This window comes from Aplidium turbinatum, chromosome 1, assembly GCF_918807975.1.
Source record: "Aplidium turbinatum chromosome 1, kaAplTurb1.1, whole genome shotgun sequence".
NCBI lineage: Eukaryota > Metazoa > Chordata > Ascidiacea > Aplousobranchia > Polyclinidae > Aplidium > Aplidium turbinatum.
In genome coordinates, this window is record NC_137472.1 from 26,866,120 (window position 1) to 26,931,944 (window position 65,825).

Sequence of the window (65,825 nt, forward strand, 5' to 3'; positions counted from 1 at the left end):
TGCTTCCCCTGCCCTCAATTTTTTTGCAGATGGAGGGGAAGGGGGGGCAATGGTGCCCTTTTAAATTCATGTAAGCAACTGCACATTTTGCAATATAACGATTTCTGCTATTCGCTTTTAGCCTAATAATAATCTTTCATTTTTGCCTCAAAATAATATTTACGGCAGAAAATTTTGCAACACTGTAGCCTACAGGCCTTAAAACTCGTTTTTTTTTCGGGAGCTCCTTCTCGGCGGCCAAATCTGTGTGCTTGGAAGCCAAAATACAAAATAAAAATAACGATAGCACAAGTAGATAGAATTAAACTTGCAACAATGCTAAAATGATCACTTAGCGTTGTTGAAGTCTGGGCCTGGGCGACGTCCTGCAATAGAATCGTTGCACCACGCAATAACTGCTTTATCGGGATTATAATCCAGTACTGCGGGACCATCTAACGACACTCGCACGAGTGTCTCCAATGTGGCTGATTTTAAAGAAGTTCGCAACTCCCCTAGAATTCTTTTTAGCAACGAAAAACAACGCTCGACATGATTGTGTTGACGATGACGGCAAGGTAATAAAATAAGTATTTCAATGATGTGAAGGACATTACTAAAGTAAAAGAAGCATAATTTTTGCAAAATATGATCAAAAAATGTTTTCCCCTTGGATGTCAACAAACGTAGTTCTCCTTTTTAACAACGATTCAATGTCCGACAACATCGAATCGACATAAAAACGACAATATTGCCAGCCGATGTAAATTAGCACTTCGGATTAAGATTTTGTTAAAATAAACGTCGAGAAATACAAACAAGACTGACAGCGCTGGTGATCGCAGATGGATATATTCCATCAATAACAAATATCCCTGCACAATGCAACAGTGGCGATTATGACGAGCTGACCTAATTTTGCGTCACTCTTTGATACTACATATTTTCGACAGTTAATCCACGATCATTCTATTGCGAAATTAAATAATTGGTTAGAAGAGACCGGCGGCCAAACTTGGCCGATTGAGGAGGTAGCACCGGCGGTCATTCAAGCACTACTTAGCTGCCATGGCCGCAGGTTGCTTTAAGGCTTAATAGTAGGTTACATCATGATAACATAGCATGATGCCCTTCTTTGTACACCGGACAATTGTAGGCTATCATTACTCAATACATAGTGAGCTGATAGATTAGCATTATCGCTATATCTTATCTTAAAACTTGACAAAAAATTGGCCTTTTAGTAAAAAAAATGCCCTTTTTTCGTAATCTTGCCCCCCCCCCCAGTCAAAAATCGTTCCGACGCCCCTGGTCGTCATAGAAACAAATTTAAACTCAAGTACTTCAAAATAAAATAAATTCCTTTTGATTTTCACAGGTTTTTTAAAAAATTTCATTTGATTTTTACAGGCTATAAATCTCATTTAATTTTTACAGGTTTATAAACAGATTTTATTTCATTTGTTCAGGTCACTAAAGGTTACATCATCACAATTCCTTGGGATTTTCACAGGTTATAATTTTGAAAAAATTTAATTTCATTTGATTTTTACAGGTTATAAATCTCATTTAATTTTTACAGGTTTAAAAACAATTTTTATTCATTTTGTTCAGGTTACTACAGGTTGCGCTGATCATCACACATGCATTTTGCTTCTTTGTGATGTCATAGATGTTGCCATCATGTTGCTTGGTTTCCATTGGGACAAATTGATTGAAACTTTGTCGTGGCGGATGGAGGTTGTCCTTAGTAATTCTGAAGTTTTTTTTCTGCAGATTGGATTACGGTTATAATATTTAATATCTTTTCAGGAATTCAGGTTTAGAGGTTTTTTTGCAGATTAAATTACAGTTGTAATATTTAATATCTTCTCAGGAAGTACAGGTTTAGAGATTTTTTTTGGCAGATTAAATTACAGTTGTAATATTTAATATCTTTTCAGAATTATCGATTCTTTACTGTTTGCATGTTTTTTCAGACCTTCTGATGATCCGTTAGGTGAAACAATTTGTAAAGGCTTCAGATAGTAATAACTATATTTGATTAACATCTACCCAATGTTCAAAATCGTCTAAAATTTGATAAAATGTTGATTTATCCCCTCCAATCCTCAACTAACTTCGGCACCACTGCCTGACTGCACGTCCCTCTTCTCAGGTCATCCGCCACGCTCGTGCTCAGGATGTTGCTTTCTTAACTACAGCTCTCTATGAGAAGATTAATAATAATAATCATGGTTTTATTTGCGCCCATTGTGATAACATACAGTAGGCTACACTGCGATCACAGATGCGATACAACAGACGACAGGAAGCAGCGAAGTGACATATAGTTTTCTAGTCAGCTACTCCCCTTAGTTTGGCTTATCTTTAATAAGTGTCTTTGCTGAAACACAGCTGCGTGCTCTAGAGCGGTGTCGATCCCACGTCCTTTCGGACGTCGCCCAGGCGTTCTCACTACTTGGCTACGCAGCCAATTACTACTAAGTACTAACTGCGTTCGCTACTGATACAAAAGGGTATCTTGATTTTAATCGCCGAGAAGATTCTTGAGGTGGGACGCTGAGTTTTGAGTAAACCAAGTGGTCAGGACGTCTACCCGGCGAGCCAGCTGTATAGTGAATTCCTTTCCGCGAAGCACAGCAGTTTGAATGCATGTAATTATTGATAAGTAGCCTACTCTGATGGAATAGGGGGCAAGCATCCAGTCACAGTACGCAATGCGTCGTCGATTGGCCAGTCAATGAGGCGGGTGTGGACCCTGGGGACCAGGCAAGGGGGGAGGGGCAGTATTCAGTAGTGGAGTGGGCCAAAGCCAGAGTCGCAGTGCGCAAGATGTCAGCACCTGTACCCAGTGGCGCCGGCAGAGGGGGGGCAAGTGGGGCAGCCGCCCCCCCAATGTTTTGGGCATCATCTTTTTAATTGTTTTATATTAATACATATTGTTATTATTTTTTTAATATTTGGATCCCAACCCGAAGTCAACTCAAGTTGCAAAAGGGTAAAAGCTTTCTCTTTTATTTTAAACTTGCTCTTCTTGCTGCTGTTATTATTACGATTTTGTGATTCTATTCACGTACTTCGCTTGCTGCCTGTCACGTAACAATTGTTACCGGCTGTTCAGCAGATTGTCTCTTGCTTGGTTCTTGAGTGGTGGCAGTGCATACAGAGTTTTCAACAGTTTGGTATGTTATAGTCCTGTTAATATTAGTTAAAGTTTATTCTATTAAACTACAAATATGCTCCACCGGTGTTAAATGTTTTTTTATTCTTAATGTTTCTTTATCCTATCCACGAAGATTTCATGCGCAATATAATGACGATAAAGTTTAAAACACAAAATGAGCGAACAATTATATTATAATACGTATTAAAATGCAAAAAATGCAGTAATAGAAAGTGGCCTAATGCAACTAAAGTCAATTGGACGTTAAAATACCTTTCACTTGTAGTAAAATTCTTTTCTCATTCTTTTATTTCTGAGGATATTGCGTTGCTTATTGCCTTTAAATTGGAAGACTTGCGTCCCCGCGAGCAAGATTGTGCATTTTTTATATTGATTCAACGCCCTACAACGTTGAATCGATGTAAAATCAGCAGATTTAGCTGGCTGGGGTTGGCGTTTCAATTGATTATTTTTACGTTCAGTGAAGCTTGTTTTTACGTTTAATAAACGTAGAAACATGTTAACTTTAACTGTATTGTTCCACCATACTGCATTTTGGCATCTCAATAAGAAATATAAAAATTGTTCTCTAATGTTGTGTTTTAAACTTATCATTTGATATTGTGCATTTTTCTGATGAAATCTTCGTGGATAGGAAGAAGAAATATTAAGAATAAAAACATCATTTAACACCGGCTGAATATTTATTGCAGTTGAACTACGCCCAAAGGCCTTCACAGTATATTTATTCCATTAACTTTTATTAGCCTCAATTCTCACAATGTCATAGGCTACGCAATACGCATGTGACCGCCTCTGCGTTTGATATATCTACTATGCTTTGATATCTGTATTTTCCAAGCATGGAAAAACGTTTTCACAGCGTTTCAGTACGTACAGTATTTGATAATTTCTCTGTCAACTAACAGACTAGTCAAAATCATGAGGCCTATTTAACTAACAAACTGTTGGATAATCAGAAGGTGCATTTGTAAAAAATGGTTTTTCAATCTGGAAAAAAGATACGCAGAATTTCCCTAGCCATGGCAGTTGCAAGTCCCATACGGAATCAAACTGTGATTTATTTTGAATTTTATTTTTTTCAACAGATCAGACATTTGAAAAATGTGGTACTTTTGGTAGGCTATATTGCAGTAGACAATAGCAGTAGAAAACAAGAGAAATTAAATAATATATCACTGTCTTGCATGTCTTGCACCAGTGGCGTAGCCAAGGAAGGGGGTTTTGTGGGTTTCAACCTTTCAAATTGAATTTACGGATGTTAATACATTATTTGCAAGAAAAGCTTTAGCCTATGATGTAATTTCACATCAAACTGTGCAAGGATGCAAGCCATTTGTAACTGCTGAGATCGCTTGTTCGATCTAAATTAACGTCTAAACAGCTATTCGTTATACAAAACTTGAATATATCAGAAATAAAGTAACTTCGTTGTCTCAAAGCTTTTTTGTTTGACACTCATTAAGATGTATGATGACGTTTAGTAGCGTATTTAGGGGGGAGGATAAAGGGCAATGGCCTCTCCCTAATGATCATGTAAAAAAAATACAAATTTTGCAAAAAAAAAAATTTCGCCGAAAGCGACACTTAGTGGCGGGGGGTCTGGGTGGCCTTCCCCAGAAAATTTTGAAAAATTACTTTGAATTTGGTGCATTCTGAGAGCATTTTCAACAAAAATGTGGTTACGAATATTCTTATAAAATAGTGCTGTCCGGTGGCATAGCAAAAGGATAAGATCATGTTTTCTTCGGCATTTTTCGGAAATAAAGCTAAGTCTCCATGTTTTCTTGTTGCTAATTCCTGGCTGAGATGTTTGAACTCGCTTTTTTAATGCAATTTTGTTTAAAATTAGGCAATTTTTTTTTTGACTGAAAGCATCATTCTCAATATCGAGACGTCACACGCGTGCCAAAGGGGGGGGTTGTAACCTCCAAAACCCCCCCTTGGCTACGCCACTGACTTCGATGATTCGTCCTAGCGCGGGGAAGGGGCGGGGGTATAGCCTACTTTTGCAATTTAATTCGTCAACAGTTTTTCTTCCTTGACAATTGCATAGCACAAATTCATGAGAGATTTAATGAACACTGCTCGCTAGCTTTTAAAGTCAGCACATTTCTGCCTTTATTGACAGGGCCGTTGACAGGATTTCTCGGGCCCGGTACCCATTTGTTTTCGGGCCCCCTTCATCGACAATGTTATGAATATAATAATATCAGGTTGTGTAGAAACGTTTGTTGATGTGCTGTTAAAATGAGGATAACACATGCCGTTCAAAGTAGAAAATTAAGAGGAATATCATTTATGTATTCTCAAAGATTTGTTGTATCCACGAATTTCCCCAACTGTGCAATTACGCATTAGGGATTTCTCCAGAAACCACAAAATCCTTGCTCTCAGTTACGATCTTCGTCAGTATGTTTAAAATTGTTGGAGTTTTCGGCTAAAATTAATTCTTTGTAAAGTAGAGTAGCCGTAGGAGAGTAAAACATTTGGGGGGGGGGGCGAACATAATTTGTCCAAATTTTGTCTTTGCGTATATATTTTCAAAAATACTAAATTACTCACAATCTCTGAGAGTCAAGAACTTGGCTGTGTACGAAACACAAGCAAAAAAAATGTAGGCTATATACAACAGCAAAACAAGGCTAAACTTACTTTAATCTACTTTCATAGACCTGTCTGTGTCCCATTTAAATAAACCATCAAATTAAAACATTCTTGTGTATCATAAAAAAATATTCAGTAGGCTATATTAATCCTAACTGGATTCAAAAAAATTTGAACTGAGACTTCACCAATAACCGGATAACAATAATTGCTGAATATTCATGTCACCAGATTATATGAAAATCTCCAGCCCAACTTCAATAAAAGGCTTGACCAAAAGTAGCTCAATCTTTTCAATTCAAAGATAGTCCAAAGATTCAATATTTGTACATTTGCATAAAAAAAAACTAAAATGACAATCCGTTCACTTATCAAACCAGTAACATTACTTAATCCATGCTGCTTCAAATCCTCCAGCCTGAAAAGAATTGGACAGTTTACCATGCTATGTGCATCAAACTTCCACCTTTAAACAAAACTAATTTTGATACCAAAAATATTGATATTATATTACAATGAAATAGTCATAGACAATAGTCAATGTTTTTTCAGAAGATCATTACAAAGATAATCTTACTTCACAATGAAGCAGCTAGGCCTACACAAATCACAAGCACTGAAGAAAAACCACTCCCAGATAATAACTTCAAACTCAATCGTTGCCACAAAAAATATACAGACCATATTACCAAAACATGACACAAAAATAGCACTGTTTACATGGGTCTGCTACTATTCGGTGAGTCCAATTCGGTGAGTCCGATTCGGTGAGTTCCTAACTTGTAACCCCTAACCTTAACTCCTAACCCCTAACCCTAAAACGGCAATGATAATTAGGCTATGGTATCCGATAATTTAAAAAAAAAATTGAAAAAATCCCCCGTTAAGGGATCGGACTCACCGAATCGGACTAACCGAATCGGACTCACCGAAACGGGCCATTCCGGTTTACATTGCCTGATATATTAACTGCATGAATTGGATGACAAAATAACATAACATGTGTCTTTATATTTGATTGTTGTTGCTCTAATACTGTGTCATAGGTAGTAAATAACTGAGCATATCAACCTTGGGACTGGCAAAGACAAACAGTAGTTTATACAAAAAAATTCAATGCTGAAAACAGTTAAACCATAGCTCACAAAAACATGAAATTAAATACAGGAAAATTCTGAAGTTGTTTTCATTTAATATACTTTTTCACTTTGTACATAACTATAGTTAGTGGCCGGGATCAATGCTCACAAAAGTGGTGTATATGTGGCCTCACAACTGTTGATTATTAAAGTTTATAACAAATGCTTATTTTGTTTGACCATATCTAAAAATGATAAGCTATCTTTGTAGTATTTAAGTCAAGTTTTGCGAGCATAGCATAACTCATGGTAAAATTGACTTATCCAATAATTGGATATTTTTACCCAAATATTTTTACAAAGTTCAACTACATTAGTGGGATATAGAGAAAAAACAAAAACTTCATAAGCTCACCAGAACCCAGCAAGGTTTCAAAATTCTACCAATGAAGAAATGTAGGCTAGTGTGATGATATTCTAATGAACATCTGTAACAAGCTTATCTCAGCTTGTCGAAGCATTATTTTCTGTAAATACTGAATCGAAACTTAACATTCTGCCCAAATTTTAATACCAAATATAAAAGTTTTCAAAATTGTTGATACTCTGTTTTACATTCAAAGCAAAATGTTTTTTATACAAAATGCAACACTATAAAGTTACTAAACTGGTAGAATGTTGAAAACTTATGGTAAGAATTGATTTGTCCAAATAACTAGACATTTTTGCCCAAATGATTTTTATAATCAACTACATTAGTAGGATTTTGAGAAAAAACAAAAAATCGCATAAAGTTACCAGTAACCAGTAGGCTTTTAAGTCTTACCCATGAAGAAATGCAGCCTACATGTTAGTGAATATCAGTAATAAGCTTACCTCTGTTTCCCAACTGTGCTTTTTTACAGTTCTATTTTGCAGTTGTCGAATCGAAACTTATTCTGCCCAGATTAAAGTCGGTGATAATACATGTACATTCATTGGAAATTATAAATGCATCTCATAAATTACAACAATTATCATATGTAAAGTTTCTAAACAGGTGAGGTGTCGAAACATTGTGGTAAGATTGATTTGCCCAAATAACTGGACTAAGAAAAATATTTCGTGTTTTTGAAAAAAAAATCGTGGTTAGGGAAATCACTAGGCTATACCCGGAAGGGGGCCCGGTACTTTACCATCTGACGGCTGAAGTAGCTGTTTTAACCTCTGGTCGCAATTCCTTTAGATCTGATTATAGTAAGATCTTGATAATGTTTGAAGTCGCGGGGAATCTTTTAAATCCGGGCCCCCTAAATATTCCGGGCCCGGGTCCAAAAGTACCACCTAGACCCCCCTGTCAACGCCCCTGTTTATTGATTCATGAAGATGAAGACTGCCCGATCGAGGAGATTTTCGACTGCTACCATGAAATGGTAGCTACCATGAAATGGTAGCAGTCGGCAGCAGTGGCAGAGTGGGCTCGCAGTCGAGAGCCTGCATGTTCGGCTCCAGCCACTCGCACTTTCTGTTGTTTCTCTGGGCAAGAAACTTTACGATAATTGCCTCTACCCAGTGATCGATTTCGAGTAATGGGTAGTACAAAATTTAAGTCATAAGTAGAGTAGACAATCGGAAACAGACATTGCCGTCGGCTGCAGCGTGGGTCAGGTGTACGTCGTAAGGCGCACACCGATGCATAGCGCTCAAGTCCACTTTCCTGCAATGCAGGGTAAAGATATGACAAACAAACAAATGCTGGATGTTGAACCAAGCAATTGCTTTGCAGCTACTGTTGAATTGCGAAAATGGAGAGCAAACTGGCTTGCAGTTTCTGTAGATAAACGACCTGCGACTCTTGTGGATGCGTGTGAAGCTGATGAACAACTCGGCACTTATCCGATTATCCATGAATTACTTCGAATCTTTGCTTCGCTTCCAGTTACAACTGCCTCAAATGAGCGATGTTTCAGTTCACTAAAGTAGCCTACCTGAAAAATTATTAGCCTACCGCACGACTATGACCGAGCCACGTTTGGATGGTCTAGCTCCGATGTATTTAAACAAGGATAATGTAGGCCTACTCGAGTATGATGCAGTCATTGATATATTTGCCAAGCGCAGCCATCACATTCAACTGTAGGCTAAATTGTCCTTGCAAATCGCCGAGAATGTTAAAAAGGTATTCGAGGTCGAAAGGACTAACTCATTGTTTATGTTCTGAAGTGTTTGATGTCTGTGGTTAGTTCATTGATTGCAACAGTAACTTAATTCTGCGGATTCGCTCTTGATTTTGGACCCCCTCCCCTATGTGACTGTTGTATTTCCGTTTGATTAACTTAGATATACCACACTTTAATAGATTACACACAGACCACTTTATTGTACTTTCTCTTAGCTGAATCTATCTCGTGTCTAGTCTCGTAACAGTCGCACGTAGTACAAACGATAGGCTAGTGAAACGTAACAATGGTTTCTATGACGAAACACTACATCCCTCCTTTTTTTTAAAACTTCAAAATACGGTACAGATCATGTAGTTAATGCAGCTTTAACATTGAAAAACAAGAACATGAATGAGCTTTTATGAACTGCTACAGCTGCACTTTAGTGGCGACTTAATTACGAAACAATTGGTGACATAAACGGTATGTAGGCTACATAGAACATCAGATCAGGCTATTACTATTTCGACGATATGCCTTAATGTGCAGGTATGAAGCAAGACATAAACAAATAAGAAAATTGTTAGTATGTGGTAGGTTACTCCAATACACGTAAAAACAGAACTACACAATATTACCACATACAGTAAACTTGTTTATGTGAGAACATAGTCATTAAACCTTGTTGGTTTAGTTATACAGCGAGAAGATCTACGTTCTGGCATTTGTAAACGTGGGGGTGATAGATTCATTGAATCTGATTCATCGACAGTGACTAGTGGTGAGTCGTAAGTCTCACTTTCACAAGGACTATTGTCTGGACTGATATACTTCTTAAAGAAAGACGAATTACGTTTTAGTTCAATACCATCTTTATCCATAACAGTAACCTCACCCTTTTCTTTCGAGACAACTGTTTGAGGGACAGGTTTAAATGTAGGAGACAATTTAGAAGTTTTAGGATTTCTAACTAAGACTTCATCACCCATTTTTATTTCCGACTCTACAGCCCCCCTTTTTTCGTCAGCATAGCTTTTACTTTTCAATTTGTTCTCCCAATCACGATCTCTGACTTCTTCGTCGAACTGTTGTGGCTCACGACACAATTCTGGAAGTTTCGTTTTCATTTCTCGTCCAAACATCAAATAGTACGGAGATGCACCAGTGGATGACTGTGGTGTCGATCGATAAGCCATCAGGAATTTACTGATCTCCTCTTTCCATTCTTTTCCGTCCACATGTGCAATTCTGATCGCTTTCATCAACGTTCTGTTTTGTCGCTCCACCTCTCCATTTGCTTGTGGCCACAATGGCGTCGACTTTTCATGTTTTATGCCGTAGTACTCGGTTAAGAAATTTTCAAACTCTGAAGAAACAAATTGTGGCCCATTATCAGTTCTCAAAGAAACTGGCACACCGAATCGTGCAAACACAGGCACAATTGCGTCTATTATTTTCGTGGTGGTAGTAGACTTCAAGACAGCTATTTCATAGTACCTACTGTAGTAGTCTACAATAACTAAAATGTTTTCACCGCTTGGCAACGGTCCAAGAATGTCAGCAGAACAAGCTTGCCATGGACCGTTCGGAGGAACCACTCTTGTCATCGGCTCCGGTCTTGCATATTCGCTTGTCACTTGGCAACCATGACATTTCCTACACAACTTCTCTGCATCACTGTCCATTTTAGGCCACCACACTTTCGTGCGTAGTCTATTCTTAGTTTTAACGATTCCCTGGTGTCCTTCATGTGCGAGCTCCAAAACGCGTTCTCGCAAAGACTTTGGAATTACTAGTCGTGTTCCTCTTAAAATTAATTCACCATAACAACAAAGTTCATCCTTGACATGTAAATAGCTAAATTGAGAACACTTTGACCAATCGCCAGATTTGACATATTTTCGAATTTCTTCAAACTCCTTGTCACGAGCAGACTCTCTTTCAATTTCTAGCGGTGTTAATGCAACTGGAGTACTGCTTATTGCTACTAACCTCACAAAATCGTACTCTTCATGCGAACCGTCTTCTTTTGATTGTGTGGAGTTGAGTCTTGATAAGGCATCTGCAATGTTCGTACGTCCCGGTCTGTAAACAACTTTGAAATCATAAGCTTGTAACCTTAAAACCCATCTTTCTATTCTGGCAGAGGGTTTGGACGTTTTGTTATAAATAAACTGTAAAGGTTTATGGTCTGTTTCCAGCTCAAATTCTTTCCCGAACACATACAGATTAAAGCGTTCACATGCCCAAACTAATCCTAAAGCTTCCTTTTCTGTTTGGCTATAACGCTTCTCAATGTCAGAAAGACTCCTTGACGCATAGGCAATTACGCGCCATAACCCATCCTGTAGCTGTGTAAGAACAGCTCCTAAACCGACTGGTGATGCATCTGCAATAATGCGTGTCTTGCAATCGGTTCGGAAAAATGCTAATGCATTAGCTTTGGTCATCAATGATTTCAGCTGTTCAAAAGCTTGTTGCTGCTCCTGCTTCCACTCAAATTTAACTTCTTTCTTTGTCAGATCAAGTATAGGCCTAGCGATCGTAGCAAGATTTGGAATAAATTTAGAAGAGTATTGAACCAATCCCATAAATGATCTTGCTTCACTTGAAGTTTTCGGTGGTTCTGCATTCAGTATTGCTGCAACTTTTTCCTCGCTAGGACTGACACCTTGCTTGCTCAGATTGTGTCCAAAAAACGTCAGCTTCGGTAAACAAAATTGGCATTTATGTTTATTCAAGGTTAATCCGGCTTCCTGTAGTTTTTCTAAAACATTTATCAATCTTTGATCATGTTCATCTTTGTTCTTCCCGTACACAATTACATCGTCTGCGATGTTGGCTACTCCTTGGCATTTCTTCAACACATCGCACAGAATCTTTTGGTACTTCTCTGGAGCGGAGTTGATTCCAAACATCAAACGTTTATAGCGATACAGTCCTTTATGCGTCACAAATGTTGTGATGTAACGACTTTCTGGCTCTAACATAATTTGATGGAAACCCCACTTTAAATCGAGTTTACTAAACATAGTGCTACCATTCATTCGATGCAACAAATCTTCAATTGTTGGAATGGGATGTCGTTCCCGGATGATTGCTTCATTCGCTCGACGCATGTCTACACACAATCGTACATCCCCATCTGGCTTTGGGATAATAACAACGGGTGAAACCCAACCTGTAGGTCCCTCGGGAACTTCTTCAATGATGTCTGCGTCGAGTAAGTCTTGCAATTTGCACTCAACTTTACCCCTAAGTTGAAATGGAACTTTACGTACTGGTTGAGCCACGGGCTTTACCGATGTGTCAATGTGTAACTTTAATTCATAATTTTTTAAAAGTCCCACCCCATTAAACAGTTTAGGGTAACTATCAAAAACATCATTACACAGATTGTTTACACGTGAAGGGCCAATACGCAATACACTCAATTTTTCTGCAGTATCTCTACTTAAGAGACTAGGTGCATCACAGTTAACTACAATAAAATCAGTTACACAGGCACAATTAGTATCCTCACAAATTACTTCTGCAGTAAAAGTACCTAGTGTAGGTAACGGTGTAGTACTCCCATATGAATACAAAGATTTAGCTGATTTCCGACATTGGGCAACAACATTACGACATTTTAACCATTCCCAAGTATCTTTACTAATCACATTACTGGCAGCACCTGAATCGATCAAAACATCAGATAATTTTACACCACCAACTTTCAAAGTTATTGTACAAGAGTTCTTACGTGTCCCTTGTAAGTTGAAAAGTTCTTCTTTGTTGCTCTCCTTGTTTTCTGCGAAAATAAAAGTCTTTCCTTCTTCTTCCTCCAATGTATTGGTATTGGACTTACGCTGCACTGGTCTCCGCAACGGCGTATTCCGATTCATCTTGACGTCAGAAGGATATTGTGATGTCACACATCTATTCGTTCGGGACCGTGTTCGACATTGTAAAGCAAAATGTCCGACTTTGCCACATTTGTTACATTGCTTGCCTCTTGCTGGGCATTGTTGATCAAACTTAAAATGTCCAGTCTTACCACAAGCAAAACATACTTTCCCTTCCTTCTTAATTGAAGGCAATGCGCGTCGATGCTCTGGGTGGCGCACTTCGTTGACATGAACTGATGACGTAGGCTGCATTGTCTTTAATTGATTTTCGACATCTTCATGAGCTTTTGCAATAACTATTGCATCATTCAAAACTAGATTATTTTTTTCGAGCAACTTCCTTCTCAATATGTTAGAAGCACATTTTTCAATAACTTGATCTCGAATGTAGTCATTTCTATTGGTTCCAAATTCACACAACGTTGCTTGCTGGCGCAAACGGCAAATAAATTTATCAATGGTCTCGTCTTGGGCTTGCGTCAGCTGCCGAAACTTGTATCTTTCAAAAGGAACATTACATTTAGGCAAAAAGTAGCCTACTCATCCAAAATTGCTAGAGTATCATTAAAAGACTTACTGTCGTCATTTTCGTCCACGAAATAAACTTCTTGAACCTCTTCTCCAGCTGTGTGTAACAACAACGCTTGCTTTTGTTTATCGTCTGCGATTCCTTTGCTGACAGTAAAAAGAGAAAATGACCTTTTCCACTGCTTCCATTTTTGTCCTAAACCATGTGGATCACCTTGCACTTGAAACGATTTGAGACTGCCTAGTTCGCAGACCAGCGGGTTGCTTCGGGCTACAGTAACTTGTTCAGCCATTTTTCACTTTAAATCCTCGTCGCCATTGTTGTATTTCCGTTTGATTAACTTAGATATACCACACTTTAATAGATTACACACAGACCACTTTATTGTACTTTCTCTTAGCTGAATCTATCTCGTGTCTAGTCTCGTAACAGTCGCACGTAGTACAAACGATAGGCTAGTGAAACGTAACAATGGTTTCTATGACGAAACACTACAGTGACGGTTTCAGCTAACCCTCTCCCCCCTTTCTGACGCATCATATGACATTTTGGTATACAGCTGCTGAGTCAGCCGCCACGCGGCTGACTGACACAATGTCTTGGCCTCCCCCTAACAAACTTTGTAAATACGCCACTGATGACGTTGCATTTTCTAATCTTTGGGTTGACTTTAAAGCATAAAAGTTAGTGACTTACCGGAATAAGATCGCTTTTTGGATCAACCAAGGAGAAAATTGATAAATAATAAAACTGTAATAATCTCGCAAAAAAAAACAAGCAATCAACCTATGTCTCTAAAACAAAGCTTGCCTAATTTTAAACGAAACTGCATTAAAAGAGCGAGTTTTGCCAATACCAAACATTCAAATATCTTAGCCTGGAATTAGCAACAAGAAAACATAGAGACTTAGCTTAATTTCCGAAAAATGCCGAAGAAAACATGATCTTATCCTTTTGCTATGCGGCTACCACCGAATGCACCATTTTACAGGAATATTCATGCCCACAATTTTGTTAAAAAAGCTCTCAGAATGCACCAAACTGAAAGTAATTTTTCAAAATGTTCTGGGGGAGTCCCCCCAGACCCCCGCCGGCCGTTAACAACCCCTCTTTCAAAATTTGACTACGCTACTGTCTTGCACTGTCAATACTTTGCCCCCTCCCATTGTTGAAGGTCTGGCGGCGCCACTGCTTGTACCCCAAGTTGTGCCTGCTAAACGTCTCAGCAAGATGTCAGCTTTTTGCGTAGTGACTGTAAATGGTGGCGGTATATGAGTGACCTGTTTTGAGTGTGTCACCTTGAAACTGTGAAATATTTGTTTCTGTGAAAAGACGTGATATTAATGTAATTTCAGATAAAATATTTGTTAGAGGTTTGTAATCGGAAGCAAACGGGGTCCGCTAAGAGAAGAAGGTTGAGAACCACTGGATTAGAACAAAAAGCAAAAGTTTATATGAAGGAGGAATGGAAGTACACTACCTTTTTTCGTAAAAATTAAATTTGTTAATGACGTCATTTATACGAAAACAGCTGATAACTTTTGGCGCGTGTGTGAAATGAATAGGTTCATTCATGTTATCATTAAAAAATGCAAGAAGATTGAATGTTGTTTGTTTTTCTGAATATGTGGGTTTTTTGCTTGCCTTTTGCATTTCAAGAACGAAGACAACTTTTCTTCCAGGATTTATCTGTCTAAGTTTTGACTTTTTGCTATGATCCTGTTTGCGACATAAGATAGATGGCAATGTTCCTTGCAAAGTCAACAGAATGAACCAATTTGCCAAAGTAAACAAGTCATGTAGTTTGCTGCATGCAAGTAAGTGAGCTCTCATCAGTGCGAAAGTGCACTTGCCTATCAGAAGCTGCATGATCTTCATTGATGGAAACTAGGGTTTAAAAAGAGTCGAGTTGCTTTAACATGTCTGTTTCCAAACAAGTCTTTTCGACTAGCCTAACCTATTTTGTTAACAACTAATTACAGTAAAGTAAGCATAGCTATTTTTGTGAACAGCTTATAGCTTGGTTTTGATTGTTGTAGCCAATATTTTGCTGTGAACAAAATATTGGCGATGAGAGGATGTTTACAGCAACATGGAGTCAACATTTGACCTGATGACAACTTTGAAGGAGGTGACCTGGAACAATCAGAAGAGGAGACTGGCACCAATGTTAGTTCCAGTGTGCATTGGTTTCTTGTTCCTAAACTAAAAACATTAGAGCAAAGGAGTATTATAAGCTCATCAATCTAAATAACCCTGGGATTTGTGAACCTCCACTAATCATTGAAGCTCTAAGTCGATCCGTACTTAAGGAGATTCGAGATAGTCCATTGCACCTTCAGCATTCTTGCCACAATCAAAGAGTTGAAAGGAACATAAAGTTAAAGTTGGTGAGAGATGCATCATCTTCTGTAGCAGGATATGACAAGCGTAACGGTTTGATCAGACAGAAAATTAAATCTAGATGTCTGATGAAACGCTTCGACACAAAGCTCTTACAATTTGCTTCATCAACATTGAACATGCATAGAGTACTGAGCAATGACCATACAGAGTTACTTATTGTTGCGTACGGTACCTTTTAATTTCAGTTCATCAACATGCCTGAATTGTCAGATGGCTGTGTTCTATATAATATTTTTGACTAAATCGTGGACTATACATTCCTTTACAACTTTAGGTCAAGAAATTCGTTTAATTTCCACTTCTATTTCTGAAAGTGCTTTTTTGCTTGCATTTCATTGACTCACGATGTTTGTTAAATACAAATATCAGTTTTCTTTTGATAAAACGTTTTCTGTTGTAGTTAGGGTAAAAATTGCTTTTAGAGCAGGTAGAAACATATGTAGCTTCTGAATTACAAGTTTCTAGCATGTACGGTTGTAAAGTTATGCGGATTTCATGAAGTTCAACCCCGTGGCTACCCCTAGGGTCAGGTGGCATGGCCAATTAAAAGTGCTACACCCCAAAATGAATTTTAATGATAGTTTTGAGTCAAATGCCATGTTTTTAGAACCCCACTTTTTTGATTTGGGAGAAAAAATTTTCACTCTACCCTATTTTCCATCCACATAACCGGGAAGATGATCGTGAGCTGAATGTCTTCAACATTGGAAAATCACTGTCCTTCTGCCCCGAACCAAAATGCCTTAGGGTGACATTAGGCGGATTGCTCAAGTAACCCCACCATTTGGTGTCATTGCCATCAACACTCAACAGCACTCTGCGCACAGTGACCTGGTTCATATGTGTCTCACGCCATTGGACAATCTTCCCATTTTTGCTGGCATCCAATCCGCTGAGGTTCATCAAGCAGAAGCCACTCTGTCACTTGGTTGATGGGCATTGGAGCCCAACCATTTTAAGATCTCTGCTCCCCCAAGGGAGCACCCCTGTCGACTGAAATCAAGACACCCATTTGTGCCAGCCGCTCAACTTCTGAGCAATGAAGCTGATGGACAAAACATTTCTTCAGCTGCCTGCTGGTTCGGCGGATCATAAATGGAACTCAACGAAAGTCAAACACCACTAGACTCCATTCGTTCATCCCTGATACTGACACCCATCTCACCAGCTTGACACCATGAAGACAGGGCGACAGGCCCACCTCCTCTACACATTTGGTTAGCCTTTTCGTTCTGTTACTACAGTGTAAAAATGAGCTGTTAGGCTAACTGAGTTCTTGAAACAAATTTTTGCTGGTCGGGATAACTAGGCTACAGTACCTGATAATTTCCTTTCAATCCAAGCTGTAGGCCACACATGTGTTGATCCAAACTAATCATTTTAACTATTCAAACGTACTAACTTACATATAGACATAAACATGATTTATTTTTTGTTTGTTTGTAACATTTTCTTTTTTTTATTTTCCCTTATCTTAAATTTTTTTGAAGATGTTGCGACCGTGCCAAATTTCTTTCAACTCAATAACTTACTTCGGCCACAACACAAGTGCGTTTTAACGTTCGCATTTTGTCGCTTTTACCTTTTTCTACACCTTTGCTATGTTGACGTGTATTGTTTTTGATATCATAATCAGAAATAAAAACAACTGAACTGACATGACAAATTCAAGCTCGTTTTAACGTTTGCGTTTTGTCGCTTCTACCTTTGCTATGTTGACGTGTATTGTTTTTGATATGATGGTCAGAAATAACAACAACTGAACTGACATGACAAATTTTAATTTAATAGTTCAAACATTTTATTTCTATTTTCTCTGCACGATTTCAACGTTTAGCGACGTTAAAACGATGTAAAATCGCCAAATAGCACACTCGCCGAAAAAGGCTCTTGCCGAATCGGACTAGCCGAATCGGGCCATTCCAGAGTACAACAACAACATACCTGCATGCATGCTGGAGTCATTGTGGGTACACAAACTCGCTTTGCAAAACCATACTCTCAAAGTCTTAAGCATCAACTATTGAGTGTAAACTTCATGCTTGAGTGGCTCTAGCATTATAGCAGGCCTCGAAATTCGTTTTTGTTGACGTCGGACAAACGTGTCCGCCTGTCCGTCTGAGCAGCTATCTCGGCGGACAATTTAAGTTTCATGGCGGACGCACCAGTTTTAACGTTGATCGTCATGTTTAACCACTTTATCTTGATAACTCTTCGCCATTTGAGAACTATAGCTAGTACGGTTTAGAAGGCTTTTTAAAATTTCAGCAAACTCACTCTGAAAGGCTTTTGTCAGACCAACGACGTGAGCTTGAAGAGTCAAAGCGCTGTGTAGCTGCTTAATACGCCGAATAACTTCCACCGAACGCGGTCGCATGGCTTCTTGCGCCACAATGCTCTGGACACGAGTCGGAAAACTTCTACATTAACGCTAGTATTTTCTGCTGTGTTTTCCCTAGGCGTTTTTCTTTAGGTTTATTTTTGCGTGTCATGTGAGCGAAAGTGAATTTTATACCAAAACTTAACAAATTTTGTAACCAACTGTGCCTTATCAGTGTTACTCGGAGATCAAAGCCAGACGCTGTGACGTAAGACTTGAACTAAGTTGCGCGTGATTATTGTAGAAATACCCGTATTCCCATTGATTCTTAGCGAAGAAATAACCTTTGTTACGCTGATTCAATGTCATCATTCGTTGAAGCAGCGTAAAAATCGAAAGTTTTCCTGCTGGAATGGAAGCTAAGGGATACAGTATTCACATTTTCTAGATGCACGCTAGAATGCGCGGAAAATTATATTCTCGCAACAATTGTTCGTGCTATGCAATGACGATTTGTATTGGTAGTTCCTGTGTTATTTCTCGGCGGACAAATATGACCGATCTAGATGGTACTTCCCGCGGACATCACATGCTGTGACGGCGGACATGTTTGCGGTGTCCGCCGTGAATTTCGAGGCCTGTTATAGGTTCAAAGTCAGGTATTTTCCTTTGCTTTTGCAAGTGATCGTGTGAGCATATCTACCAAGGTCCGAATCTGGCAAAAGATGCGTACATTTCGATCAAGTTCCGAGAGAGTCGTTATTGGAAAGGGCTTAGTTCAAATGCCTTTTCAAAACTTCACTCACTTGCCGGACTTGATCGGACCAGACTCTTTTGAACTCTTTAGAGTTTTGCCCAAGTTTGAATGTTTGACTCATGAAAGTCCCAGATCTTGGCACCATATGGAGGAGTTTTCATCATTCAAAGCTCTGCTACAGAACATGCCTGCTGCAAATGATGTTGTGGAGAGAGGTTTGGGCATGGTCACTGATGTTGAGGAAAGGGTTGGACAAAGCAATGAAAGTGACTCATGGTTTTGTTCTAAAGTTTGACATATGGCCAAGAAGTCATTGTCCACTAAAAAGCTGGACACAACCACAAAGTCATTTTTAAGAAATATTAGGTGGTAAACCAATATGAAAAATGAAAAAAAAACTGTCTTTAATTATTTAATGGGTAATTAGAGTGGTCAGTGATTGAGTGCAAAAGCAATAAAACTTGTCTGTGATTAAACAAAAGTTGCTTGTATTTTAAATTTTGTGTTATTAGTAGGGCGATTTTTTTGTAACCTAAAAAATGCAAAAAGTGACTTTATTTTTGCGAAAAAGTAACTTTATTTAACGAAAACAAGAAAGCGAAAGAAAAAGCTGCAATTCATCATAAAAAAAAACCAAAAATTTAAATTGGCTTCAATTTGTGCTGAAATTATAATTGCACATTCAAATTACCCACATGTAATGTTTTACATTCTCTGGCAGAGTTTTTGTCTATCAAACACTTTAGCTGTTGCTGGGAAAACAAGTGGTTAAATATAACACAATTTGTTTTATCGAAAAAATTACTTTACAAGTTTTTGGGAACACACGCGATACAAACAAGCATGGGCTGGTGCAAACTTAAAATCCGTACCATAGTAGAAGATATATTAAAAGTCTTGGCATTAGGCCTACATAGAATGTAAATTCATCTCTACAGTAACGATGAAAGTAACCTAAAAACACAAAAAGTGACTTTTGGTAACTTCCTAAATATTGACCCCACAACCATGAAATTTAGGTTCTACATTTCTTTTGTTAATTGGTACAACCAAAAAAAAAGTAACTAGTAACAAAAAATCGCCCTAGTTATTAAAGTTGTATATTACACTAAAAGTTAAACATTACACGTTTATGGGGGCCACATTTGGTCAAAAATGTGTTTTTTGCAATTTTTTATAAATTAAATGTTTTAGACCCCGAAACCCTCTGGAAGTTAGATAGGAAACCATGGATTCTGCTTCTTTAAAGCCAAGTTTGAGCGTTCTAGGCCTACCGCTTGCTGAGGATTAGCCAGATTGGCCGATTTTGACCCGGCGGGTGGTACCGGCCCACTGCTAGGGTGTCAAATGTAGACCAATCTCAACACAACTTGGTAAGGTGTCATTTTTGACCACAATGCAGAGGTCTAAACAAGAAAAAGTTTAAAAATTAAAATATATTTTTTTTTGGACCACCTTATTCCGAGAGTGAGCTTGATAAACTTTTGGATACAAGCTTCACATGAGTATCTACAACTGTCTCAGAAAACTTTGAAAATAACTTTACCTTCTGCGACATCTTATCTCTGTGAATGTGGATTTTCTGCACTGGCTATAATGAAAATAACGTATCGTTTTCAACTTGAAGTCAAAGATGAACTCCGATTGAGTCTTTCAAGTATCACACCTCGTTAGGATATGCTGTGCTCAAATGTGCAAGCTCAAGGCTCGCATTAAATGTAGCATTCTTTCTAATACTAACTACTGTTTATGACATAGCAAGCAATAAGTGACATTTGTTCGTTACAAGGGGAGGGGAGTAGTGGTCCGTGAGGACCGTGACTGAGACCAGCTGAGACACAATTCTTTTTAAGTGGTCCTTGAACCTCAAAAGGTTGAGAACCTCTGTTATAGAGTGAAGTTAAAAAATCTATAATTTGCAATGCATCTACTCTACATCTTTAATAACATTTATGATAACAATTTTTAGAAGCAAGTTTAAACTGTATTTTTGTTCATAGATATAATTAAAAAGTCTCAGCTTTTTCTTGATTTTAAGTTCAAGACTTTTGCCAATATCCAACATGGCAAACCTATTGAAAGGCAAATCCTTAGCGGCAACTGTTAGGAAAAATCTTCAGGAAGAAGTCGAAAATATGAAGAAAGTATTGTCAGATTTTAAACCATGTTTAGCAGTTATTCAAGTAAGCATATAAGCCTACATATACACTGATGATACCCGAATGAACTCCATGTCCACACGGTTAATGTTTGGACATGGAGTTCATTCGGTAATCATCAGTGTATATGTAGGTCCAGTTGTTTATAATATTTTGCAACCGAACAATAACAGAAACACATATGTTTTGTAAAGTATTCCAAGTATTCAGTCACTCATGGAACCTCTTTCATTTTCTTTCAAAACTTTGCAATAATTGTTTGTGAGAACCTTTTTACTCAAAGTAAAGTCTTCATGGTGCCTCAAAGCTCTGCAGGTGGAAAATTTTTTATGAGGACAAACATAAAAAAACAAAGTGGTGACTTAAAAAGCAAGCTATAAAAAATGCTTTCTCCCTGGAGCATGTGTTAAGGCAAATTTTCGTTAATGAACATAAATATTGAAATATTCAATTTTGTAATTGAAGCGTGTAATTAATTACATTTGGAAGTATTTATAATTTAAAAATTTTAAAGCAATGTTGTTAAAAATTTTGATGGTGTAATTGTAATGTAATTGAGTCTGAAACTATGTAATTGATCAAACTTTGATCATGACTTTCACTTCCATTAAGTACATATCATATCCCAGATATCTAAATTTCCTATCCCCATTTAAATACTGCACGTTTCTCAAGTTTATGTGTTTATTGGTTATTAATAAGTTCATTGGTCGGAAACTAAACCTATGACATGTAGGAATAAAGAAAAAAACAGTATTTATGTCAATGTTGCTACTTTCCGATCAAGCATGAACAATTGAACATTTCAGTCATTGAGTCATTGACTGGATTGGTGCCATATGTGAAGTTCATAAATTGAGTTTTAGGTTGGGAATCGTGAAGACTCAACTGTTTACATCAGAATGAAACTGAAAGCTGCAAAGGAAATTGGAATTTCCACTCAACATATCCAATTTCCTCAGACAACCACACAAGATGAAGTCCTTGATAAGATTAAACAACTTAACAATGATTATGGTTTGTGTTTTTATTATTTTATATAAGATCATTTTAATAAGGGTTAGAAAAGATTAATCATAATCATGCCTGTAAATTGTAAAACTGGTTGATCTATTACAATTAAAAGGAGAAAATAATTTTGAAGCTTATTATTCCTGCTTTGAAACAAAAAAGATCATTCCGATACATTGTCGTTTACATTGTCTTTTAAGTATGCCTAGATACTTATACATCGAAAGTGTAATCACATTATTAAAGGTTACCTTTTACTTCCATCGTCACTTTGATGTATACCAGTGAGTACTGAAAACTGACAACAGTGAATTGGGTTTTCAAGTCATAAACAATATTTATTGCAATGCTTCTTTTCAGAGTTCACATGAAAATAAAAGCTATGCACTGCTACTATTCGGCGAGTCCGATTCGGAGAGTTCCCTATTCGGAGACAGCCTTTTTCGGAGAGTTCCCTATACGGATATTTTTTTAAATTTTTTTTTAAAATTATTATTAATTTTAAAAATTAATGATTTAAAAATTACAGGTTTACTCTAAACTGCCACTTAGGTTTTAACTTCATCTTTTATGGCAAACGCTATTTGGCAACGGTCTTTTTTAGTTGACACGTTTTCGCTGAGACTTTATCTCATTAACCCCTATTGTTAATCATGAAAACTGTTGTTTTGATGTAAAACACTTATTTTGAACGAACCCAGACAACAAAATTCGTCATTTTTACATTGATTCGAACGTCTGCAGACGTTGAATCAATGTAAAAATGACGGATTTTGCCGTCTGGGAAGGCATTCAAAGGTAAACACTGGATAAAATGCAAGAATGCAAAGGAAACGATATTGTGGAATAAAATACAAAATTTTCTAAATAAACAGAAGAATCGGACATACATCTCTCTGTTATCATTTTTAATGTAAAAATTTCTTTTTGTGGTCCCTTTGTCTGGAACAAATAAAAACTGTGCTGTTGAAATTTCCGATTGTAGTTTTGGTCTCAAGTCTCAATCTCATCATCATGATTCGGAGTAAGATGTTTGTTAGGTGATTCACAAGGCTAATTGTTCTGTGGAGTGAGCATTCTGTTGCTCCGGTTTTCTTTGGTAAAGTTATGAATATGAAACGTACCATATCACTAGGGTCTTTCCGGTGTCATAAATATAATTTAAGATCTCAGTGGTTAGGTCTAAACCCCACTCATCTAAAGCTTCGAGAATTTCAACTATAAAAGAAACGATATTGTGGAATAAATACAAAATTCTCTACTGCAAATAAACAGAAGGCGTCGTTGGATTTAGAATTTTGTAATAGTTGAGGATTCTAATATATTCTAAGTTTGCATGCAGAAGGCGACGCAGGATACATGTCAATTTTATCTGAGCAAACATTAATGGTTCAAAAATAAATTTAATTCGCTTTTTAGTTTTAAGATCTCAATGGTTAGGTCTAAACCCCACTCATCTAAAGCTTCGATAGTTTCAACTATAAAAGAAACGATATTGTGGAATATCCTAGTATGCGTATCCTAGTCTGCTAAAGTTCTCTTTTCTACACGATTTCAACGTTTAGCGATGTTAAAACGATGTAGAAACGGCAATTTCTGCTGGTCGGGATAACTAGGCTACGGTATTTCAACGTTTAGCGACGTTAAAACGATTGGCCACTTTTGGTTATCTGTTACTACAATGTAAAAACGAACTGTTAGGCTAACTGGGTTCTTGGAACAAATTTTACTGGTCGGGATAACTAGGCTACGGTACCCGATAATTTCCTTTCAATCCAAGCTGTAGGCCACACATTTGTTGATCCAAACTGCCGGTAATCATTTTAACTATTCAAAAGTACTAACTTATAGACATAAACATGATTTTTTTTAATTGTAACATTTTTTTTTTATTTTCCCTTCATATCTTAAATTTTTCTGAAGGTGTTGCGGCGTGCCAAATTTCTTTGAACTCAATCACTTACTTCGGTCACAAGCACGTTTTAACGTTTGCGTTTTGTCGCTTCTACCTTTTTTTCGACCTTTGCTATGTTGACGTGTATTGTTTTTGATATGATGCCTGGTCACAAATAAAAACAACTGAACTGACATGACGAAGTTTCATTAAATTGTTCAAACATTTTATTTCTATTTTCTCTGCACGATTTCAATGTTTAGCGACGTTGAAGCGATGTAAAAACGGCAATGATAAATAGGCTACGATGCCCAATAATTTTCTTTTTTTTCTGCACGATTTCAACGTTTAGCGACGTTAAAACGATGTAAAATCGGCAATGATAATTAGGCTACGGCACCCAATATTTTTCAAAAAAATTTTCAAAAAATCTCCGAATAGGAAACTCTCCGAAAAAGGCTGTCTCCGAATAGGGAACTCTCCAAATCGGACTCGCCGAAACGGGCCATTCCGGTACTAAATATAAGTGAAACGAAACATTGAAATAAATCATCTCTCCAATAACAAACACTGAAAGCAAAATGTACATGAATACTTTAGGTTTAGGTCTTTCTGAGCAAACTAACAATAAAAATAATAATAATTCCAGATGTTCATGGTATTTTGGTCCAATTACCAATGGACAGTGAATATTCGATCGATGCAGATGTTGTTACCAACAGTGTTCTTCCATCAAAAGATGTCGATGGCCTGCATGTTGAAAATGCGGGGAAACTTAGCAGAGGAGGAATATCTGGAGAAGCCTTTTTGCCGTGCACTGCTCGGGGTTGCATCGAGATGATTAAGGATGCTGGGATTCAAGTAATCTTTTTGTTTGTTTTGACAGTTGGAAAAAATCATGATTTTTTTAAAAAAATCAAAAAAATCGGATTTTTTTGATTTAAATCGGATTTTTTTGATTTAAATCAGATTTTTTTGATTTTTTTCTATATAAAAAAGCGTCGAGTCTACTTGGGGGAAGAGATCATATTAGTAAGATAGCAGAATTATTTTTAACCCCTTGATTGATTGAAAGGCTTTGCTTTGCAAGTGTTTAATCATTGTTATTATCATATTGTAGGCCAGCCTGTCTGGGTCTGCTACTATTCAGTGAGTCCGATTCGGTTAGTCCGATTCGGTGAGTTCCTAACCTCTAACCCCTAACCCTAAAACGGCAATGATAAATAGGCTACGGTACCCAATAATTAAAAAAAAAATTGAAAAAATCCCCCGTTAAGGGGTCAGACTCACCGAATCGGACTCACCGAAACGGGCCATTCCGAGCATGTCTATTGCACATGGGTGTGATATGTTGCTTTATACTAAATCATAATGTGCATATCGAGATTAAGGTACGTCTCAGACTGTCATCTCACTACACTAAGATCTTTCCTTACGTTTGAGCACACATCACTTTGCTTTTTTGCTCAACTGATGCATAGCCTACAACCAGACTTTTCGCAAAGAAAGTTTACCGGTGTATAATAATTATGTTACCGACGTACCATACCAAAACAATAAAAGTTCAGATGACACAAAATTGCAGTTTATTTTGCATTGAGAAGTTTGTACATAAATACAAGCTCGCCAGCTTTTGCAGTGCCCAATCGATTTCGAACTTCTGATTGAACCAGACAGGAAAAAACTCGCTCAAAAAACTATGTTTAGTGAACAACACCGTTTGTGAACTGCCAAGTAAACTAAGTTGCCTTTTAAAGCATGCATAGCCTATAGCCTTAAGTATTTAAATATAACTTTTGTATTACAGAGAAGCAGTGAAACGTTTGTTGATGTATTTATTTTTATTTTAGCAAATAAAAAATCATTTGATTTTTTTGATTTTTATTGTTTGATTTAAATCATGATTTAAATCAATGATTTAAATCATTTGATTTAAATCAACCAACCCTGTTTGACACGTTATTTCTTCTATTTCTTAAAATTGCTCTTTTTGTGTGAGTACCTTGGCAATGATAGTGTGGATGAAATGAAGGGTATCCGCTCCCAAACTGGCTCCCATTTAAATTTTTTTTTAATGTCAGTGTCAAGCTGCAATATTTCTGGTACAATCTTTTAAATACCTTGCACCACCAGTCTTGTTTTCATATGCTGTTTGACTGTTTCATTAAAAATGTGCGGCAATTGAAAGAGACCACCAATGGTAAAGTTTTAATCTTCCAGAACCCACATACCTTAGGGCAGTGGTTCCCAACCTTTTTTGTCCTGTGGACCCCTTTGGTCGATATTCAAATCTAAATTCTCCCTCCTACAACTTTAGTTTGTTAAAAATTCGTTCACATTAATATTTTAATCTAAGTTTTGGAAAATAAACAATACTTTCACTAGTAATAAGCTTTTCAGCCTCTATTATTCCTTTTCTCACTAAATAATTTAATTATTGAAGAACGTTGCTTAAAATTATTTTATTCAAAAAAAATATATAAGAGTCAACGTATTTAACAGTTTGTGTGAAGCTTGTGATCTTTTTGTCTCGACAACTCATGAATGTGGTGGAAGAGTATTGGAAAAAGCACAACGAATATCATTCTCAACGTATAATATGAATTCTCTGTTTTGTTTTCATTTGCAAAAGAGTTGAAAAACCTGATTCGCATAGATAAGTGGAAGCAAACGGAAGGATACTTCGAATAACTTTCTCTGCCACTTTGGGATGGGAATTACACATTAATCACCACCATAGGCGCCGACTTTTCAAAAAACCTTGGGGGGCGAGAAAGATGATGACGCCATAACCATCACGCTACTTTACTCAATTAAAATAGTCTTTGATTAAGCTTACTGTCTTGTTTATATTGACACCGTGGTCGCAAACTGAATTTATTAGAACCGCTGCTTGAAACGATTAGTTTTACGCATGCAGTACGCCTAGTCATAAAAATTTTGATATTGTTAGCTCATAATTGGAACAGTTGGAAAACAAGCCGATTCATTTCCTTTTCGTGCGAGTGAATAACAACGATCAAGACAGTGAAGTTATCGAAATAAAACGCAAAAAATCATGATCTCAAGCAGAGTGGAAACCCGCTACCCTCGTTTCGCTCGTCTTGCGAATTATTGTTCATTGCCAAAGTAGATCATGGAGTGTGAAATGACGTCGGGCGGCTATGATACTGTTGATGATTATTATAATCGTTCTTGTTACGTAACATTCCATGATCGTTGAAGTCGATGTCAAAACCTAAGCGGGCGCATAAAACAATGATGCCAGGTTGGCTAGGTGATATTAGCTGTCGTTAATGCAGGCAATATCTGCGGCCAAGACCATTAAACATTTTTTTTTATCGGTTTTCGATTTAATTCTGACACATTGCGAACAAAACAATGCGTTCTGTTGAATCATAATTGATCTCACAGCAGGAGACCTCGTTGAAAATGCCGCGTCTAATTTAGCTGGTTTACTTAATATTGCCGTGAATAGTTATGTGACTATTCCAGCAGCGTAAGTTATTCTACGATCTACTTTGAAATTTCCAATGCCAATAGGTCTTAGATAAACCATCGAATCATAATGGTGGTGTCGGGAATAAGCTATTCGGCTTATACAAGGGAAAAGGAAATATCACCGATTTTCAGTTCAAAAGTAGGGGTTCGACTTATACACGAGATCGACCTATACTCAGTGGCGCCGCCAGACCTTCAACAATGGGGGGGGGCAAAATATTGACAGTGCAAGACAGTAGCGTAGTCAGGAATTTTAAAAAGGGATGTTGACGGCCGACGGGCGAAGCCCGATGGCGTGTTCGCCGAAGGCGACACTTAGCGGCGGGGGGTCTGGATGGCCTTCCCCAGAAAATTTTGAAAAATTATATTCAGTTTGGTGTATTCTGAGAGCATTTTCAACAAAATTGTGGGTATGAATATGCCTGTAAAGTGGTGCTGTCCGGTGGCATAGCAAAAAGATAAGATCATGTTTTCTTCGGCATTTCTCGGAAATAAAGCTAAGTCTTTATAGTTCAGGCCCTTAGGGGCAAAAATGAGCATCTTTAGGCTAAACGTGTTACACGTTGTTTTTTTCCATTTTTTTGTAGTTGATGAATCTAACTTAAATTTTAGTGGGTGCCGCAACTTTTTGGGCCACGTGATCACCCCCAAATCGGGGATTCCCCCCAAGTCAATTTTGAGCTCTTTTCACGGCATTTTTATGCAATTAGATACGTTATTTTTTTACATTTGGACTGACTGCCACTACAAAATACACGAGATAAAAATCACACAAAATTATGTTATTAATGACGTCATTGTGACGTCATGTATTAATTTTTTGCTTGTTTTTTTCTTATTGTAGTCGCTTGTTTGTTGTTGGTGTTACTTTTTTGGTTACAATAAGTTACCAATGGTTTTTCAACTGATTTGATTAGTATTGAGTGTCAGTACTAACATATTCAAAATCTTAAGGAATCCAACTTTCGGAAAGTGGTTATTTTCAAGATAGCTTCCAAGATGGCCGCCAAACCATTGAACAAACAGTAAATTGACCATAACTCGGTCATTATATGACCAAAACATGTAGTTTTGGTGTCTATATCTAGGTTTTTATACCCTGTGAAGTCAATGAGACTATTCTCAGAATTGTTGAATTATCTGATAGCCTATAAATTCAATATGGCCATCCAAGATGGCTGCCAAACCATTAAAATAACAGTAAATTGACCACAACTCGGTCATCCTATGACCAAAACATGTAGTTTTGGTGTCTATATTTAGGTTTTTATACCCTGTAAAGTCAATGAAACCATTCTCAGAATTGTTAATTCATCTGATAGCCTATAAACTCAATATGGCAATCCAAGATGGCCGCTAAACCATTAAAATAACATAGTAAATTGACCATAACTAGGTCATCATATGACCAAAACATGTAGTTTTGGTGTCTATATCTAGGTTTTTATACCCTGTGAAGTCAATGAGACTATTCTCAGAATTGTTGAATTATCTGATAGCCTATAAATTCAATATGGCAAACTAAGATGGCCGCCAAACCATTAAAATAACAGTAAATTGACCATAACTAGGTTATCATATGACCAAAACGTGTAGTTTTGGTGTCTATATCTAGGTTTTTATACCTTGTGAAGTCAATGAGACCATTCTCAGAATTGTTAAATTATCTGATAGCCTATAAATTCAATATGGCAATCCAAGATGGCGGCCAAACCAATTAAAAATGTACAATAACAATGTATTGTTTATTAATAAACCCGGTAAATTTCTTTATATATTTGGGTTAACTGAGCAGGCATAAAGAGCTCATACGATGTGGTCATGTAGACTCTTGACATAATCAGCGTAAAGAAAGCAAATGGATCAAGTATTAATAATGCTCATCGCTGTCACTCTCGATGTCATCGTCTGTAATTATGTGATTGCTTTATGGACACATGAACCAGTTTGGCATGGTCCACATCCAGCATGGTATGGTAGCACATATCTCCGGCAACTACAGTGAGGTGAACACGATTCGCAATTGCAGTGATCATTTTCAGTAGGTTGTCCGGGGCAGCTTTCATGTCCGTCATGATTGGAACCATCTGATTATTGTCTACTTTCCATCCCCAGTCTAGAGCATCCATCATACCATCGCAAGTAGCCTACCCATCCTGACCATAATCTGGTAGTAAACTCTGAGGCAGTGGAATTTGATAAAGGATGATGTAGGTGGCAAACGTTCAGGGTGAACAAAGGATTTGGCTGTTTTAATTTTCTTGACCAATGTATTGTATCGCTGTGTTTCTAGGTTACTACTGCCATCGTTGCCAAACATAACGGTCATAGCTTTGTTTCCAAGATCCTTAATGATGTGGTCTGTCTGATTTGGGAGAATAAAGCAATTTGCACATTCTTTGATTATTGGTTGACTTTTCACTAGTTTCTTGAAAGCATCTTCTTCCCGATACCAAATATCCTTGACGTTGAATCACAACCGGTGAATGAAGAGGAGCTGTAAGCATAATTATGTCTGGTCCGATGATTGCTTTAAGTTTGTTGATGTCGTGTATCTTGGTTGCGTAAGCCTTTTCGGAGCGAAAGTAGAGGTCTTTAATGTCTGGGTCAGTGTCAGCATAGCGCAGTATCAATATTAAAAGGTCCGTGTCTTCACCAATTAAAGTCGTACTATGTCGATGAGGGCTGTCCATCTGCCGTCTTGACGATGTCAACATCTGCATCACCTGGAGCGTTCATCACATTGCAGCTTCTATTCCTCAGTTGAGCAGAAATTAATCCTTCCTTTTGTTGGAAGCTCGAGGCAAGAACTGCTTCTTCTTTCCAATGAACTGGGTGTCTACAGTAAAGTGAACAACCGGGTGGACGTTCATGCTGCGTCTTTGATGGGTATTGTCTTTGATAGACGGCCCACCATATCCATCAAAGACCACCGTTGCTAAGCGATAATGACGAATGGTAAAATCTGCATACGACTCTGCAATAGACCCATAACTGTCTTCAGTTTGCATGGCACTCGATGCAACAAGAACCCTCCATCAAGGACGTAGTGATCAGTTTTCAAGGCAGATTCTTTCACTACTTCATAATCGGCTGACATCACACTGCTGGCATGTTCTGTGATGGCAGTAGCTATTTGAGGCTTATCTTCTGCAAGAAACAGGGTCTGGATGTTACGTGGCTGTCACAAGTAATACTCGTCTTCCTCTCAACTGGTCTGAGTTTTTGGGAAATGACAGCAACAAAACTGCGTTATATCAACTGGTTCAACAAGCTGTGATAACTTCAGTCGATTCAAACTTGTTTACGATTGTTGTAACATCGTTAGATACAGCTCTTAACAATCAAACATTGGACATGTCTGAGGTTTCCCCATGTGATCACGAAGAGGCAGACACCCGTATGTTTCTCCATGTGAAACATGGAAAATTCGATGCCATAGTCAAAACAGTAGATACTGATGTGGTAATTATTGCAATTTCGTGTTTTGACAAGTTAGAAATCTGTAAACTATGGGTTGAATTTGGAGTTGGAAAAAAAAATCGCTTCATTCCAATCCATGATATTGTTTCATCTTCACCTCAATCTCCGATGATTTGCGCTTCTTTACCTTTGTTTTATGCTATCACAATCTGTGATACTGTTTCGTCTTTGGAAAAAAAGGCTTGGGATTGTTGGATGCTTAATCTTACCGCAATGTGTGGCTTATTTAACTCTCTGAATTTCTCAAGCTCACCTAGTTCTATAAATGACATACAAAAGTATGTCATAGCTCTTTATGGCAATGGTCCTACTATTACGGATGTAGACGAATGCCGTTATATGATGTTTACCAATGGTTGCACTATTGAAAAGCTGCCACCAACGTCAGCTGCTCTGATGCAACATACACGCAGAGCGATACATCAAGCTGAAATACGGAAATCAAGCCTCGTAAATGTTCAGCAACTACCTTCTCCTTTAGCTTGGGGTTGGAAACATAATGATGCAAATCAGCTTGTTCCGTTTTGTCAGTCTACTTGGTGCTCTCGATGTTCCTGTAAGAAAAAATCCATAGAATGCACAAGTCTTTGTTCATGCGAGTACGAAACATGCAATTCGACCACAAAATATCCAATCCTCTCTGATGTTTCATCTTCAATCCACATTGACGTTTCATCTCCAATCCACACTGATCATTCAAGAAATGCTTTTGACTTTCTAAACTCTATCTTGTAACTTGAAAAAACTTGTCGTACACGAATTTTTTTAACATGAAATTACTTATGGTAGGAATTTAACATCGAAAACCGCTAGTTTTTTCATCTTGAATTAATAGTGTTAAGACTTTGACATTGCATCATCTGGGGTCGTGTATTAATTTGATTTGTAGATCATAATTAGGCCTACATATCATTTTAAATTTTAAAGTGGCATGACCAAAAGGGAAATTCACCCCTGGTAGCTGCTCATCTGGTTATTCCCTTGATGACGTCGTTATTGCGTCATACTGTACTGGAATTATTGTTATTGCTTGCAATTGTAAAATTTTAAGCATTTGCAAAACTTATAATGAGAGTATTTGATCGCTTTTTTCGGAATAAACTTACCTTTGGTTCCTGAATTTGAAGTTGTCTAGTTTTAATAATGTAATGATGACGTCATAAAAGATGCAATCATGACGAAACTACTTTTAGGAATTGTGAAATGGTTTTAGTAACCGGTACTCCAACTAAAACCAACAGCAAACGACCAAAATAGGTTAAAAAAGCAAAAAAATATATGTGATGACGTCATATTGACGTCATCAATCAAATTATTTTGTGTTTATTTAGTCTCACTTATTTGTATGTGCTTTTTAAGTTAAAATGTGCAAAAATCAAATATGTAATTGCACAAAAATGACTTAAAAAGAGCTGAAACGTGATTTCTGGGGAAATCCCCGATTTGGGGGTGATCACGTGACCCAAAAAGTTGCGGCACCCACTAAAATCAAAGTTGGGTTGATCAACTGCAAAAATATGCAAAAAAACAACGTGTAACACGTTTAGCCTAAAGATTCCCCTAAGGGCCTGAACTATTATATTTTCTCGTTGCTAGTTCCAGGCTGAGATATTTGAATGTTTGGTATTGGCAAAACTCGCTCTTTTAATGCAGTTTCGTTTAAAATTAGACAAACTTTGTTTTAGAGACATAGGTTGATTGCTTGTTTTTTTTTTGCGAGTTTATTACAGTTTTATTATTTATCAATTTTCTCCTAGGTTGATCTAAAAAGCGATCTTATTCCCATAAGTCACTAACTTTTATGCTTCAAAGTCAACCCACAGTTTAGAAAACGTAACGTCATAGATGTCATGCATCTTGATGAGCGCCAAACAAAAAGCTTTGAGACAATGAAGTTACTTTATTTCTGATGTATTCAAGTTTTGAATAACGAATAGCTGTTTAGACGCTAATCCTTGCACAGTTTGACATGAAGTTACATCATAGGCTAAAGCAGGGCTTCCCAAACTTTTTTGCTCGCGACCCCTTTTAATCTCCTAAAATTTTCCGCGACCCTTTACTGTTAAAAGAATAAACAATGCGAAATATACGTTTGTGATATTTATTGAAGGTTTAATTTAAACGAAAACCAAAAACAAGCTATCGTACTCGAAGCCTACTACTTGTAGGCTAGCATGCTAGAAACAAAACCAAAAAGTAAATACAGTAATATATTTATTTATTCAGTGTGATGGTTGCGACTGCTCTCTGCCACAAAGCAGGTCTAGCCGTCGCTCGATGTTTGTCAATAGGCGGTTTCAATGTTACTTACGCTGGAACGGTGTTTTAGTAACGTTGAAAACACTGACACGCACATATACGTGGAGATTAACGGCAGCAGTGCGGTTCGCTCTAACGTTCGGCTAAGCCAAAAAGTGTGAAACTTTTTTCCAGAAAATTTAAGCCACAACTTAGAGTCAAAAGATAGATCTGCAAATTATTTCTGAGATGTGAAAGAGAGGTGCTCGGTACTTTGTTTTTGTATTGCAAATGGGTTTTGGATCCAATCTGAATTGGTATTGTTCAATTCTAGAAGAAACTACTTTTTAAACTCTTTACAGTCTTGACAAGTGTCGATAACCAGAGGCTTAATAACGCTTGATTCCACGCCATTGTTAGCCAAAAACTTTTCAGTAAATGAGAATATTTTAAATGAATCATTTTCAATCTTTTGTTTCTACATGTTTAATTTTTTGATGAACGCTCCAATTTTAGATTTCAATGTAAAAATATAGATGTTTTCTCTTTGGAAGGACAAATTATATTCATAACTTTTTTCAAGCAAACCTGATAAATAGCATAAGTTGAAAAGCCTTTTCTAAAACGTCTTTACAAAAACGGCGGACAAAGTCTCAAATTTTTTTCAGTTGAAAAATCACGACTTAATTTTTTAACACTAATAACTTTTTAAAGCATTGGCTTCAGTTATGAAATCCACGTTTACAATGCAGCAAAGAGGGTTTTAAACTCTTATTCCATATTTCACTATATAAGCTTACAAAATGCGGGTAGCCTATTGAGTGCACGACTGTTAATAAAGTAAATAACTTTCACAGTATCTTGCGCATAAGCGTTAATATGCAGTGCTTTGTGTAAAATTTGTATACTTTCTGCGACCCCCGAAGTTTGTTACGCGACCCCTGAAGGGGTCGCGACCCCTACTTTGGGAAGCCCTGGGCTAAAGCGTTTCGTGCAAACAATGTATTAACATCCGTAAATTCAATTTGGAAGGTTGAAACCCACAAACCTCCCTTCCTTGGCTACGCCACTGGTGCAAGACATGCAATACAGTGATATATTATTTAATTTCTCTTGTTTTCTACTGCTATTGTCTACTGCAATATAGCCTACCAAAAGTCCCACCATTTTGACATGTCTGATCTGTTGAAAAAATAAAATTTAGAATAAATCACAGTTTGATTCCGTATGGGACTTGCAACTGCAATGGCTAGCGAAATTCTGCGTAGCTTTTTTCCAGATTAAAAAACCATTTTTTACAAATGCACTTTCTGATTATCCAACAGTCTGTTAGTTAAATATGCCTCATGATTTTGACTAGTCTGTTAGTTGACAGAGAAATTATCAAATACTGTACTGAAACGCTGTGAAAACAAAAACCAAGCAAGAGACAATCTGCTGAACAGCCGGTAACAATTGTTACGTGACAGGCAGCAGGCGAAGTACGTGAATAGAATCACAAAATCGTAATAATAACAGCAGCAAGAAGAGTAAGTTTTAAATAAATGAGAAAGCTTTTACCCCAGCTGCCCCGCCTACCCCCCTCTGCCGGCGCCACTGCCTATACTCGAGTATATATATATACCGGTATGGTAGTGCAGGAGTGTAGGCTATATAGATGGAGTCTGCTACTATTCGGTGAGTCCGATTCGGTGAGTCCGATTCGGTGAGAGCCTTTTTCGGTGAGAGCCCTATTCGGTGAGTTTTTTTTTTTTAATTATTGCGCGCCGTAGCCTAATTATCATTGCCGTTATAGGGTTAGGGATAGGGGTTAGGGGATAGAGGTTAGGGGATATGGGTTGGGGGTTTTTGGGGTTGGGGATTTTTGTGTTTTTTTTTTGAATTTTTGTTTGAAAATTATCGGGTACCGTAGCCTAATTAAAACCCCTAACCCCCTAACCCAAAAACCCCTAACCCAAACCCCCCAAAACCGCAAACCCCAACCCCCAAAAACCCCCAAACCCAAAAAACCCCAACCCTAAAAAACCCCAACCCCAAAAACCCCCAACCCCAAAAACCCTCAACCCCCTAACCTCTATCCCCTAACCCTATAACGGCAATGATAATTAGGCTACGGCGCGCAATAATTTAAAAAAAAATCTCACCGAATAGGGCTCTCACCGAAAAAGGCTCTCACCGAAAAAGGCTCTCACCGAATCGGACTCACCGAATCGGGCCATTCCGATATAGATGAGGGTATATTGATAAGTGTATGAGATGAATATATTTTCACAATATATACATCAATACAGTGCTTATTGAAGCAAAACATGGGTGACAGTTTTGAAAATTGCATTTTTTCTTTAAACTATATTCAGGTAATTGTTCGTTGTGCCGAAGTAAAAGTTTTGAATACGTTTATTTGCGGTGATTCAAACTTAATTTTCAAATTTAATGATTTCTTGTCAATTGTAAACTTTATGTACTTGTTGAGCAATATGCAAAGCTCACGAGACAAAACAGCAGGAAGAGCTGTTTTAAACGGTCAATTTTTTTCATTTTGCGTGTAGCATTATTATAATCGTTCTTATTACGTAACATTCCATGATCGTTGAAGTCGATGTCAAACCTAAGCGGGCGCATAAAACAATGATGCCAGGTTGGCTAGTAGGCCGTTGCGTTTTGAGGTCAATTTTTAAAAAATACAAGTAATAGGTTTGGTTAGGTAGGAAATCACAAAAAACCACCCCAAAAAAAATTGAGCAAAAAATATGAATGTTTAGGGGTCCCTCCGCCTCCCCGAAAATGTCCGAGCCCCATTTTTCCTTAAAATTGCATAACTTCTAAACCGCTTGAGGTAGAAACTTCGTTTTTGGCTCTAAGGACTCAGAAGACACATGTTCCTATCTGCTCTAAGAGGAATGTGTTCTTTAAAGTGTTGAGAAAAACAGTTATGAGCCAAAATATGATTTTCAGGGCATTTGAGACTTTGAAAAATCATAGTACCGGTAACTGCCTAATCATGCATATTTTAAAAACAAATGTTTAGTTGCAGAGTAACTTGTGTTGAAAGGTGTTGTGTATACTATATATAAGTAAACAAAGTAACTGTGGGAAAATATCAAAATAAATGTTAATATTCTAAATTATCCCAAATCGGGGTCATTCTACAGGAAAACATCTTTAGCTCAGGAATGCATTTAAGTTAAAATACAAAAAAAAATTCAGGTGTATGTTTATGAAATGCATGTGTCAGCTCAGTAACAAAATGAAAAGAACAACGTTAACTAGCAACATACAGTAGCCTAATCCAATTTAGTTCCTAAACTGAGAGAGGAACCTGCTAAAGAATATTGTATGAACACAAACAAACACTGAAGGAATCGTAATGAACACTGTAAACAGCTAAAACTGCTAGCGAACACTGAATGCAACAAATTCACATCACAATTGTGATACCTTCAAGAAAACATAAAGATACACTGTATCTAGAAATCAAGTGAGCCACATCGCGCAAAGTCATGAAGAGAAATAGGCAGTTACCAGACTCAGCAGGAATATACGATTATAACGGTTGGGTATATTTCACATGAGCATAGCGAGGCGCAAGCTCGATAGATACACTATCCTGTGAATCAGACAAATGGCTTACAATGAATTCAGGTCTACAGTCATGGACGTGACATAAGATCTTATGGAGTCGTCAATTTGCTTCATCATGCTGCTTGGTATTGCATCGTCACTGTCTTTAACTTTTCTGTTCTGAAGGCATTGCGTTACATTCCCGATTAACCGTTCATTAGGCATTTGATTGTTTTTGAATGATAGCCAGTCTCTTTTCTCACCAGTTGTATCACAGTTGTGATGTGAATTTGTTGCATTCAGTGTTCGCTAGCAGTTTTAGCTGTTTACAGTGTTCATTATGATTCCTTCAGTGTTTGTTTGTGTTCATTCAATATTCTTTAGCAGGTTCCTCTCTCAGTTTAAAAACTAAATTGGATTAGGCTACTGTATGTTGCTAGTTAACGTTGTTCTTTTCATTTTGTTACTGAGCTGACACATGCATTTCATAAACATACACCTGAATTTTTTTTTGTATTTTAACTTAAATGCATTCCTGAGCTAAAGATGTTTTCCTGTAGAATGACCCCAATTTGGGATAATTTAGAATATTCACATTTATTTTGATATTTTTCCACAGTTACTTTGTTTACTTATATATAGTATACACAACACCTTTCAACACAAGTTACTCTGCAACTAAACATTTGTTTTTAAAATATGCATGATTAGGCAGTTACCGGTACTATGATTTTTCAAAGTCTCAAATGCCCTGAAAATCATATTTTGGCTCATAACTGTTTTTCTCAACACTTTAAAGAACACATTCCTCTTAGAGCAGATAGGAACATGTGTCTTCTGAGTCTTTAGAGCCAAAAACGAAGTTTCTACCTCAAGCGGTTTAGAAGTTATGCAATTTTAAGGAAAAATGGGGCTCGGACATTTTCGGGGAGGCGGAGGGACCTCTAAACATTGATATTTTTTGCTCAAATTTTTTTTTAGGTGGTTTTATGTGATTTCCCACCTAGCCAAACCTACCGTATTACTTGTATTTTTTAAAAATTGACCTCAAAACGCAACGGCCTATAATGGCTAGGTGATAATAGCTGTCGTTAATGCAGGCAATATCTGCGGCCAAGACCATTAAACATTTTTTTTATCGGTTTTCGATTTAATTCTGAAACATTGGAAACAAAACAATGCGTTCTGTTGAATCATAATTGATCTCACAGCGGGAAGACCTCGTTGAAAATGCCGCGTCTAATTTAGCTGGTTTACTTAATATTGCCGTGAATAGTTATGTGACTATTCCAGCAGCGTAAGTTATTCTACGATCTACTTTAGAATTTCCTTACCGTATGTCAATGCCAATAGGTCTTAGATAAACCATCGGATCATAATGGTAGTGTCGGGAATAAGCTATTCGACTTATACAAGGGAAAAGGAAATATCACCGATTTTCAGTTCAAAAGTAGGGGTGCGCTTTATACACGAGAACGACCTATACTCAGTGGCGCCGCCGGACCTTCAACAATGGGAGGGGGGCAAAATATTGACAGTGCAAGACAGTAGCGTAGTCAGGAATTTTAAAAGGGGAATGTTGACGGCCGGCGGGCGAAGCCCGATGGCGTGTTCGCCGAAAGCAACACTTAGCGGCGGGGGGTCTGGGTGGCCTTCCCCAGAAAATTTTGAAAAATTATTTTCAGTTTGGTGCATTCTGAGAGCATTTTCAACAAAATTGTGGGTGTGAATATTCCTGTAAAATGGTGCTGTCCGGTGGCATAGCAAAAGGATAAGATCATGTTTTCTTCGGCATTTCTCGGAAATAAAGCCAAGTCTCTATATTTTCTTGTTGCTAGTTCCAGGCTGAGATATTTGAATGTTTGGTATTGGCAAAACTCGCTCTTTTAATGCAGTTTCGTTTAAAATTAGACAAACTTTGTTTTAGAGACATAGGTTGATTGCTTTTTTTTGCGGGATTATTACAGTTTTATTATTTATCAATTTTCTCCTAGGTTGATCCAAAAAGCGATCTTATTCCGGTAAGTCACTAACTTTTATGCTTTAAAGTCAACCCAAAGTTTAGAAAATGTAACGTCATAGACGTCATGCATCTTGATGAGTGCCAAACAAAAAGCTTTGAGACAATGAAGTTACTTTATTTCTGATATATTCAAGTTTTGTATAACGAATAGCTGTTTAGACGTTAATCTAGATCGAACAAGCGATCTCAGCAGTTACAGATGGCTTGCATCCTTGCACAGTTTGACAAGAAATTACATCATAGGCTAAAGCTTTTCTTGCAAATAATGTATTAACATCCGTAAATTCAATTTGAAAGGTTGAAACCCACAAAACCCCCTTCCTTGGCTACGCCACTGGTGCAAGACATGCAAGACAGTAATATATTATTTAATTTCTCTTGTTTTTTACTGCTATTGTCTACTGCAATATAGCCTACCAAAAGTCCCACCATTTTGACATGTCTGATCTGTTGAAAAAATAAAATTTAAAATAAATCACAGTTTGATTCCGTATGGGACTTGCAACTGCAATGGCTAGCGAAATTCTGCGTAGCTTTTTTCCAGATTGAAAAACCATTTTTTACAAATGCACCTTCTGATTATCCAACAGTCTGTTAGTTAAATATGCCTCATGATTTTGACTAGTCTGTTAGTTGACAGAGAAATTATCGAATACTGTACTGAAACGCTGTGAAAACAAGAACCAAGGAAGAGACAATCTGCTGAACAGCCGGTAACAATTGTTACGTGACAGCCCCGCGTGACAGGCAGCAGGCGAAGTACGTGAATAGAATCACAATATCGTAATAATAACAGCAGCAAGAAGAGTAAGTTTAAAATAAATGAGAAAGCTTTTACCCCAGCTGCCCCGCCTGCCCCCCTCTGCCGGCGCCACTGCCTATACTCGAGTATATATAATTTATATATATACCGGTACGGTAGTGCAGGAGTGTAGGCTATATAGATGAGGGTATATTGATAAGTGTATGAGATGTATATATTTTCACAATATATACATCAATACAGTGCTTATTGAAGCAAAACATGGGTGACAGTTTTGAAAATTGCATTTTTTCTTTAAACTATATTCAGGTAATTGTTCGTTGTGTCGTAGTTTCAACTCGATAAAGTTTGTTAAAATCGATTTCATGTTTGAAGTCACAAAAAATCCAACCGACGTTTGGATAACTCGTGAAATGAGAAGAAACATTCAACCTCGCATTCGCTTTTTCGCTACCACGCGTTTTGACTTTGAAGTTGCTCCTCACGCGCGGAAGATCAGCACTAAGCAGTGTGCGACTGTGAGCGTACGTGCCGTGCGCATCTCAGTAATAATTCACGTTCCAGAGAAAGCCATGCGATCAGCTGCTGTTTTGCGGGCAAGAGCAGCTTAGGCTGTTGTTCGCTTTCGGCATTCTTTAAGTCCGTTTTAATGATCTAAATCTCCTTCGCGAAGTATTTTATCTTTGAAACACCACTCGTAATAGCCATTTCTGTTGCCCCTCAACCATGAATTTACGGTGGGCGCCGCCCCCCCCCCCCCCCCCCCCCCGGAAGTCGGCGCGTATGATGGCCACAACACAGTGATTTTTTCTGAATAAGTCTCTTGCGCAAGAATCTGTTTTGAGTTCTAAAAATTCATCCTGCAATTTATCAGGAAATTTTTCCACCAACAGTGTGAATGGATGTCGTATCAAATCAGTTCATCGTCATAAATTTAAGGAAAATATCGAATGGATTCCAGTATGCTGTGAGATGTTGCAAAATCATTTCTTTTTCAAACTCTGGAAGAACTTGTTCTTTGCCGTCAATAACCAGCACTTAACCAGCAATAACTTCTCTTTCAATTATTATCAACCTTGCTGGTGAAAGCTTCCAAAGCATCTTTAAAAGCTGAACGGTATTGGCATCTGCTCCTGTTAGGGCAACCCAAGCCAAGTCGAAAGGTAAAAGCCAGACAAAATGTAGTCTCCCCGACCACAGTAGGAGAGCCTTCTAGTCCTTCTCTTAATGACAGTGACATAATCACTCTCTTCCAACCTGCCTTGAGCCAGCAGGGAAGAAGCACGGCTTGTAAAATCACATGACAATATCATAGGCGCCGGGTTTTGAAAATCGCCGGGGGGGCAAACTTTCCAGCCGACTGATTGCTTACATTCAAAATGCTGATGTTTGTTTGCGTCTATATGCGATTGTATATTGCCAAGCTTTATAGTGTAGGCTCAGGCCTCGAAATTCACGGCGGACATCGGACATGTCCTCCGTCACAGCATGTGATGTCCGCGGGAAGTACCATCTAGATCGGTCATATTTGTCCGCCGAGAAATAACACAGGAACTAGCGATGCAAATCGTCATTGCATAGCACAAACAATTGTTGCGATAATATAATTTCCAGCGCATTCTAGAAAATGTGAATGCTGTATCCCTTAGCTTCTATTCAAGGAGGAAAACTTTCGATTTTTACGCTGCTTCAACGATTGATGACATTGAATCAACGTAACAAAGGTGAATTCTTGGCTAAGAATCGATAGGAGTACAGGTACTTCTACAGTACACTAATCACGCGAAATTTAGTTCAACTTTTACGTCACAATGTCTGGCTTTGATCTCCGAGTAATAATGATACGGCAAGGTTGGTTACAAAATTAGATTATACGAGTAGGCTATTACAGCAAGATGCAACAAAATTTGTTAAGTTTTAGTATTACAGTAAGCGCAAGTCGTTGGTCTATCACAGTAAGCGCAAGTCGTTGGTCTAATGAAAGCCTTCTAAAACCGTAGTTATAGTTCTGAAATGGCGAAGAATTATTATCAAGATAAAGTGATTAAGCATGACGATCGACGGCTAAAGCTGGTGTGTCAGCCGTGATACTTAATTTGTCCGCCGAGATAGCTGCTCGGACCGGACACGTTTGTCCGCCGTCAACAAAAACGAATTTCGAGGCCTGTAGGCTACTTCGAATTATATGCTGGTCACTTTGAACTTAAGCTCTTAATACGCGTAGATACTAAACTGAGCAAACCGCACCTCGTTATTGACACTCCCAAGAAAAAACTAAGCAGAAGAAATCAAGAAAAACGTTTTTCCATCATTGTTATGCTTCAGCGGCACCATGATGGCGTTTATCATCTACCGTACTTTTTTTCTTTTGTTATCTTCGGAGCAGCGCTCTTGTTGCAACAAGTAGATCTTTTAATTGAGATTAATCCGCAATGAAGGTCAAATTAACGCAAATCTGAACTTAGAAACATTTGATTTAAGATTTTTTTTAAATATTTTGCGGGGGGGCAGCCACCCCGAGCTAAAATCACGGGGGGGCGGCGCCCCCCCGCTTCCCTGGAGTCGGCGCCTATGCATGACATCATTATGTCAATGGCTCATGGATGCAAATAGCCCATGTTGATGCGCAATCTGCTTCAAACGGAGATGGTGATTGAATGTATACTGTATGATGTATATTGGTGTTTTTCCCTTGCATTTTCAGATTTAGTTTATTCAATGCATCAAACCTTTTGACAGCCAAATAAGCAAGGCATCTAATCCATCTTTTATCATTCAGCAATGAAACAAATTCCAATTTTCTTTGAAGTTCAAAAAATAATTTAAGCTCGTCTCTGAGTTCAAACACTCGCTTGGTTACGTTTCCTCTTGAAAGCCATCGAGCATTTGCATGAAACAGAAGTAGGCCTACTTGATGGTCTACATCAGGGGTGGGCAAAGTTGTTAAAAGAAGGAGCCGCTTGCGGATAAACTATAAAGACCGGCGAGCCGCAAAATCAGTTGACACAAAATACATAACAGCAATAACAACACAATGAATGTTTATCCATATCAGTTTTGTACTTGACTCGCTAATCTCTGAAAATTTGGACGATAAGTTGTTGATGCTGTGCGAATTCTTCCAAGTGTTCATATGTCAAGGTTGCACGATGTTTTGAATTAAAAAAGTTATAAATTCTTATAAAAATGAATAAATAAATTCTGGTGCTACTTCTAAGCTTCAATTAATTTGCTGCTTAGCGACTTTATGAAACTTCCAATAGTTGCTGACCGAACGCAAAATGAGCGAGGAGAGACACAATGTTGCTTTTGCAACGTCACAATTCTATTGTTTAACAATGGCTACAGTAAAAGAGAGACTCCTTTTTGATCTTTGTATTGGGTGCAATGTGCAAATTAGATTTTGAAGAAAGTGTAAGTAACAAATTTTAATTTTTACAAACCGATTTTCTCGCCTCTGTCAATGTGCGCACATGGCTCGAACCATGCCTGCCATACCTTAGGTACGCCACTGCTTGGTTGAGTTCGCGAGAGAACATATTTATAAAATATAAACTTAATTTTTTTGTAGTAAGATTGAATACAAGAGCCACAAACTTTATGTTGAAGAGCCGCATGCGGCTTGCGAGCCGCAGTTTGCTCACAGTTGGTCTACATCCACGTCAGTCTACAGTTGCTTAAATAATCGAGAGTGAATCTATTGATAACTTTCTCTTTAACGCTCTAGCCTAGGCAAACTTACTAGGCTTAAAAGCTAAAAAGGTTGAACCAAATTTCCCCCTGCAAATTGCAAAATTCCCCCCTAGTGGGGAATTCCCCCCCGGTTGGGAACCACTGCCTTAGGGTAACACTGGACAGGTCATTGAAGTACCATCACAATATTCAGTCACCACGCAACAACCTAACTGCGCTTCACCTTGCTGATGCGTCTGGCGGGAAGAAGTTGTTGTGTGTTTGCTGACACCTTGCGCACAACAATTTACTCTATTACTGGATTTTGAATTAGTTTAACTCATATGTTTTTTCATATAACTGCAGACAGTGCACACCGTTTCGGCCTTCTGGCCTCCTCAGTGCAGTAGGTACAATGGCATGGCACAAACACTGGTATGGCCATGGAGATATAAGGGTGTCTCAAAAAAATGTACACAAAAATAATTTGAAAAAAGAGTTCCAAAAACATCTTTTTCTGGGAAATAACATTGTTTTTTTTTTCATTTCAGAAAGCCTAAAGTTTGTGTTGCGATAGATTAAAAGTTAGGAAAATGCCGCAGTTAAGCCTTATTCAAAGAACAAAAATCATTGAGTTTTGGCACCAAACGAAATCAGTGGTCCAGGTCCAACGAAGGTATCGTGGATTTTTCAACACAGCAGCTGCACCAAATCGAAGAACAATTGGCAGAACAGTTTCTAAATTTTCCACCGTGGGGACTGTGTGTAATTTGAACAAAGGACACAGTGGTAGAAGAAGAAGTGCTCGTTCAGTGGAACATGTGGATGCTGTAAGGCACTTCGTTGCGCGGAGCCCACGAAAATCTATTCGCCGTCTCTCTGCAGAAACTGACATTCATCGTTGTTCTGTGCAACGCATCCTAAGGGCTAACTTCCATCTCTTTCCCTACAAAATTCAGTCACAGAGCGAACTAACACCCCAACAAGAGGCAAAGAGACTTGAATTTGCTAGGTGGTTTCCAGGAAAATTGGAGACAGATGATTTGTTTCTTAGGAAACTTCACATGTCAGATGAATGTCATGCTCATCTTTCGGGAAAAGTGAACACACAGAACTTTCGATACTGGAGGACAGAGAATACAGGCGATGAACTGATCGATGAAAGTCCTAGATCTGTACTCAAGTTGACAATGTGGGCAGCAATTGGCTGGCACGGTATCATTGGACCTTACTTTTTCGAGGAAGACGATGGCAGAACAGCCACAGTGAACCAGGACAAGTATCGTCAAATGATTCAAGAGTTCTACCTTCCAGAGTTACGTCGGAAAGCTCGGAGACGGAACAACGAGATTCGAATGACGACACAGTGGTTTCAACAAGATGGAGCTCCACCACACACAGCAAGAGCTACACGAGAATTCCTACGAACGAAGTTTCCTGGACGTCTGATCTCTCTGCATGAAGACACTGAATGGCCTCCCCATTCACCAGATTTGACGCCCCCAGATTTCTTTCTCTGGGGCTTTTTGAGGGACCTTAATTATTCGAATCCCAAGCCAAGAGACCTCAAACAACTTAAGGCAAACATTCGACGAGAAATGCAGAACATTCCAGTGGAAACATTCCCAAGTGTGATGAACAATGTAGCAGCAAGGATGCAGGCTGTCATTGGGAAACGAGGAAGTTACATTGATCATGTGGTGTAAAAAAGTAAAAGATTAAAATCTCCAAATGGAAAGACTGAGCTAACAACTGTGCATTGGGAAAAAAAACTTACTTGCTTCAGCATGGTCCAGCAGATAAAGTCTGAAAATATTAATTGGTTTTTTTTTTTGATTGATTGATTTGTTTATCTGTTTGATTGGTTTATCTGTGTCATTGATATACTTTGGTGTACATTATTTTGAGACACCCTGTATACTTCCATGTGACATTTTCCCATTTGTGGTACGTTACGTAAGTTCCAAAAATGGCACTACTGCCAACCTTGTCAAAGTACTCAAACTGCAAGCAGTGAGCTTTGCGCAATGCACAGCAAGGTGCCTCCAGTAAAGTGCTCACTGCTCAATCGGGGTAAGCCAAGAGCGTCTATAACTGCAGACAGTGCACACCGTTTCGGCCTTCTGGCTTTCTCAGTGCAGTAGGTACACCTTACCCATTTCAACGATGTATAACTTTTTTCAGATATGTGGAAAGAAAGCTGTTGTACTTGGGCGAAGCAACATTGTGGGCACTCCCGTTGCCGAGTTACTTAAATGGCATCACGCCACTGTTACCATCTGCCACTCCAAGTCTCAAAATCTTGAGTCGCTTGTCAAACTAGCAGACATCTTGGTTGTTGCTGTGAGACAACCTGAAGTGAGAAAATTTCTTGTACACTTAACTGACGATGCATGTTATTGTTGTAAACTGCCTGTAGTTAGAAACAAGCATGTACGTACAATAATATCCAAGCTCCCGTCCGATGGTTTAGGTTTTATATCAAGTGGACCGGAGGGCAAGGAAGCCAATCTTCACCTTCAGGCATGCCTGGTGTTCTGCCAAAGGCACAGCCACATACTCCCGACCTTGTCTCCCACCACTCAGCTACACAGCCGATAGAAACAGTTGTATGCATGACGGGCATTCGCATGCTTCGTTGCATTGCATGAAAATTTTAAATCTCCAAACAAATTAAACCATTTAAAAACCCAATTGCATTATTCGGTTAACCACCTGAAAATGGACAAGCAATTGAAAGATACTGTACAGTGTACACGACTTAATGACGCAATACATGAATGCCCGCTGCATAAAGTCGTGTATCCGAAAAGAAATCCCAACAGCGTAAAATTGTGAAGTACGTGATGGCTACAAAAAAAATAACCCAACAAATGTAGTGCGGTCGTTTTATGGGATTGTTTTTTTGTGTCATCCTGTGTGGTTTCCCATGGTGCGTTTTTTATGTGGTTGCTTTCAGCGGAATCCTCGAAACCAACTGTCAGCTCCAAAAATTATAAACACAGTGTTTGCAATGTGAAAGATCTATTTTGCTTGATATCAAACTCACTTCAGTTCTTGTTCAATTGACCTTGGCTTTACACTCAAATTACCTACATGAAATGCAGTTTAAACATTGTTGCTGTCAGTAAACGGTATCTCCGACCATTGTCTACGTCTACGATATAACTTCTTACGACGGATGATGGCAACGTTTTAAAAGATTTGGCTTCTCCAGTTTGGAATTCTGTGTATCGGTACCGTTAGGCAAATTGTTTAAATTGTCGTTCAGATGGTAAAAGGAAGTTGGTTAAAACCAGGGTGTGTGGTTTTGGATTGCGGTATCAACGCGATTGCGGACCCCACCAAGAAGTCCGGGACAAGGCTCGTGGGTGATGTGGACTTCAAGGAAGCGTTTGAGGTAATGGTTCTTGAATAGACAAAAATAAAAAAATTGACGACAGCAGATTTTAATCAAATCACTGAAGAGTAATTGATATTTTCTCTTTTCTTTTACATCCTCTCCAGGAAACAAATGTTTGATTTAACGCAATTAGCATAATTAATTAATTATGCATGTTCATCCACTACTAGGTTGCTTCCTGGATCAGTCCCGTGCCGGGAGGAGTTGGTCCAATGACGGTTGCTATGCTGATGCAGAACACAGTGGAGGCAGCTAAGACAGACTTCGATAAGCGACGAAATATTCGTTGGAATCTAAGGTTTGTCAAGTTCACAAAGTTCCTTTCGCCACTGCAATATGGGGTTGTTCAAACATTCGTCGTCTTAGTGAGACAATGGCTGAAGCTTAGCCATGTTGAGGTCAATTGTCAGCAAATAGGTTTGCATTGGTTGAGTTTGCTGTTGTATGAAAACCTACACCACTTGTGATCGAAACGTTGTTTGAACAAACGTTGGAAAAGACAAAGTGATGATTGCACGACTTGAGCGAACTCGTCTTTGTTTGAATTTGATTCTATTTGTACAATTTAAGAGCAAAAGAGCGTAACTATAATTGTTTTTGTCAATTGAGCCACAAAAGTTTTAGAAGGAAAATCTGCTTCTTAACTTTGCAAAGGGTAAAACAAAATTTCAATAATTTTTTTAAATTTATTATTGTTTGAATTGTTTCAGGTGTCTGCCTTTAACCTTGCGTAGACCCGTTCCAAGCGACATAGAAATTGCCACTGCTCAGAGACCCAAGGACATCAGCGATTTGGCGGCAGAGATCGGCTTGTACCAAAACGAAGTCAATTTATATGGGAAGAAGAAAGCGAAAGTATCGCTGTCTGTTTTGGATCGATTACGTCATGTTGAAAACGGAAACTACGTGGTTGTCACTGGTCAGTGTCGATGGCACTGTTTATTTAAATTGGCATGATGTGTCTACTGTCTAGTGCAACGGTGGGCAAACTGCGGCTCTTCAACATAAATTTTGTGGCTCTTGTATTGAATCGTAATATTACAAAAAAATTAAGATTATACTTTATAAATATATTATCTCGGACTGTCAACCAAGCAGTGGCGTACCTAGGGTATAGCAGGTATGGCTCGAGCCATGGGCGCCACATTGATAGGGGCGCAAAAATCGGTTGGTAGCCTATAAGTTAAAATTTGTTACTTAGCCTACACTGTCTTCAAAACCTAATTTGCGGCCAATACAATACAAAGATCAAAAAAGAGTCCCTCTTTTACTGTAACCATTGTTAAAACAATGGAATTGTGACTTTGCAAAAGCAACATTGTGCTTCTCCTGGCTCGTTTTGAGTTCAGTCAGCAACAATTGGAAGTTTAGTAAAGTCGCTATAAGCAGAGATTAGTTGAAGCTTAGAAGTAGTATCAGAACTTACTTATTCATTTCTATAAGAATTTATAACTTTGTAAAATCAAAACATCGTGCAACCTTGACAAATGAACACTTGGAAGAATTAATTCGCACAGCATTAACAACTTATCGTCCAAATTTTCAGAGATTAGTGAGTCAAGTACAAAACTCATATGGATAAACAATCATTGTGTTTTTATTGCTGTTATGTTATGTCAACTGATTTTGCGGCTCGCTGGTATTTATGGTTTATCCGCGAGCGACTCTTTCTTTGAACAACTTTGCCCACCCCTGGTCTAGTGTATATACTAGGTATGCACATTGCACAACTCAAAGCGATACAAGAACGGCGACAGAAAAAAAGTATGTTTCGCGGGCTGCATGTTAGCGTTGTTGTAACTTTTATATTATGGGTTGTTACACCACTTGGCATGCAACAACTCCACAAGTGCTTCAACTCAGCAAGTACATTTTAGCTACTTCCAACTTCCAAGTCAACAAATGAGATTTACTTGCTTGGTCATCACTGTCTTGTTAAACTGATTTTTTTGACTTGTCACATGCCAAGCTTTGGCTTGCTAAGTTGTTGCTTACTCAGTTTCATCATTTGTCAGCTTCAGCCGCTTGCTGAAATGTTGCTTGCTCCGTTGTCACTTACTCAACTGCCATATGCTCACTGCTCAGTTAGTCGATGGTCGTGTCCAGGCTTAAGATGGTGGTTGAAGATTTAGATTAAGCGGACGGAAGGCAAGGAAGCCAATCTTCTTGTCCACCTTCAGGCATTTCTTTAAGTGTCTTTCCAAAGACACAGCCACATGCTCTTGAGCGGTGTTGAACAGGCGCCCTTTCGAGTGCCCTCCCAGGGTTCCCACCACTCGGCTATGCTCAGTTCGCAACTGTTGACTTGTAGGAGACTCATATAATATGACCGTATTGACAGTACACTTTTCTCTTGGCATGACACTTTTAATACCTTACTCTAATTAGACCGTAAAATCGCTTTTTTAAACTTTTGTTGACCAGGTATCACCCCGACTCCATTAGGGGAAGGAAAAAGTACGACCACTATAGGCTTGGTACAAGCGTTAGGCGCGGAATTGCAACGGAATGTCTTTGCCTGCGTTCGTCAGCCTTCACAGGTATAGCTAGTGTCACTTGATTAAGAAAACTGGATTATATAAAAGGAGTGATCTGCACGTTGTAGTAGTAATAGTAGTCCAACAATTTTAATCCAATAAAATCCTCTTGTTTGTCATGCCGAAAATCTTTAGTTCACATCGTCATCATATTGATATTTGTAAGTTTTGTGTTTAGCACGCTATATTTTTATTGAAAGAAACCACCCTGACCGCTTTTCCCACCAGGGTCCAACATTCGGAATCAAAGGCGGCGCGGCAGGTGGAGGTTATTCCCAAGTGATCCCGATGGACGAGTTCAATCTTCACCTGACGGGGGACATCCACGCCATCACGGCGGCTAACAATCTCCTTGCAGCAGCCGTTGATGCGAGGATCTTCCACGAGTCCACTCAGAAGGATGCAGCTCTATTCAATCGACTGGTTCCTAGCAAGAAAGGAGTTCGAAAGTTTTCGGACATTCAGGTATCCACCATGGGTTGGTGAACCGGAACAATATATTGTATTTCTTGTCAACACTCTTTCATCGAAAGGAAAGTAAATGTACGCTGGTTTTTTTTTTCGCTGAGACTTTTCGGTCATTTGTCCGAAATGACTTGAAAAAATTCGGTCATTTTTTATTTATTTCGGTCATTTTTGATCATATTTTTTCTTTTTTTCACATTTTTTAGTCATTTCACATTTTCTGGTCACATTTTTTCGGACATTTTGACCGAATTGACTATATTTTTTTCGGACATTTTGCTAAAAAATCGATCAATGACCGAAGAAAAACCCCCAGAATGTACTACATGAAATATGTCAAAACTCCAAACAATATCAAGTTTTGAATGAACTTGTTTTGGTTTAAACAAAATATGGGAGGACCTTTGTTATTTGTTCTAAACATTTAAATGATATGAAAAAAACGAAATTTTTGGCTTTTCTGGAAACCTAGGAAAAGTAGGTTGCAAGCTTGTAGTATATTTCGGCTTCTTTGGTGAAATCAATCGCATTAAAGCAAAACAATTTCCACTCTCATCACCATGCCGAAATAAATTCATTGCTAGTAAGTTGTGGTAAGTCAATGAGCTAATGAGAAGCCATAACATCAACACATCTATATATTTTTTGCATAAGTAACCTTCTGAAAAGATCACATTAATATATTGAAACTCTCCAAGGTCCGGAGGCTGGAGAGGCTTGGGATTGCGGAGAGGGATCCTGAGAAGTTGACCGAGGATGAAAAGAGGAAGTTCTCCCGGTTAAACATGGATCCTGACGCGGTGACGTGGCAGAGAGTGATCGATACCAACGACAGGTTCCTTCGCAAGATCACGATCGGTCAGTCGCCAACAGAGAAGGGGAGAAAGCGAGTCGCTCAATTTGATATTGCTGTCGCCAGTGAGGTAAGTGTGATTGGTTGTTGAGGCTCACCATTTTTATGTTGATTCAACGTCAATAGCTAAATAGCACAAACTTGTGAAAATAATATGTCACTGCATAGAAAAAATGCTTAAATCAAAACTATTTGTGAAAACGGTTAAGTTCTGTGGTTGTAGAAAATTTTAGAGCCGCGTGCATTATGTTGGGTCAATAAAATGTTTGATAGTTAAAATTGATCACTTTGTCAGCTTCCCTTCTTTAGTGGTATGTTTAATTTTTGTTTTTGAAATCAGTAAGCCGCCTGTCCATGGCTATGCTGAGATCGTTGTTGATTATAATTTAGTTTACTGTCTCATGAACTGTGAAACGATTTTAGTAGCTTTAGTTTCTCTGTATTTGCAGACAATCCTTCAACGTGCGCCTTGTAGCGTACTGCTTGCTGCATTATCTTAAACGCTGTACGTGACTTGCTTCTTCGTACGCAAGAAGCGTCTTTCTAATGTTTACCTGATTTTGACCTAGTTAACCTAGTTCATTTTTAAGCTGTGTCATCCCGATGATTTTGCGTCATTGTGTTGCAGGTAATGGCTGTGTTAGCCTTAACTACCGACATGCAAGATATGCGAGATAAACTTGGCAAGATGGTGGTGGCTACAAGCACTGAAGGGGAGCCCGTTTCTGCTGACGATATTGGCGTCACAGGTAAGGAGGGACATTATGGTTCCACAGTTTAACCTGTGTATTTCGTTTGAAAAGGTTGACTTCCTCAACTTCGAACTTTCAGTAATGAGACGTTCTTGTTAGCTGCCATCATAAAACAAAGCGATCATTATAGCAACACGCACGTCAAGACAGTCGTCTAATTCAGTATTGGAGATCGTTGACCAGTGGGACGATTTACCAGTGAGACACTGCCATTTTCTTGAACCCTGGTGAACGTAAATGACGCGTGTGGAACCGAGATACTGGTCAATGTTGTTTAGCGTAGTTTGATGGCAAATTTTTTTGTAGTTCAAGAATCACATCAAAAAGAGTTTTTTTCACTCATTGACAAGAGTGGTGAACTGGTCAGATTTATTTCGTATTTTTGGTTCAACCGTAACTTTGTATGAAGTAGTTTTAGATTGAGTTAATCCTTATAAATTGCACTTTCATTAAGCAAAAACTGCAAAGTTTATTTTTTCCAGTTTCAAAATGGGGTTCAGGCACCGGTGGAACGTTTTATTCAAGTACCTGTGGGACAGTATAAACATATAATCACAATATGATGGTGTTAACAAAACCTTGGGACATTATTTTAGTCAATGGGACATTTAAGCAACTCCATTACAGTGTATTCTGTTTTGTTTCAGTAGTGTTTGTTTTATACGTTTGAGAGTTTTGTTGAGTTAATCCATTAAAAAACTATTTATTTGAATGTTTTTTTATGTACAGTGTCGAAAAATGCCTTGTAATTCGCAAATGCGAGCATGAAAGCGGTAAAGTCTGTTCTGTATTTGCAACCAGTTTCTTGTTGCACTAAATGCATTTTTGAAGTATTCCACTGCTCCCTTAAGTTAGGTACGACTGGTACACTAGTCGTTAAAACTTAGTAGTTAAAAGCGGTAGTTAAAACTTAAATATAAACGTCAGACTTAAAAATATTAAATCTTTTTGTTGAAATGTTTTGAAGATAAACAGACATAACTCAGCAACAACACTACATTTAACATTATAAAAACAATAAGCGAACGTTTCGGCTAGTCATACAGCCCCTAAATTGTCGGCGTTGTGATGCTAGTTAAAAGTTAAACCTACAATGAGGTTTTGTTTTGAAACGCCGCCAGACCTTGAATTGTTGTACAGTTATAGTTATATTACAAAAGTTAGAGTTTTGGTCCAAAAATTTCATTCTCTTTCAGGTGCTTTAACTGTTTTAATGAGAGACGCCATTGAGCCGAATTTGATGCAAACCTTGGAAGGCACTCCTGTCTTTGTCCATGCCGGACCATTTGCAAATATTGCGCATGGAAACTCTTCAATCCTGGCAGACAAAATAGCACTTAAATTAGTAGGTAAGTATTTCCAAATTCTGTTTTGCCACTTCGAAGCACCACATTATGTATTGACATGCCACAACAAGGTCACATACACAAAAATAGCGAGGCCCTCTATTGAGCCCTATCAACATATCTAAGTACAACTTACTATAAAAATAACCATTGAAATTGTTCTGTTTTTGCTTCATACAACTCAGGTCCATCTCGCAGTAACTACTCCATTGCAAACCTAGAAGTGAAGAATTTTATTAAAAATGGTTACCGCAATATAAGTGCACTAAAAATGCTAAGGTGAGACCAAACAAAATGGAAAATGGTTGGAACACAGCAACAGGCCTGAATGTAATTTGAAAGAACGTAGGTGCAAAGTTAAGTAAAACTGTAAACAAACTTTCAAGACTGAACTTTACAACTTACACCAGACAAAAGGGGAGAATAGATATTGCTCCATTCAAAGAGCAAATAGATTATGTTGCGTGTTTGAGTTAAATAAAACGTGCAAGGCAAATCTAGTTCAAAACAATAGACCAACTGCAAGCGCATACTGGTAATTGCTTGTTCAAAGAGAGACTGTGTCGTTTGATTTTATATACACAACTTCAAGGCATGTGGTGGGCAAGTTTGATTTCTTTTTCGATGTAATTCTCTATTACTCCACTGAAATATTGCTTTTGCTTTTCACTCTAACAGGCATCTCAGCGTGTCTAACTGACTAGTCATTGTTGTTTTGTCACTTTTGTGTATACATTAAAACTATGCATTTTGAAAATACTTAAATATCTATCTATACGATTCAACTTTTCTCGTTTCCCGTACTGCCAGGGTTGGACGCCAGCAAATGTCTATTTTGTCTAATGGCATTTCCCCATGCCACCCGGTTCTGAGAATCGACCGACCGGGTGGGTGGCATGGAGATACTGAGTTAATCTTTTTTCTCAATAGCGAAAAGATTTGTTTAAAAAAACTTAATCATAACCAGTGACGTTTTCGTTGATCACAACTGTAGCGTAATTAAAAAAAAACACAAATATTCACCAATGCAGGGTGTAGCTATACCCGGTGGCTGTTTTTTTTTTATATGAAAAATTCCGTTTTTTTTTCTTAAAAAAGAACTTGGCAAGATCTGAAAAACTAGTGTTGCAAGATGAGTAATTTTGCTCCAAATTGAGAAAACTTCAAAGCTGTTCAGGGTTCAAGAAAAAAAATTATAACAACATCTGTGATGAAACAAAGCTTTTTCTAAAAACTTTCAACAGTGTTAGTTTCAAAAACTAATCAAATAAATGCGGCAAAGTTTGGGTGTTCATCGGGATTGTTATCTTTTCTGGCATTTATTTTGTTGTGACTATTCATAAAATAGAAAAAAAAGTTCTTGTTACAATTTACTGGCTTAGCAACCGGCAACACTGCATAGGAGCATTATTTTTCTTATGACTGATATTGCATATAATGGTCAACTTATTCTTAAACCAATAAATAATTTCGGTAAATTTTTTTGCTATTATCACGTGATAACACAGTTTTGCCCATAACCCAGGGCTGGCTGGGTTTTATACAACCTTGCTTTAACAGACATGAGTTTGACAGTGATTGCTTTAGGTTTAACTACGTTTTGTTCTGCTGCCTGAACGCGGTACTTTCAATGTTAATTGCAGGTCCAGACGGATTTGTGGTGACAGAAGCAGGATTCGGGGCAGACATTGGAATGGAAAAGTTCTTCGACATCAAGTGCAGACGATCAGGGCTTGTACCAAGTGTCGTCGTTCTTGTTGCTACAGTGCGTGCCATTAAGATGCATGGGGGAGGTCCTACTGTGGTAGCTGGTATGCCGTTAGCCAAGGAATATTGTGAGGTATTTGATCCGATTTCGCTTTCGTGGTTAATTGCGATTGTGTTATATAATTGCAAGCACTTCCATTTTATGACAAAGCAAACGCATACGACGGTGAAGTTGAATGCAAGATGACCGGATGCTTAAAGTGACCGCAATAGTTGCTTTCTTTGCCTTCTCGTTCAATACTTCATGCAACACATACAAGTCTGGTTAAAAAACCCTCTAAAGATGTAAAATTTACCATTCAAAAAAATGGACAAATCTTTATCACAAAGTCGACGGATAGAATAATTTTGACGACGCTCTTTGACATGTGGTGTGAACACATTAACAGACTAATTTCGTTCTGATTTTCACTTGAGGCATTGTAACTGCACTTTTCCTGTTTAAAATTTAGGTTGACCTCACCAATAATCCATAAAATGTGACCTAATGCTCGCAACTCCGGGCAATTTTCAAGGTGCCTCAGTGCATTTTGCGCCTGCTTTGCAAAATGCTAAGGATGGCACTGAATGAAGCACTGTTGAAGTAGTTGCAAAGTAGGAATTTATTATTTGTTGCATTTTCAAATTTTCAGGAGAACTTACATTTGCTTGAAAAGGGATTTTCAAACCCACGCAAGCAAATCGAAAATGCAAAGTTTTTTGGAATACCGGTTGTATTTGCCTTAAATCGGTTTGTCACGGACACAGACACCGAAGTTGAATTGGCCCTGAAACTGGCCAAAGAATGCGGCGCCTTGGAAGCAGTCTGTGCAACTCATTGGTAAGAGATCCAACAATTAAAAAATTTACATCGTATCATTTTTTCCTGTCGATGGCTGTGACTTCCTTGTGGGCCTATTTAATTAATAAAAATCTTGCTAGCAATTTTGTTGCCTGCGACAATGTGCATTGTACAAGTACACACGTATAGCAATATAACATTCTTAATTTCACCTTTCCACTATTAAGTTTTTATTGTCAGTTCGTGTTTTTGAAGCTTTTAAAAACTTCCCATGCTTTAATGTGGGTTCATACAAGAAGACTACGTGTGGTTCATGATGTTTATTGATTTGATACCTCGGTTTGATCAATTGCGTGGTTGCTACATTTGTCGATGTCAAGAATATGAAACAGCGAACTCCATTGTCATGACTAATTGACTATAGTATTGTCATTGCATATATTTGCTTCAAGTGGTATAGCTGCCAGCTTTTGAACATATTTTTAAACATCTCATAGACTAGTTTCTACTTCGTGAAAAATGTCATTCCGGTGTCTACATATGTGATTGGCGCTTTCATTGAAACCAGAGCCTCAGATCATGCATTAACTCCCAGGTCCGATGGTGGGAAGGGCGCGGTGGATCTTGCCAATGCTGTTGTGCAAGCATCGGAAGCTGCCAGTGACTTCAACTACCTCTATCCGCTTGCTATCCCCATCTTCGATAAGATCGAGACGATTGCGAAGAAGATCTACGGTGCTGACGGCATCGAGTTGTTGCCAGAAGCTCAAGCTAAAGTCGATCTTTATACAAGACAGGTATGCAGACATTGTGGTGCTAGAGCAGGCGTGTGCAAATGTTTTTACCTGCCTGCCAAATATCAGATTTTGTGTTACGTATCGTTTTCTTATTGAAGTAATTTATATGTTCGAGACGCATTTGCAATTAATTGCAAAACGATAAATAAATCGATAAAAGGTGTAAAAACTCGGCCATATTTAGCGCCAACAAATCTCGAGTTTCAACTGCAGTGCGATACAATAAATTCAATTTAGCTGCTAACTTTGCATCCCAGAATTATTAAGTAGAACCAATTCTTGCAAATCGCTTGAAATTTACATTGAAATCGATTTTGATTACATCGAAGTTTATGATAATCTATTCTAAAATGAGATGCGATTGTTGCTTGCCTCTTCAACGTCTGTGGCCAACAGTTAAGAAGGATTCTAAACTATTGGCTGGCTAATATCCGTAACAACATTTCACTTTTTAATTGCGCTAAATTGTTTGATTGACAATATTGTTATTGAACAAGTAGGAATCGAATCACTTGTTAATCATCTATTGCTTGACAAGTTGTAAACTCTTCACAAGTTTGTGTTTGAATCGTCATTTTTTTTTAAACAAGTTGTTTTTAGCTCAAGCGTCCGGTATCAATGTTCTAAAAGTGACAAGGTTGCCGGACCCATGTTTTGAAAATTAAATGAATGCTACCGCAACCCCACCCACCACTACCGGGCTGACATGCTCTATCATTTGTGTTGTACTTTTAATATTATACCGAAATACCGGGTATCACGCGAGATGACCTGAAGATGGTGTGTCGCTGGTAGCACATGCCTGGACTAGAATTAGCTTGTTGAGTAATGCTTTTTTATTATTGTTTTATTCTGGCAACTTTAACTTGGTTTGTAATGTGATTTGAGCTGTCTTAGCTAGACCCGCTGACGGTTCAACTAATATAACCAAGATGATTGTTGGCAACTCGTAATCCGCTGAGAGGTTTATCGTAATATGGCCTGGGTTTTTTGTGTCCATTGTGACAACATACAGTACACTGCGACTCACAGATACAGCACAATAGACAGCTGGAAGCAGCGAAGGGACATGAAGTCAACGAGTCAGCTGCTTCTAGTTAGTTTGGCGTGTCATTAGTTAACTGTCTTGTGCGTGCTCTGGAGCGGTAGTAAACCGACGAACGTCGCTCATGCATTCTAATCACCCTGGCTTGGCCACTTCACCAGCATGTTCGTAATGTATGTAATTGAAGACTTGTGCTGTCACAAAACTGGACTTTCACAGAGGTAAATTTTTCTCTTTAGGGGTTTGACAAGCTGCCAATCTGCATGGCCAAGACACACTTATCCTTATCTCACAAGCCCGAACTGAAGGGAGCCCCACAGGGATTCGTGCTGCCAATTCGCGACATTCGTGCGAGCGTCGGTGCTGGGTTTCTCTATCCGTTAGTGGGCACTATGAGCACCATGCCTGGACTACCTACCCGTCCCTGCTTTTACGACATTGATCTCGACCCTGTGACTTCGGAAGTTAAGGGGTTATTTTAGTTTAGTCGGTATTTTAGTCTCGTTACGCAATCATGGAAAGGTAGTTGTGATCGATAAAGGTTGTTTTTATCTTGTCTCAACATTGTTGTACTCAACAACAACATCGACACTGCCATAAACAGCGCCCTGCGCACAGTGACCGGATGCCTGCGTCCCACACCATTGGACAATCTCCCCATTCTCGCTGGCATCCAACCTGCTGAGCTTCGTCGCGAAGAAGCCACTCTGTCCCTCGGTCGACGGGCACTGGAGCCTAATCATCTTCTCCACCACAAGATCTCTGCCTTCCCAAACGGGCACCCCCGCCGACTGAAATCAAGACACCCATTCGTGCCAGCCGCTCAACTTCTGATCAACGAAGCTGATGAACAAGACATCTCTGCGGCTACTTGGGCGGACCATAAATGGAATTCTGAATGGAGGTCAAGCACCACCAGACTCCATTCATTCATCCCCGACGCCGACACACGCCCAATCGGCCTGACACTACAGAGACAGGCGTGGGTGCGCCTCAACCGTCTCCGTACGGGCGTCGGCCTTTTCCGCTCAACCATGCACCAATGGGGAATGGCTTCTTCCTCCTCCTGTGAATGTGGTGCCGAGGAACAGACCGCAGACCACATCATCAATGACTGTACCATCTTCAAGCCACCTAACGGAGTGGAAGGTCTGCGCGTCATGGATGATGAAACTAAAGACTGGCTGCTCTCTAGCAGCCTTCCAGTGTAGTCCGGGAACATCGTGAATCTGGGGTGGTAAAAGGATAGACCCTCGGCCCCAGAAGCTCAGACGACGACGACGACGACGACGATTGTTGTACGCAACATAGTATCAACGTAAAAAGTGCTATCTTTTAATTTGTTTGAAATTGTGTGGGTGTTCACATTAAATTTTGACGTTGAAGCAGCATTTCAAAACTTTTAAATGACAGTTAACAAAGTTTCCAGGCATCTTAACTTTTTTTTCTTCAGTGCGTAACTTCGGTGTAATCTTGTTCAGGTGGATTTGAATGTTTTCTCAATTCACAGAGTTCCCGATCGCTCCACATAATGTAGGCTAGTTTGCCCCAAAGGAATTAATAAGCCTACTCTTCAAATGTTTTTTCTTTTTCAAAATAACATCTGATGAAGGGTTCCAATATTGCATGCTGATAAATAATTGTCTACACGCTGATGATCTTTTTTTTTTCACATCAAAATATTTTACAAATTTCTGGTCAAACAGTTCTGTGGTGACGTCATGGTCACCAAACCCATTCACAGTTTGGGCTTCAGAATTTATTTTCTGTGCAAGTAAGTTTGGACTGTTCTAGAATTTGTCGTAATGGTAATCACACGTTTGATAAATCAAATGGTTTTGTGGCCTACTTGTAGAATGCCATCGAAACCTTTCTTTTAGACTTCTGCTTGGATGGATGCGCAAGTTGAGCTACAAGCGTGCCTTACAGCCCTACGATCAATTTACTGTCCTAAACAACCTGCATAGTGCATAATACAATACATATATATTTTTTTAAATTATAAACATCTGCGACTGCTCTTCGGGGTGAATTTGCTAAAACATGTCAGTTTTGAACGATGATTTCCTTGCTTGTAGTAATGCTGCGGATTTTGTAACTTTTCTGTGATTTTATGCAACATAGGCACCTGCCTAATTTAAAGTGTTCTTTTAATCAGGAAACCTGTTAATTTTCTTCGGAATGGCCCGTTTCGGTGAGTCCGATTCGGTGAGTTCGATCCCTTAACGGGGGATTTTTTAATTTTTTTTTTTTTATTGTCCGGTACCGTAGCCTAATTATCATTGCCGTTTTAGGGTTAGGGGTTAGAGGTTAGGAACTCACCGAATCGGACTCACCGAATAGTAGCAGATCCAATTTTCTTCACGTCATTGCAGGGTACAGGGATGGGGAATCTGTGTCCGCGAGATCATTTCAGGTGGCCGCGGTTAAATTTTGTTACTACGGTATGCGTAACTTTAATACTAAACCGTACAAATGCTAAAACTCCAGCTATCAAATGTTCATTTGGTTTCTTGCTCGCTTAACTTTATATTGTAGAGGAACTTTTTCAAATTTTCTCGTATTTTCGCTATTGGCGTGCAACTGTTTACAGTAAACTTTATGTGACTTGCTTTGATTGAGGTGAAATTAGTTGTAAAATATTCAAATGCCATCTAGAAAGGAACAATTGATTACTGACAAAAGGACAATTTCAGACGGGTAAACATGTGGACTGGTTCTTTAACTACATAATTCATCTATTTTATTGTTAGGTAAGGGAGACCAGGGAGGGTTGTTACAATTTTCAGTAAATCTAAGATTTCCCTTTCAATATTTGCACAAAGTTGCTGAAAATTTTGTGTAATCTTGTCACATGACCGGTTATAAATACAACTTCAAAATTTAAAAAAAGTTTTGTTTACAGGAAAATATTTGCATTAATATATCAATGAGTCAGTTGTAACAAGTCACCCCAGTATCGGGTGAAATGTTACAATTTCAAATAGGCTGTTCTATTAACTGATTTTTCTTACTGAAATACCTAAAACTGATGGAACACGTTGACACAGCATTCTTGAATTTATTGAATATCCAAATTCAATAGAAAAAATCATGAACAAGCAAATAACATCATTGACAATGCATTGTCACCAGGAATGCAAACACATGATCTCCATCCAACCATTCATGGTATTTGGCCTCAAAAAGGCACCCTTTATTAGTTTTTGGCATAGATACAGCAACAACAGATATTAGTAGAACTTAAAAATGTGATCAACTATTCTAAATAATACAAAATTTGTTATCTGAGTACCTACTTTTTCCAGTTGGGAAGAGCAAGCATTACACTGTGTAACAACTCACCCCAATAATAGGCTAGTTGGCTGAATAAGATCAACATATTACCGTACTGGTATGTCAAACATGTGACATTCAGCTTTAAAATATTGAAAATGTATCAAAGGCATTGCACTTCAAGTCTGATTTGACTTTGAAGCCAGTTAAATATCACTCATAGTTTTGTAGCAATAACATTTTCTTTGACAAAGCAAAAATTTACTTTTTATACCCTAAAACTGTTTTTCATCAATAATTAATTTTCTACTGCAGCCTTCAAAATAGCTGAAGCTTCGTTTGCACATGGAAACTAAAAACCTGAAAGAAAAAAACTTAATTCTAGCGGTTGATGTGAACTAAGTTAAAAGGACTATAACAACCCTTCCCGGTCTCCCCTATTTGTGGTCGTGCTTAGTCCGCTTTTATCTACATTCTACATACAGTCTAATCTGTAGTCTAAATCAGTGGTTCGCAACCTTTCTACACCGTATGGCCGGTAAAAATTAAATTAGCCTACCAATAAAATTATTAAAAATTGTTTAATTATAATAAAATTAACTTATTTATTATTATTAAATTTAACAGCCTACTAATTAAATTAGCCTACATCAAAACCAACTACAAATCAACAGTGCATAGGCCTACTGACTGGTGCAATGCGGCATAGCCTACAGCAGAGGGGCAATGCAAACAGGATGTAAAGCTACGCATGGACATCGATGTTCCTGCTGCAAAAATGTGACTGATTAGGCCTAGCCCCCTGGATAGCATTCAAAGTTTCACAACCGCAGTAAGCATAAGAAGCGACGTAAAGAAACGCAAAAATGACGTAGGCAGGGTCGCCGGAACGGTTGTTTATCTGGGGGGCAGGATTATGAAAACAGGGCACTTTTGTTGCTGAAAGGCCAATTTTTTTTAAAGTTTTAGGATAAGATATACAATAGCAATAATGCTCATCCATCATCGAGTAATGATACAAGATGTAGCGCACCCAGCATGGGGCTAAGGGGAATCAAACCCGCCACCAAAAATAAAGTTTTTGTATGTTATTGTTCCCCCATTTATACCTTTTTGCTTACAGGTTAGATATGAATAAGACACAACAATACAACAGGGCTGAGCATTATAACAATATATTTCACATATTTACAAATAGTTTTAACAGTCGAACGTTTTCGTCTTTTAGCCTACACCCTCATCAGGGATCTGAAAATATTTATAAAAATGCAATAAATTCCAACTTCTTGAAGGTAAAATTACATTAGGAAAAGGTAACCACATAAATACAGTAGCTATAAAAAATTTTCACCACAGGGAACGTGATAGATCAAGTACATGTTGAAGAGAATCCAGGACCGTAGTTGCCGGGGGGGGCTTGGGGGGGGGGGCAATGCCCCCCCAAGCTCAAAGCTTTTAATTGTTTCCTTGTAGAAACATAAGCATTTTAAAACGTTTGTCTGACAATCTGCAGCGTTTGGGACGCATAATGTCCTTTCCAAGCGAAAACATGCGTTCCACAGCCGCGCTGGATGGTATTGGTGTGTTGTATTTCAAAAACATGCCTTGAAAACGTTTACTCTGAAAGGTATCACTATTCTAAGCGTGCTGTGATGGTTTAGCATATATAGCCTAAATCTTTTAGTGAGGTTCACTGCACCAACATCGCTCTTTTCAGGGGCACAGAGCTCTTGAAATAAAGTATCTTCAACCTCCGTGATGACATTCATTAATTTTTCGCTTTCTCTGATCCGTCGTGCTCGATACTGATCCCTCGTGCTCTTTATTTCAAAGTTCTAAAAATCCACATTTTCAACTGCTTAAAATTTTTATTTTTTGTTCTGAAAACACCAGGAATGGCATTTTAGAGCATATAAAAGTGCAAAATTTTCTGGGGGGGCATGCCCCCACACCCCCCTAGGAAACTCGCGCCTTCGGCGCTTGTCCGTTCCTGTCACTTTATGACGTCATATTTAACATCACCATTTACAGCACCCCCATGACCAAAAGTCACGAGCCGCCACTGGTGCATAGCCTTTTACTTCGCAACAGCTTTTGAGCCCCCCCAAGCTAAAATGTATAACTACGGGCCTGGAATGGACGCGCCTCCAACAAATAATTGTTTGTTTAAATTTGGGTTGTAGCTTTGGATTAACAGGGCTTCCTGAATTTTGGCATCAAATTGGGATTTGCCTTTGCGTAAAATTTTAAATGAGTCAAAAGAGAATTTTCGATCTGTGCAAAAATAACTCCATGATATGGTCTTTCATGGGCATGGCACTTTTCTTTAACTCCATAAACTTCGGATGCTCCCGCACACTCGTGGTCAAATGTCTGGTGGACATGTCGATGTAGCCTACCGTAGGCTCAGGGCCTCTGAGAGAAATTTTCACTAGGGGTACGAAGAGTCATTCCGGGCCCCCTTCTCACTCCGGGCCACCTTTGTCTTGAGCAAAAAGTGTGATGTTTGCTTAGGCGTATTGCACACCACACAACATTTTACTGCAGAATTGGACATCTGTGCGCAATAATAGTATCAGGCTGCAATAAAACTATTATTTTGTGTTGTGCATATCATGTGATCTGTCTCTCGCCAATTTGTGTAACCTGCATTGAATTCGTGTGTCAGTTGTTGATGGTGCTGTTGAGAGGTGTCGCTTGTAGCCTACATCTTTAATGTAAAATTTTTAAATTCATTTTTTTATTTCTCTTAGATGTAGCTTATAATTATTTCTAAAGAGGACACTATATGTGGTGTCGAAAACGTTCACCACATGCCCAGCACTAGCAGAGGAGAACAAGAGAATTAAGTCACTTTTTTTTACTTCGGTCCTGCTCCGAAAGTATTCGGCTCCTGCTCTAACTCCGAAATTCATTTTGAAGTGAAATAAGGGTGAAACTACTTTTGGCAAATAGTTATTTAAAACAAAAAACACTGGGCTTTTTGCCGGGGTTTTTCTCAAACCAGCTTTTGCTACACTATGCTCCTCCCCTCCCCCCCCCGACAGGAGAATAACTTACTTTTATGATTTAATTTAGGGTGATTTTAACAGAACATTTTTGCACGAAAAGCATTAAATTACCACTTTGGGCCCCTAATTTGCTTGCAAAGCACTCAATTACCTTTCTAGGCCTTTTTGCTAGATTACGGGCCTCCCAGGACTAAAGAATAACAACTTTTATGCTTGAAATCAGTCGTTTAGGATGGTTTTAACCAAACAGTTTTCAAAACAATTTCGGGCCCCCCAACAAACACAGGCTTGGGCCCTCAAGGGTACACCGTACCCTCCGTACCCCCCTCTCATAGGCCTTGCGTAGGCTACGTCAATGCCGAATCACACGGACATGCAGTGTTGGGCGCGATAACTCATTTTTCAGTTAAGCGATAACGATAATCGATAAACGAAAAATGCTTAAAGCGATAACGATAAACGATAAATCAAAAAAAAAGTTAAGCGATAACGATAAACTATAAAATTATCGCCGATAATGTCCGATAACAATAATTTTTTTTTTTTGATTAGCGTTGCCTCATCCCATGCAGCACGAACTGTTTTCATCAACATGACGAAAAATCGAACATAATATACTGTAAAGGGACAAAACTTTTTGTAAGTTAGCCTATGCATGAATAGAATCGCAACAGCGGCAGTGGGTATCGAATCTTCAACCTCTTTATCCAGAGTCAAACCACTGAGGTAACCGCCGTGCTTATAATTATACCTTCAGATACCAGTTGGATGCTTTTATCAATTGAGTTACACTGCCGCTTACGTGCAGTAGGCAAAATAATTAAATCAAATGAAAATACTATAAAAAATTCCAAACTTTGTATTTTGCTTTCTGCTTAAAGAGCTGTTTACAGCAAAGTCAGCAATAATTAAAAAAATTCCAAAAAACGCAAAATCAAACGAAATTAATATCGGAACAACAATATCGGATTTTTCAATGTTAAAATTAGCCATTTAATGCCAAAAACTCTCTGATAAACTCCCTGAGCTTCCGATCCTCGGATTTCACTGAGTGAGTTTGCAGCGCATTCCCCAGTTTTCTGGCTGAATTTTAAATGATTTTTCATTCAAATTCACTAGGCTATTATTTGTTACGTTTTTGTCTCTGTCGCCTCTCCTTATAAACCGATTTCTTATGTTGATTAGTTATTTGTTAACTCTGATTTGCAAAATTACCATTCAGCATTCATAACATTGTTGCCCCACGAAAACTTATGGCGTTTATTATGTGACCGGCTTGTTCATTATAGGGGAACATTTTGGTGCTCTCTCACTTTGGGCAGGTGCCCCCCAGTGGCGTAGCAGCCACTTGGCGGTTCTGGCTCTGAGCCAGGGGCGGCAAAATGAGGCTGCACAGTGCACACAGCAAGAGAAATGATTCAAATAAAGTAATGCAAAAATAATTAAAAAGTAAAACAAGAAAATGATTTACAAAGAGAAAGCTAGCACACCTTAAAAAATGTAAGGATAGAAGATATTTAAAAGATACTTAAAATAAAAAAAGATATTTAAGGATATAGTGCGAAGCAGTGAAACCACGTTTGATCGTAATGCAACAGCGTTTGATGTTTTACAGTGGTTAGCTAATTCACACCTACTTGATTCGACACCATATTTATGCTTGTGTCTGAAACTTTATCTTACCATTGGTGTTTCAATTGCGAGCTGTAAGAGGAGTTTCTCAAAGCTCAAAATGATGAAGTCGTATTTACGTTCTACCATGAATGATGATCGACTATCAGCTCTATCGATTCTTTCTATAGAAATAGACTACGTTCAAAAACTTGATTTTAGATATTATCGCTGATTTTGCTTCGGCGAAAGCTCAAAAACTTCAATTTTGAGGCGGCTATTGATCTTTTATATAGCCAGGGATATAGCCTATCTACTTCATATACTTACTACAATACTACATGGCTAATTCTCTTTACTTTAAACAGGAACAACTTTTAACTTGCTACGCCCCTAATCTAAGCCTATGCAATAAAATCCCACTCTCCAGAGTCTTGATCGTGAAAAGTGCGGTAAAATGCACGATGCTACAATCAGAGTTCTCTTTCTGCTGCAATGCTTACTTGAAAGGGTCTCGTATTGCGACACTTTCACAAACCACTTGCCAATTTCTTTCGCTTCGCTTCAAAGGAAGCTCTGCACCTGTGCGCTTACATTTTAATTGTAAAATTCACTCGCGATTGCCGATTGCAGCAAAACAACAAGAGAATTGTTGCATGCATTTCATTGCATTGCACTTTGCAACTTTAAAAATTATTGTGTTGTCAGGGCCGTCGCTGCCCCCTCCCCTGACAACGACCTGTGTCCTGTGCACACACACTTCAGGCACTGAAGAAGAACTGGTTTCAATTTTAGTTTCAGTAACTATAAGGTGGCTAGTAAAAATATTACTTTTCATGGTCTTTTCACTTGTGTGTTGATCCGAAATAAAATTTATCGGCGATAATCAAATATTGCCTTTGGCGATAACGATAAACGATAACTGAAAAAGTAATTGAGCAATAACGATAAGCGATAAAAATTTATCGCCGATAATTATCG

The 65,825-nt window shown here is 38.4% G+C and overlaps 1 protein-coding gene across 1 annotated transcript; it reads left to right on the top strand.

Moving 5' to 3' along the window:
• The first annotated feature begins 20,957 nt into the window (after positions 1-20,957).
• Positions 20,958-58,337, top strand: LOC145768631 (C-1-tetrahydrofolate synthase, cytoplasmic-like). The gene is made up of 16 exons (XM_082580181.1): positions 20,958-21,078; positions 21,921-22,071; positions 24,609-24,820; positions 45,385-45,558; positions 46,472-46,600; positions 46,774-46,901; positions 47,314-47,522; positions 49,028-49,143; positions 49,369-49,605; positions 50,304-50,528; positions 51,087-51,207; positions 52,407-52,559; positions 54,200-54,396; positions 54,956-55,143; positions 55,700-55,901; positions 57,186-58,337. The coding sequence occupies exons 1-16, from the start codon at positions 20,959-20,961 to the stop codon at positions 57,426-57,428; spliced, it is 2,805 nt and encodes a 934-aa protein (XP_082436307.1). The 5' UTR covers position 20,958; the 3' UTR covers positions 57,429-58,337.
• The last annotated feature ends 7,488 nt before the right edge of the window (positions 58,338-65,825 follow it).

Excerpts from the sequence above, each read along its gene's own strand:
- LOC145768631 (XM_082580181.1), top strand. The coding sequence starts at position 20,959 with ATGGCAAACCTATTGAAAGGCAAATCCTTAGCGGCAACTGTTAGGAAA. Across the intron at positions 46,601-46,773 it reads ACTTCAAGGAAGCGTTTGAG|GTTGCTTCCTGGATCAGTCC; the intron begins GTAATGGTTCTT and ends ATCCACTACTAG. Across the intron at positions 55,144-55,699 it reads GCAGTCTGTGCAACTCATTG|GTCCGATGGTGGGAAGGGCG; the intron begins GTAAGAGATCCA and ends ATTAACTCCCAG.